At 29.6% G+C, this 72089-nt stretch overlaps 1 protein-coding gene across 2 annotated transcripts; it reads right to left on the bottom strand.

Moving 5' to 3' along the window:
- Positions 1 to 11334: 11334 nt before the first annotated feature.
- LOC111039465 (elongation of very long chain fatty acids protein AAEL008004-like) lies at positions 11335 to 43950 on the bottom strand. Of its 2 annotated transcripts, none has more exons than XM_022323002.1 (8): positions 43730 to 43950; positions 15394 to 15485; positions 14704 to 14975; positions 14342 to 14398; positions 14153 to 14258; positions 13933 to 14069; positions 13656 to 13805; positions 11335 to 13068 (listed from the first exon to the last, which is right to left on the bottom strand). In XM_022323002.1, exons 2-8 carry the CDS (start codon positions 15443 to 15445, stop codon positions 12808 to 12810), a joined length of 1035 nt encoding a protein of 344 aa, XP_022178694.1. In that variant the 5' UTR covers positions 15446 to 15485; positions 43730 to 43950; the 3' UTR covers positions 11335 to 12807. The 2 variants fall into 2 exon arrangements, with proteins under 2 accessions (XP_022178694.1, XP_022178695.1); XM_022323003.1 differs by lacking the exon at positions 43730 to 43950 and adding an exon at positions 20850 to 20979.
- Between the last annotated feature and the right edge of the window lie 28139 nt (positions 43951 to 72089).

The raw sequence follows: 72089 nt of genomic DNA on the forward strand, positions 1-72089 counted from the left end.
TCTACTTCATTGGCAATTGTATTACTTTTCGATACAACTTTAGACTTCAATGGTAGATTACTAATTGCAATGGATTTTTGTAAAATATTGTGATTATTATTAAACTTGTCTTAAACATTACCTACTTATTATTTCTATTATTTTTATAATAGTCCGAATTGAAAAATTTTCCATGGGAAAATATCCTACTATATCGAAAAACGCTGAAGAGAGAATATCTGGGGAGTGGGAGGATTGTTACATAATTCGATGAATCAGAGGCATCTCCACAGTTAAGATCATAGATTTAAAATGGTTATGTATTCATCATTCAATATATTTTGTCATGTCTTTCCATGTACAAAAATAAATGCATGTACACCCCTTATGTACATAAAATAAATATATGTGGTTTAAAATTGAGCCAATAAGACGCCCCTATACCTAGGCCCGGGTATAATTGGCCTGTATACCAGTGGTCACCAATTAATATTTTTGAAGGGCCGCATTAAGAATCTGGAAGTTATTCCAGGGTCATCAAAATATTGCAGACATCGGTTAAAACCAATGAACAAAAATTATGAATTGTAGCACTTGCAGTCTAGAACGTATAATATTAACGGTTTCAACCTTTTTTCTTGGGCTAAATTAGTCCATGGGCCGTCATTTGGTGACCGTTAGGCACTATACGTTCATCCCATATCCAGTACTGCTTAAAACAATATACATTTAGTCATTTACAGTAGTTATATTATAGCCTTTAGGTATTACATAAAATTATACAAGTTTACGTCACAAAATACAATTTTTGACTTGATGTCCAAAGCTGAGCCACTATAATGATAATATATTTTTGTTGATCGGTTAACTCAGTTAAGTAAGTTAAGTTTTTCCAATTAAATCAACAATAGGTAATATTAATTACAGAATGTGTATAGAGTGTTTGATTCCAATGAAGTACAAATAAAAATTATCATATAGGTATATAAACTATAATATACCTATAGTTAACAAAAATACATTGTGTTATATTCCCTACCAAAAAATAAATGAATTTTAAACAATTGCATTTTTATTTACTCGTATTACATTATGCACTATAAAATGCATAGATGTTCAGAAGATAAAATCCTAATGTTGTATTTATTTCTTTGAAAAACCTAGCTGTAGTTCTATAATAGTACTATTGTAATATACTAATATACCTATATATTATTGTAATTATGTTCACATTCAGAAGACCAATAAAAAACAAAATTTTTGGGACATTTATAAAATATTACATTACTATTTATCAGAGTGTCAAATAAGTTAAAAACTAAAAACATAATCGTTGAACACGACTAAGAGCTGCAGCAGATATACTTCGTCGCTTCGACCGGAAATGTGTTACCTACCTAAATATTTGTATTTTAATTTTGTATATTCGGGTAATCTCTTTACGTAAGTGGTCGTCGTGATATCGAATAAAAAACTAGCCACCTGATAAAAAATATGTAGAAGACCTTGCATCTCCTAAAGCAGTATGGTAGTAACTTACTAACTTTGTACACGCGTATGTTCACTTAGCGTTAGCGATCCATAAGAGTATAGCACCGGAAATAAAATATGATAAAGGCTCATCGTAAACCGATCATAGGCCACCTAACCTTATTGGTACCTACATATTATAAATTATATTATTTGCATGTGTATTCGGTGCCACCGATGTTTTGCCACCGCTACTTAAACGGCAATCGTCACAAATTTCGTTCGTATAACCGATTTTACTCAAACGTTCGCCTCGGTGGAGCGAAAAGGTGCTAAGATAAAAAATAAAACGCGTACCTAATGATACCTGCAGGATATCTGGAAACGAAAAATAAAAGTGCGTAATAGGAATACTAGGTACATTATCATTATATAGGTCATCGTGTCGTCGAACAAAATGTGGTCTTGAATTTCAGACCTTTAATGCGTTCGATTTGATTCGTTATTCATAGTGTAATGTAAGTAGCAATAGATTATTACAGTGCGGATTGGTTCAAGGACACAGCGGAATAACTATAAATGCAAATTGTTATGTAAAATATACGTTTTATTAAAAGTGAAATTTCGTGACGCTGCGATATGGCCTGTTGGTGTACGTTACACTGCGGTACACCATAGTACACTGCTAATATAAGTACTTTAACTTGAAAAATGTTAATTTAAATAATTTAAATTGGTGCTATTATATTATATGATACAAATAATAATATATTATATTAAAATAAATATGAGTACTAAATGGTAATTAAAATTGTTTACCTATTTCAAATAAATTTAGATATTAATATGTAGATTGTGGTCCACGAAGGACATGGTATATTATGATATGTAGTGTAAAATGATTTGAGGCACCTAATTATAAGATATTATTAATTATCTCGAGGGTAAGAATATCTATTATTCATAGATAAATTTTTCGTAGCCGAGGTTTTGAGCACTAAAATATAATTGTAAGAGGTTACTATCAATAAACATTGAAAATACACGTTTGGAATACGTCTATTATTCATGTATTTTTATAATGTAAAATATATTTGTAGTAATTTAAACATTTGAACTTGAACTTTAAATCATTTGAAATATAATTATCATGAAAAATACGACCAAAAAAAAATTTAACGAACAAAAGAATTGTGCACATATAATTACGCAAAATTCTTAAACAAAAAATAATCCAATAGCTGTTTTGACACGTGTATCATAGACATGTGTATTAAAGTCGAATACATGTTGAATAATGTATATGTAAATCTATTAATTATTATTCGATTAAGCCACAGTGGATTCTCTTCAATGTATTCCCAGTCATAATAATAATTTGTCAATGTTGTTTAATTTTAATTACATCAATATTTTCGACACTTACCTTATTGAATATGATTCAAACATAACCTACCAAAAGTATTTATACAAACAACAGCATTACAACAACATTTGATCAAATATTAAACTGGTAAACATAGCATTTTTTTCTAAAACGTTTTTTTGGACCTCTGAAAAACAGTTATGGTTGGCTACATATTATTTTGTGAATACTATAGTCATATTTTAGGACTTCGTCAATAATTTGCAGTGCAACATCTGAATTAATATTTCTTCTTTTTAAATATTTAATAAGCGCCATGCATTATGTAAAATATCTTTGTTTCGCATCGGAAAATTGATAATACAAGATAATTATTGTTTTATATTATATTAGATTGCACGAATAAAGCGATAGATAATAAATAAATTATATCCTCGAAATGATTTAATGTTTTATTTGATTTAACAAAGTGAAAGAGAATGATTTCTATTTCGTGTAAAAATTCGATTTCACTAAATGGATGCAATATACATATTAATAATTGTTCACTACTTGATTCTTAAAAAAAATTTTGGGATATCGCATTATCACAAAGTAAATGTACTTAATAACTATAATAACTAGGTAACACTAATTATTGTGCAAAGGACCTTGAAGTTAGTATAATTATTTAGGTACTAACGATTTGTGGAATTTTTTTCTTTTAATTAGGGCAATAGTTTATCGACATAAGAATATACATAAATTATAAGTATTCAAATTGTGACGTCGCAGCGATACACCTATGTTTTTATTTTCATTATTTACCCGCAGCCCATAGATAATATTTATTATATTATTTAAATAGTTCTTATTTCAAAAACATAATACTGCGTCGAAAAATTAAAATTTCTGTTTGCTGAATGACGTAGGTATATAATATTATACTATTATAGTACTAATAAACTAGTATCATACCAATGGACGTAATAACATTTTTTTTCTTTTATTACGCGTACGATAATTGCTTTTAATAGTAAAAACCTGTTGCGTACGTAAATACATATGCGAATAAAAATGCATTGGTCGTAGAACTTGATTTTTCTAAAACTTTACAGTGAATGGTCATTAAAAATATTTATGATTAGTGTTTCATATAATATATTACGATAAATATTTGTATACCCGAGTATAATAGAATATTAGAAATCGTCATATTATTATAATAATAATATTATGCATTATGCTATATGGGACCTGACCAAGGCTATCGATCGCGGCTTGTTTGCGTCACATCTTTTGAACTGCGTCTGATTGAACGATTAACCCTATCGATTGAGTTTCTCAATTAATTCGAGATCACAATATCAAACAAGATGTATATTTTAGGTGGTACTCCATCGCTTCCGGTACAACAACATATCATCGGCTGGCTTATTGTGATAAAATATTTGTGTTTATATTTATTTTAGTTGTCCGTAATGAATGGTGGAAAACTATTCGTATATACTCTGTCCAAAGAAAAAAGGAGCAGACCAAAATCGGGTTTTCTAACCATCCTCACGCGACACCTTTTCTATAGCAGCGTGACGCAGGGTAGATGAGCAGAATAGGTACGTTCTCTCGTTGGACAAAGTATAGTAATACTATGTTGTGTAGCTGCTGCAGTGTATTTACACTTGGTAAACCGATTACTGTAATTTATGTACTATTATAGTTTATTATTTTAGTGCGCCATTTATCACGATAATTCGTCAGGAGTTCAACATTTTCCTATTCCTTTATAATAAAATAATGTTAAGTATATACGACTGGCTCGATACTTAAGAGCTTAATAATCATATCGTTGATGTTTTGTTGTTAAAATTCCCGTCGATTCGAGCTCAGTAAACGTGATTTTACCACTTTGATATTTAAGGTTAAAAATAAGATAATTGTACATAGCTATACGATTCAAAAGTTACTCGCCTTGAACTTTTCAATAAATTAACCGAAAGTAGTAAGGAGCTGCAGCCGATGCTGCTTTATTACACATTGATTGATGTTCTTTGCGTAAATAAAAATAATCGAAAAAAACTATTCTAAAAATTTAAATTGCACAATATTGGTTTTCGTAAATTATAACAAACTTGCATAGTTTATTAATCGTCAACTTTTATACTATTTCCATATAAAAGGTTTCTTTGAATTGTACCTATTATTATTATAATAGGCGTACCTATACTGAAGCGTAGGTAACTTAAATGACCACGTAGGTGTACCTTATAAATATATTTACAAGGCATTGGTGTAAACTGTATAAATGGTGTATTTAACGATATCATACACAGATCAATTAAATAACGACCACATAAAGTTGTTATGTTGTATGATTAAAAAGGTAAATATTATTAAGTATGGCGTGTAGGTATTAATTAATCACCTACTTTACAATACTCAATAAATACATAATTTTTTTCAGTACAGATAAATCTCGGAGTTCTATTTTATTAAAATAAAATAGACTTCTGATATAATACCTTAAAGTACATTCGTTATTATTGTTTTATGGAATCAATCCACTTTTCGGGAATCGAGAACATGGTTGTGGAAAAGTTGCGTTAATCGTACAGTCTAAAAGTTATATTATTTTAGAAACATTTTAACTGCAGTTAACAATTCTGCGATTTCACAAAACATTTCACTGTTTGAAGTGTATTGCTCGATAATACATTGAACTCGCCCACGAAATTCAATTTTAGACTGACAAAATATTTCGTCTGCGAAATTAAAAACATAAGCAAATAATTTAACAAACGCCCACCCATATAATATATAGTACTATGAAAATGAAGAGTATATATCTCATATACTTCATAACATTATTATTATATTACAGCGGAAACAAAATATCGTAACATATTAGGTATACTCGAGTTGGTGGGAAATGCGTCGTAGGTGTCTTTTAATAATAAATTACAATGTGTAATGTGCTCTACCCGCGTGAAGATGATGCTTATATTATATTATTATGCTTAAAAAGTCAACAATAAATATGTGATTCATGAAATAGAAGATATTTTGTTATGCGTCAACAACTCAAAAGTAAAGTAAACCATATTAATATTATAACTATTTCGATTGCAAATAAAAACAATAATATATTATAACATTATAACATAGCACTTGAGCATTAAATAAAGTGACATATCTCAACGCAGTCAAATACTCGATTAGGTACAAAAGTACAAGTAGGTACTTACTACAGTAAGTTGTTGTGTAATATGTTAGTGCGTGTATATATAACAAACGGAAGTGAGACACTTGACTAAAAAATAGGAAGCAAAACAATATTCAATACTTTTATGATGAAACCGAAGCCACACTGCAGAAATAATATAACTGCTATATTATTAGACACACGATAGTCCGATTGGATTAACTGAACTAATCGTTTTAAATTATATTTATATCATGAGTGATATATTGTAAAAAACCGTAGACAATTGTATTTTTAAATACTATTGAGTTTTTAAATAACAATAGTTTTATTATAATTAGGTATTTAATATTATTAGTTAATATTTTATTTATTTTTTTAAAGTTAAAAAAAAATTCTGAAAACGCGTGAATATTTAGGCGAACTTAACACATAAGTAGTATTCAAAATACCATAGGTACAACTGACTTAGGTCAAAATACTGAATATAATAACTTATAATAGTTTTTATTATATTGCTGTTATTTGACATGTTTAACGCAAGACCTATCTCGAGTTATAACTTTTTTGCTATTAAATTATTTATATGTACTAACTATCATTTATCTATACATATAAAAGAACATGTCCTGACTGATTCATCACCACCTAACTGGAACCACTGAAGCTATGAGATTTTGGTAATAATAATTTTAGTAATTTGGTCTGTATCGCAGCTTTATGATGTAGAGATCCACTAAAAAAGGATTTTCAACAATCCAACCCCTATTACCATTGTTGTATCATTATTATGTTATAGTGATATAAATATTAAAATATATAATAGCTAACAAACATTTAAATTGATAATGCACGTTAGTCAGTGCATTTATATTTTTTTTAAACAATTATGGTGATTGTTAAAAACTATATTTATTAATTTTTTCCTAAGCAAAGTCTGGTTATAAACTAGTAATAACATATTATAATGCACTGTGTTTCATCGAGTATGCCCATCTACATTTTTATCCATAATAAAGAAATTATTCTGATTTTTGTATATTTCAAGTGTTATATGATTTCGAAATACCTAGGATGACTCACACATGAATTTAATTTTGGTTCACGCAAATCGAAAAATATTTTATTTATATATAGGGTTACAGAAAAATATTTTAAAATAAAATGGTGTACGAGTGATTCGCCAAGCATGATTAGCCACTTTTTTCATTTGGAAAATGTTGGAAGAACAATAGGACACTTCTTAAATAGTATAAAAATAATAAATACTTCAAAGTGTAGTCATCAAGTACGTACCTATATAAAAAAAATTACAAAAATCATAATTTGAATAGAATAACACATACGAACAACATATCAAAAATCAATCATACTTCACGCAAGTACGTACATTTTTGTATACACATCCAAAATCACTTTCCAATCTTTTATAGATAGGTATCCGTGAACAAAAAAATAAACACACAACGAAGTGCCATGTTCTAATAATGTATACTTTAAAGTTTAAATGTTTTATTTTACCATAGAAATGTACCAATATTGCCTATACGTTGCGCCGTATGATACTAAAACAGTTTGCAGTTCCTGATGTATATGATATTATGCGAGTGTTTGGGGCAATTCGTTTTATATATTCGTTCTAGACATGGCAAAGTTAAGGATATTAGAGCCATAAGTGCATTAACACTACAGGATTTTTCATCCCCTTTAAAAATATAGTTAAATATTAGTATGCCCATGTTCTACACAAGCAATTATAGGTACGTAACACAATTTACAACTTAATTAAAAAATTATTTATAATTACCTACCTAATTAACACAGCACAAAAAATGTAATTTCGAATGTTTAAAAATGAAATATGGATTGCCTTCATCATTTTGCAGTCTTCGTTAATGTAATTTGGTTAATTGGATTATATTTTATTATAATTGGCATACGTACTTGCCTTTTTGATAACAGTAAATGTATGGAAATAATTAAATCATTTACGTAATGACAATGTAACTGAATAAAAGTTAAACGATGATGAAAAAAGATATAAATCCCCATTTATTCTTGTCCTGGTAAATAGAGGTATTATTTTTAAAATTTCAAGAGCATTGATAATTCACAGTTTTTAAAAACAATAATTAGTGAATAACTATAACAATATATAGTATTTGATAACAATTTTTTTAAGTAGCGCCACATCTTTAATAAACAAGACCTAATACATAATAATAATAAATAATTATATCATAGTGGTAATCGGCAATAGTTTACATGTTATAGGAATGTCATTTTATAAGTTATGATAAAATAAAAATGAGCTAACATGAAAAAACTGCACTGTTTCAGTGTATCTCAGTTTTAGTGTACTTCAGTTAAAGGGCAGATCGGCATTGGTATAACCAGTTTTTTTAATTTACTAATTTGATAGAGACGGGCTACAGATGAATTAGATATAGCACTTGGTATATTTTAGTGTGTGATTCAAACTACTTTATACACTTTTTTGATATTTATAAAAACAATCTTTAAGACTTTTGTCAAAATTATTTGAGTAATTTCTTAGACTTTAAGCTACAAACATAAATACATTGTTTTTGGGCTTCGGTTGAAAATTTGGATAGCAAACAATAAATTAAATACTAGTTTATATTGTTTTTGAAAAATACCATACCAATGCATGGTTAATCCAAACATTTTTTTTACATTTAATTTTTGTAACTAATATGCAACCTTATACATAAACAAAATATTATTCGATATTCATGAGCTAAACCGAAATTCATGTTTGAACCACCCTATATTATGTGTATAGAGCTTTTAATTTTTAGAATATTATTTTTAGGTACTGTTTGCATTTGCGTTTACGATGTGTTATTGATTTAAAGTGTACCTATTATGTTTTTGTTTATTAAATATTTAAAAAATATATATATAAAATCCGTGCCCTTGCCCCTAGGGCGCAATAATAATATACAATACAAGACTATTTACATAAAAACGTGAGGGATGAAGTCACCCAGTGATAGCGATATATTATATTTTATTTTTCTGTCTTTATTTGTATACTATTTATTAAATGAGAATATATCTACACCAGTACCTTTTCAGTCGTATCGAGGGATTTCCGGGAAATATACGAGTGGCTATATTTGATATAAAGAGGTCGGGATGGAAAGGGAGTCTATTATAAAATAAAAGTCGTAAATAGAATGCTTTTGCTTCTGCATTAATAGTATTAATTTATAAATTTAAATAAAATTGAAAATACATGATGGTGCATTAGTGATTGTGCGTAGAGTCTTGTATTTGGGATTGGAATTGTTGGTATTTCTCCAGAGTTGGAGATCAGAAGTCCAATTCGGCATAATCTAATAAGGTTTATGAATGTAAATTGTTATATTTATTTTAATTTTATATGTTGGTTGGGTATTAATGTTTTGATCAAACGGAGATAGGCATTTAATGTGAGTTTTTGTTTCTATAATGAGTGCCTGTCCAGGTGAGACGATGGTTAAATAGTAGGCCTAAAGAATTAATAACGATTGGAAATATGGAATTGGGAATTACCTAAAGAGACTTCAAGACAGGAAGCAAAATAGCGAAAAGTGAAAAGATGATTTTAAGTATTCATATGATAAATTTTGATCAACTTTGATTAACTTAAAGTATTTATAGCTAGCCATTTATTAAACTAGTTGGGCATTAGCTCAGTCAGGTGATTTTAGAGATTATGTGAGTTATCCTATGTTGATATAATTGGCTTATCAACTGTGAGTCGAGTAATATTGCTCATTTTGGCTATCTCAGCAGTGATATTAGGTCTTAACTATGGGATTTTTGAAGGCAGCATTTCAAGAAATATAACATTATTAGAAGTAAACTGTTAAAAAGTTATTTATTTATTATATGACTGTAAAAACTATTACTATTGTCTATATTACTATTCTAGCCATTTCTAGGTAATCAAATTTTAAATCGACAACTTTGTTGTTATTGTCGGTATCTAATGACTAACACTTAATATTAAATGTTCATTAATAATAAGCAAAAAACTAAAAAAATAATGAAGTTTAGTTTGCCTTTGCATAGATATATAAATGTATTGTTTGCTTTGCAAAATGTGTATAAATAATAAAAATGAATATATTTTACTAGTTGAAAGTCGCTCACTATTACTGCATATAAATATTTATTGTGGTAACTAATGAAGTAATACGTTCTCTGTTACTAGTAATTACATATAAATATTATTAATATTTGTTATTTTTACGAATTTTTATAAGGTGCATTTCCCTGGCACCCCCACTTCCGAATTTTGGATTCAAACCAAGGGCTTTCGATTGTGCTACGTCTGTGCTGGATTGTGCTCGAGTTTCATCGTTTGTGCTGCAAACCCTTATGAGATAGAACGGATCTTTTGTGGGGGTGCCAGCGAAATGGCTGCAGTAAAATCGAATGAGAATTGATAGCCAGTAAGTACTTATACTGTATAGTGGTTGTAGTTACAACTGTCTACATAATGATATATAGGTTACCTTATAGTTACCCATGTAAACTTTTTGTGAATAAAATAGGCAGCCTATATTATGTATATGTACAATAATTATGTTTTTATAATTTTTAACGGCCGTATAGCCAGAACCTGTATCAAAAAAAATAAAAAAATTTTTAAATAATATTTATTATACTATTAAGTAGATAATCCAGCCAAATTATTCAACAGACAGTATTAAGTTAATAAAAAGTTAGAATACATTGATGATGATTAAAAATCCAATAATATTAAAAAACAATAAATTGTGAGTTGTAACTTGTATTACAATTTTTGTGAGTTATAACTCAGGTATCAGGGTAAAATAAAAATACATAGATAGCTTCAGACCTGGATATTAGGTATATAGGTACCATGGGACTGATTTGAACCAAACAATTCAATATGGGGGGTGCCGGCACGTCTTTACAACCCCCTAATTAAGTTTATAAGGATAACTCCGGAAGTAGTAAAGTACTGACCTCGAATAAGTGGTACAGGATATCAGTAGCAAACTACTAAAGATTGGCTCATTTGGAGATAAAATATTTTGAATCGAGGCTGAATTATGGCTCCATACCACCCCCTCCCACTAATGATCCCCTGTAGTTAATTAGGGGTTGCAGCATAAACGATGAAATTCGAGCACAATCCAGCACAAACGTAGCACAAACGAAAGCCCTTGGTTTGAATCCAAAATTCGGAAGTGGGGGTGCCAGGGAAATGCACCTATTTTTATACATAAATAGCTGTATATTATATAATATATTAATACCGAATTTTTCACTAATGCGACCAAAATAAGAAATCAAATAATGAATTAAAAATATTACATCATTTTTATTTATATTTCAATCATACAATTAATATTTAATTAAACAAGGCAAGAAATACAGGGCACTATAAATGACTGATTATTACATAATATTATTTAAATTACATAATAATATAACTTACTAGGTATCATAATAATAGTCTGTTCGACTACGTTTTAACATTATAAACAAGTGGAGAGTTGCAAAGTGTACAGTCAAACAACTCGCACGATAACGGAGCTACGATTTTTTACATAACCATTTCGTAATAATTTTTAATTCTTTTTTCTTCATACCAATTTGTACCTACGATTGGCATAAGTGCATATTATAGTTTATAGGTATTATACATATTAAATACAAAAAAATAACAAAAAAAAAACAAATCGAGAAATGGGTTACAGAATTCTATATACCAATACCGTATAATATTATCATACACAATAACGGAGACCTCTTGAAGAGTTGAATCAACCAACACATTGAGATTTCTGTCATTGTATACAATGGTATTGTTCATTATTTTTTTTAACCTCCTTGCCTCGCCGCATATTCGCATACACGCATATTATTATACATTTTACGTACGACTGTCGTACCCTCAACGATTAATTCATAAGATATAATATCTAGACAACTTAATATACGATGAGTAAATCTATAGTAAAAGTTAATGATATTAAATTGATTATGACTAACGGTCACGCTGTCGTGATGGACTGTAAGTGTAATGACAATAATATTAACGTTATCCAGTCCTGTGATGTCGAAAGACGACGACAGACGACCGCATGTGCAGCATATAATAGTAATAATAATAAAAATAGTTATCATAGTAAAAATAATAATAATAATAATAATAATAATAATAATAATAATAATAATAATAATAATAATAATAATAATATTTATAATAATAATAATAATAATATAATATACGACTGCAGCCCTATGGGCCTATGTGATAATACGTTATATACGAGAAATTGTCAGATCGCCAATGAACACACTGAGAATTGAATTAATTTTCTTTGTTTTTGAGCTTTCGTTGAAGTCGTGCGAAACAAAATACTCGTAAATAACAATAATAATAATTACGTATCGAAATGTATTGAAAAATTTGCACAAACAAAAGTGATGGTATATCATATTGTTATCATAATTGTATCCCGGAAATCAAATAATGAGTCAGTCAAAAACCTAGGAGGTCGTTGGAAATAAAAACGAACGATGTCGCGATCGTCTTACAAATTAATTGAGAATGCATTTTCGGGTTTGGCCGGTACACAATATTGTACACGCAGTTTAGTTTATTTATTATTATGTTGTTATATTGTTATTTTGCACGTTTTCGTTTCGGTTATCGTTGATTTATGGGGCGCGAACTATCCGTAGATGGTGACATGGGTGGTTTTTCAATAGTTTGGCGGTGGGGGGCAGGGGCAGGGGGTGGGAGAGCTATGAGCCTATTTTATCACGCATTTGCTGACTTGGACACAAACGCCCTGTTGCGAAAGGAATCGTCAGACATGAACGCGCTGCAAGCCGCTCCGTTGACAGGTGGTCGCGAGTACAACTCGTCGCAGCTATCGGTGTCCGTGACGGCGGGCAGGAAGCACGGCGTCGACGTCAGGTAGGACCAGATTGATTTGCTTTGGTTAGTCGGAGGGTCCACAGGCCGATTGTGTGCCCGATCATCGTCGTCCTTCTTCTTTTGAGCCACCTTCTTGTCCTCCTGCGCAAAATGTTCAAGATTAATTTTCAATTTCATTTTAATATAATAATATTGTATACTACGTTTTGGATATTAGTGTTTAGAGGTGGTTGGACTGCAGAGCGCATACAATATGCACTCAAAAGATATATTGACTAGTAGTAACTACATATATATATACACTTTTAATGTGTTTTCAAAATTTTAGAGTCTTCTATGAATTTACTTTCTCAAAATTTTAAATATTATGTCTAATCGAAATTTAGAATACTTTAAAAGCTCCTGTTTGAGCCGCAATATACAACTTCAACGATTGTATATATATATATACTATGTAGAATCCATAGATAGTGATCGGGTTGTGTTGCATGCAATGGCAGCCACCCTCAAATAATTCCCTTGTTCCCTTTTCAAAGATTCGTTATTGGAACCTTAAAGTATGATATATATATATATATATAGGTTCAAACTATTGGTTGACCAAAACTCATGTTATTTTTTTCGAAATTATTGTGTTTTTGAAATATTATCCAAGAACTCTGAGTATACTGTAACTGAAGGGCATCGTCTTTTATCGTTAGAATTTTCTAGTAATCATCTCAACTTACCCTTTTCTTGTACGATTGTTGGTAGAAGTTATAGAACAGGAAGTAGAACATGACGGCGTGCAGCAAGATGATCCAAGCGAATGCCTTCGGGTAATCGCACTCAGTGAACAGCAACTGGGACGCGTGAATGAACACCATAATGAATTGGACCTGAAACACGGACGAAACAATGTCGAAAATATTATCGCTCTGAGGTTTTGCACTTTATATACAGCCATATACTGCAAGTTGTGAGTTGTGACCCACACTTGCTGATTTAATAATAATATTTATGTACCATTTGGAGTACAGTCAAGTATTTCTTCCACCAGAGGTACTTTTGCATTTGTGGTCCAATAGCGGCCAACATGTAGTACGAGTACATGATAATGTGCACGAATGTGTTGAGCAGCCCGAAGAACGTACTGTGACCGCCTATATAAATAAACATGAAAATAAATTAAAATAACGTAATGAAATTTAATTTCTACTCAAATCCATCTGGTAGGGAGACTCACCGGGTGTGAACTTGACGCCGAACCACACGCTCATCGGCATGATTCCGTGGTGAATGACGTGCAGGGTGGATACTTGATCGTATTTCTTGCGCATAACGAAAAAGAACTAAATAAACACACAAAAAAACAACCTTTAATATTTGACAAGATCGGTTTTACCACTTGAATATCACAAGCGTATTCACTTACGGTATCGAAGAATTCCGTGAATTTAGAAAAGTAGTACCACCAGCAGCCTCGAGCTACCTGCAAATAAAAATCGATACGTGTAAGACGGCATTTTAGGTAGGAAATTTCGTAACACCACAGTGCAGAGTGGTCGGGCAATTTACGACACGACAAAATTAAATATAAATGTACATTGCTATAGTGTGTCCAATAAAAAACGTTGATTTTGAATCACTCGTCTCAATGTTAGAAAATAATGTCTTTATTTTATTTTTTTATCTCATCCCAATTTTTCTCATTGTTTTATGGTGTTCAAAACATAGGCGCTTATTATGCGGGACACTATTGATTAAATTCATTTTATGTTTTATCGACGGACTTACTCTCATAGCGGCCGGAGATGTCGAGTAATCGACAGGTTCGCATCGAAGACTGTAACCGTTTCCCCATGCACCGTCCCATGCTTCAAAGAAAATCCAAGAGGAGAATATGACTTGCAGTAAATTGTAGACAATTAATGTTTTTCGCAGTTGGAATGGTTTGCGGTCTCTCATCAACCTCGGTCCCAAAATCTTTACGATGAACGCATATGTCAGGCACATGGCCATGGTAGGTAAAGGGCTGCTCATAAGGAACCAATCCTTAACCCTTTTGTCTGAAAATAAAAAAATATTATAGTAAGTCCCCAGAATACCAAACAAAATATTACATTTATTTTTATTGGCAACATTTAAAAAAAAATGAAATTAATATGCATTTCCTATTCGATAATCAAAAACAACTGTAACTTTATTATGAAAGTACTAACTTTAATAACTCTTTATTGAGAATATTGAAATTCGTAATAAACCGAATATGATTATATTGATATTGTTAAAAGTTTCGAATTAATTTTGAAATATTTTTTTATAGAAGACATCAATTTACTGTCGATGTAATCATGTATGGAAATGTGTAGAAAAAATTAAGATAGTAATTAATCCATTGAAATAAAAATTATCAATGATTTTATTTTTAATGAAATACTGTTTAAAATCGTTATAATTATAATGATCATATTAAAATGTACTTACCACTGTAATCGTTCATTAGGGTGTTATACCCTTCGATTACAGTGTTCAACATCTTGAAGGTTGTATCTGTATCCTACGTGTGTGTATTCAACCTATATTAAACAAAACAAAAAAAAAACAAAATTTAGTAAACAGATTTAAATTATTCACTATTATCGATTAATAAATTATATTCTCAAGTTGCATGATATAAGTCATTGTAAGTAGTAAGTATTCAATTAGCGATTTCGATATTTTGGTATGGTCAAATTACCTAGTTGTTTTCCAATAGCACAAAATAGTATTTTTAATTTTCAATACCTTATACTTAAAATAACACATACAAAACACACCTAACGTAATTGATAATAAATGAAAACTATATAGAATTTATAATAAATACTAATACAATTTTAATTTTGGGAAATAATAAATTATTTTTAACCATTTCATCACTTGCTAAATGTAAATAGTAACCTGCAGTGTGTACAGTGTGTAAAGATCACTTATTGTACAATGAATTCATAAGCACCTATAAAAGTATTTTATACACGTTAACACTGTTTAAAAACTACTCAAGGTTAAAATGAGCAATCGTATTTTGTTATATATTTTACATTAGACACCTAATGCGAAACACGATTCCAATGATAAGCTAATGACGACTGATAATAAAATAATATTATACTTCAATAAATAATATTAACAGGTTGATTAAGAATATAAAGAGAAAAAAAATGTTTACTCATATTTTTATATTGTATTAAAATAATATTAGGTGTCCCATTGTAAAAGGAGCATAATCTAAACTATTTCTGCAAGCGTTTTTTTCTGGACAATACGATCTCGACATCTCGTAAGATTTTAATCTCTGGTGAAAAAATAACAATAATAGTAAAAAAATCACAATCGAACTATAGAGTTTCGTTTTGAAATCTCGGGTTCGGGCAGAAGTCGACGAAAGTATTGCACTTCGGCGTGCCAGACGAATATAAACTGTATCTAGGTAGGTAGTGGGAGGTACCGTCACCGGACGACACACTGGCTATATAATATTGTGATATAATAATAAAAAATAAAAAATGAAATATTATGTTATTATTAATATGTGGCACACACGACCGTCTCACCGTCGATAAAAAAATGATTACACATTATTGTTATTATTATTATTATTATTATTATTATGCGCGTACTCTCTCTTGCACGCCGAGGCGACCGCGTGAATTTTCGACACGCGTGTCGTCGTTACAAAACTACGGATTCGCGGGGTTTTTTCCCTCCCCACCTTCACCCAGTCACTCATTTACCCTACCAAACGCCCCTCGAATTCGTATAACAATATTATAATAACGAGTATTGTTATTCCGCGCGATCGATCGTCGACGCAATCGCGTACTATATTAATATTATCATAATATTATTATTATAAAATAAATAAGTCATGACATAAGTATTATATATAGTATATCTCAGCCACAAAAAAAAAAATCGTCTTTGTGATGACGTTTTATATTATTATTATAATGATTTCGACGGCCCGCAAAATATTTTATTCGTTCGGGCCGGCCTTGGACGGAATAACGAACGTGTGCAAAACGAACGGTATTATACTAGTTTATTATGATGTAGGACCGTGCAATGGCAGAGAAAAATAAAAAAAAGTCACCGTGCGACTAGTGTTTATCGTATATACAGTCGATGATTGCACAACCGCCCGAGGTAGGTACTTACAAGTAGAGTAAGCAAGCAAGAAAGTATAATATATTAACACAAGTTTACCTTTTATACTCCGTTATGTATGTTATAATGTACAACAATAATATTATAATATATAATATGGTTGCAGGTAATGTGCTGCTGCACCGGATTAGGTTTAATAAAAATTCGTGCGGTGCGCCTCGCTGGCATGAATATTCCGACCGTAATAAAATATAAATTATTGCGTCTCAAAAACAGGTGGGAATTTGGTGCGTATTATAATAATATTATTCTCCCCATTAAGACGAGAAATGCGCAGTGTATATCTCCAAAAGTTTCCGAAAAAAGAAAATGGTTTTTCGCGATTACTCCCGGTATTCATCTCGAAACATTATAATATTTTAAGCCACAACAGGTAGGTACAGATAATTCTCCCTCGTTTGTTTCATCCTTCGATTATTTTTTAACGTGTTAGGTTCTGAACGAAGCGATAAATGCATTGATGTTGCAACGATGTGTTTTTAATTTTGTGTCTTAAGACACCTTTTCTATAGTAAAAAAATGTTCCAATCATCAGCTTCGAAAGACTACCTTATGGTAGTAAATTGTACATTGGTCGATTAGAAGAAGAAGTTTCTCAGGTCTTTTTTTAAATAATCGGGGAGAACAAAAAAACAGCATGAATATTTGTTGAAATGTCTATGCTTATAATTATAAAAACATTGTTTAATAACCATCCTGGCCATTTTCGCTCAGAATCGAATTTCATCGTATACACCTGGTTTAGAAATGAATTTAAATTTAATACTTCCATTTAATTATTACAGTGACCCATTCAATGACGAGGTACACTTGACACCTATACGCTGTACTTTAGAGCAGTTACCTATATTTGCCCACTATTCGTCTTTTTCAATCGCTTTAGGTACAACCGTACGCATTATCATAGGTACATTTTGATGTTTAATAATATTTTATTGAATCATCATCAATTACGAATTAGGCACAAATTATTCAATATTCAATGAAAATAAATTTCAAACAAAAAACAAATAGTAGGTACTTTGATGAAGCTGTCCCAAAAAGCAAGCTAGTGAAAGAGAGCAGAGAGTTAAAAAACAGTTACTCAATATAAATTAAACATAATTTAAAACAATATTAAACAGTAAACGTAGATGCAAAATTAAATATTAAATAATTACTAAAAAGTGTTTACTAATGGTTATTCAATATGTATTGGTATGTACATCAAAGATACTTGAAGTGTGAAACTATTAATGAATAAAAATATGTTATAAGTGTTTTCGCTAGATGGCCGTTGTCCTACTTGGTTTTCAATAAGTATTAAATTCCATAACGATCCCGATTATGCAGGTACAGGTATATATAATATTATCGTGACGTTCTGAACAGGCCCACTGCTGGGTTGAAATTCTGAGGGTTAAAACTGGTCTTACATTTCGTATTCTAAGCATGTCATTTTTATAGAAATGTCGAAGAACGAAATATTATATCGAACATTAAACTTAATAATATTATACTATTAAGTATTAATATCATAATATAATCTAAGATGATACGTGTACAGTGTATAACAGTGGTTCTCACGTGGTGTGCCGCGAACTAATCTTAGATGTGCCACGAAATTATTGAAAATATGAACTATTGATGCATATTATAGTGTTTAGGGATTTTTAAAAATTACCCAAAATTGCCGTGAACAAAGATATTGAGAACCACTGACTTAAACTAGAGGCTATTTTTTGAAGGCAGATACATGATCAATTCTGTTTCCTGGCGTTATGTTTCTCAATCGATTTACATCATTTACCAATACTAATAATTATTAATTATTAAAAACACATAATTTTTAGTTACAGTAATAAATGCATTTTTACACACTCAAAATTCATGAAACAATATTTTATAATAAAAATATTATCATAATATAGGTGCCTATAGGCTATAATGATAAGAAGTTCTTCAGAATAAAAAAAATAATAATACCATACACGTTATACATTGAATTTCATATCGTGGTGATAAGTTTATAGCTGATTGTAATTCTATACATATCGGTGGTTTTTTTCCGTAATCCATTTTCGAGATTGAAAGCACAGCTGCAGCACGAACGCTTGATTTAAAAAATATGTTATGTACTATTGTACTCGCATAGTATCATGTGCGTATCATGTTATGGAGATTGGACAATTGGATTTGTAGATATAGATAGGTAAGTACATCACCGTGATAAAAATAAAAACAGCTATTAATATTAATTTCTGAAGGCAGAGGACCAATAAATACTGTTTACTCATATTATAGTTTTCAATCGATTTACATCAACACTCAAGACCTATAAGTTTTTTATTACAAAATATGCTATTTTACACATCACCTACTCAATATTTCGTAAAAAAATGTATAGTAAATTATTGTACTTAAATGATTGTATTTCTTCAGGCCTGGGTACCTTTTTAATTAAACCTTTATTCTAATTGTGCAATATTCTATAACTATGCAGCTTTCACGGTAATATTGAAAAATGTTATCTATACATTATAAGACCGTATAACCTTAAAACATATCGATGGTCTGTAGCTTATACTTAAAAAACAGAGAAAAAAATCTTAATCAAATAAATTTGTGTAAAAATATATATCTACGTATACAATTCACTCGAGATCATTTTATCACCACGACAGCCTGCCTATACTCTATATTTCTGTTAATAATTCAATTTATTGAATTTTACATCAGCAAAATAGATTCCTACATCTCGTATTAATAGCGGAAGAGCTTAAGGATCTTAAAGAGGAAATTCTCAATTTGCGTTTTTTTTCCTAATTACCCCCTCCATTCTCTAAGTGACAATAATTAAAATAGTTTCACCAAAATGTCACATATGACCGATAGGATACGGGAAACTGATCAAAAGGCAAAAACCCACTTGTCTGTTCAAGCGTGACGTCAAATACTGCTGCATCGTTATCGAAAAAGTGTCCGGTCGGTTCTTTGCGATAAGTAAAAAAAAAAATGTTAATATTATTATAATACGTTATTCACGCGTTATACATAGAATTTCATATTTTTGCGAAAAGTCAATCTGATTATAATACACATTGGAGGTTATTTTTCGCTCGTAGTCCGTTTCCGAGATCGAAACCACTGCTGCAGCACAAGCGATCGATTTTAAAACGTTACATGCTCGCAAGTGTATCTACCTCCCTACATTACATTATACTCGAAGAGGTATACGGGTGTAGTAGCAAGTACACCACGATGAAGAAAATAATTTAAGCAAAATAGATAGTATATTAATTTAGAGTTAAAATCAATGTTAACGTTTCGTGAGACATGAAAACAATATATTTCTGGCTGCGGCAAGCTCACTACTCGTTTAAATACAGTATGGTTTAATATGCCACGCGTGCTATGACGATTTTGTACACATCTTCATAATCATATGCAAATGAAACCGCGTAGTAGGTACACGTTGAAGCCGGGTGCACAACTCCGTCGTCCATAATGTCTCATGCCATTTATCGTTTTGCGATTGGTAGTCTTGATCGTGGAATCATAATATCATATTCACTTACCACGATCTACCGGGAGTAGGTTTTGGACAAGACACGACAGACGACGTGACTGAGAACCCGAGGTGTATGATATATATAAATAGAATCGTTTTTCAGTGGTTTTGGATCGCGATACATTCCGTCGACGGTATGACAATTAATTACAGGTAATAAAAAAATATTATGGTATATACCTACCTATTACAATATACCGCGACGTTGTCACGCATAACACCACGGTTGGTTCAATCAAGACCCACATGTGAAAAACGATTGACCGCGTACACGGAAAACGGTTCGAAAACTTTGTAGAACATAACGCTAGTTGACGTGAAATCGCGGTGGGTCTGAGTACACGCGGCTGTGAGATGTTTTGGTAAAATAATATGTGTCCGCGTAGAAAACGACGGTAAGTGCACGTATGCGGCCGCGGAGGAGGAGAGTGCGTACGAAAACAAAATAATAATTAAATTGTGCCGCGTAACCATTGTATAAACGCGTATACCACAATAATAACAATATATGATATTGTATACAGAGTGATCGTATTATTGCTCGGAGATCGACGATCCTCAAACCCGACCCAAACAGGCTTGACCAATTGACATATTATAATAGCAGTATTAAAAGTTAAACCCTCCAATCCGCGGTTCTAACCGCAAAAAAGTTTAGGTTGCGGGGTTAGGGTATAGTTAAACAATGTTGATTAATGTTTTGCAATAACTATAATATTATAATCACCTCGTATACGTTTAAACATAATATTATAGTATACTAGCTATACACTACGGTGTGTGATGTACTATCACATGCTTGGACAGTTTTCAAAAAGAAGAAGAAGAAAGAAGCGCGGTACAATATTATTGTGCAGTAAGTACAGCCGACTCTCCGATAATTCCAAATTGGAGAGAACTATAAAAAATTCGAATCATCGAGAGTTATGAAAATCGTAATATGAATATTATGTAATATGTAATAAATAGGGACTTATAGCTCTAATAAATAAATATTTTTAAACAAATTCATTATGGTCAATATGGTCTTGAGATTGTCATTTTTCATTGGTGGTGCGAAGAACGCAATGATTGAATGCCGAGAAAGGCATACAATATTTATTCACACAGTATTCGTAAAATATAGATACCTATTTTATTTTTTAAATTACAAATTTATGAACAATTAATTTTTTCTGAATCAAAAGAAGTAGGTACTCAAATGCTGGATAGTGCGTATTCAGGCAAAGCCTTAAATAAACATGAAAAAATTGGATTTTTATTTAACATTATTATTTATTAAACTATTCAAAACAATTTTCAATTCCCCAAGTCTTGTTGATATAATTAATAGTAATACAATGAAATACTAAATTATATGTGTAAACACAAAAACAATACTACCTACCTATTATTGGATAGTATCAATTTCCTTGACTCTCCTCAGAAACTTTGCCATTTCCATGACTTTTCTATTCTTATTTGTCTTACATGTTTTCTCAAAAACAGGATTGTGTGTTTTCTCTTGTACAAGATAACGAAGTTAGCCATCGAAGACTAATCATTTTTCATTTAATTAATAATTATTATTTATTATTATTACTATAAGCTAAAATTGTTGTTACCTACTATTGCAATATTACTATTACTGATTCCTTGTAATTATTATATTTGCATTATATTTCATTGTTTACATTAATATGTTGTCATGTTGTATTTTTCGGTTGTATTGTAAACGTACAGAGATAATTTTTTTCGAGAGTAAATAAAGTTTAAAAAACTTTGATAACGTTTACTGGTTGGAGCGAAAAAGTCACGTCCGTGACCGATAACTCGGGCATTACCCTATTTTAATGTGCACACCTCAACCCCCGGAATTCTTCGTTTTTAAAAATATAAGTTATCTCTGCTGAAAAAAAATAAGAAACAATCTTTCTTAAATCGCATAAAATAATAGGTATTCATTTATCACGACCTCCAACGAATTCAGAGACAACTTGTTCTACCTGTGTACCTACTTGGAAAAAAATAAAAACCAGAAAAATTCAAGTTTTGTTGCTGCACAATCCTACCGATATCAGATACTATATTATAAAACATATCTATAGTTTTCTGTGTAATTGCTCGCTTGTATCATTTCAATTATAATAATAACAGACAACCACAACGTTTTTTATTACTGTGTCCACACGTTATGGACTTACAATTCAGACTTCTTGACGGACGGCCTTGTACCATCATACAATTATTATTAATATAATTTAATACCAGTTTACCCCGGTCCAACCGGATACTAGACAGTGTTCTATACCAGAGCAGCGGGACTGGTATGCCTACACTATCAGCAACTTACTCAAGTCTCCCCTGTGGCGTGTTGATTTTTTTCACGGAAGACTATCTCATCGAGTAGTCGCAATCATAATCTGGGAGGGGGGGGGGGTCCCAATAATACGCTGGTGGATTTTACTCTGGCAAAAGTTGCAAGCTGTTCGCTCGAACCCATTGTGAGTGTATAGCTTCTTCAGTGCTTGTACCATAGACATAATAACTACATAGTCACCACTAGTAGAGGGGGCTAGGGTGTCTTTAGCACCCCAAAAATCCGGGCCATAGTTCTTCATATTCACATAGATATTGAATTTTAATAAGTTTTGTATTTTAACAAACAATGTCTCGGATCATCGTGTTAACAAAATGCCAACATATAATGCAGTTACATAATATACGTAAATACTCGTATTTATCGTTTCGTTATTTGATATGAATGGTTCGAATTTGTACTTAACTCGTTTCAGCCTGATTTATATTATATAGGTACAATTAAGCTATAATCTAGTAGATAAACTCAAATAACGAAATTAATGACGAAAAGATTATTTTTCATATATTCCTGTGTAATAATGATCTCAGCACTATGTATGTATATGTCTTGCAATTTAATTATTTGAAAAATGCAGGGTTTCGTCGGTTAAAAAGCGACCATAATGCATCAACCGTTTTAATACAATATTATTAAAAACGAGTATGTCGTATAAATTATAACTTTTTCTATTTCTCGTTCAATTGCATGAAAACTAACTGTTTGCACATTACTTACTCCCATTCGGCAGTATAAATTACAACTAAATACATATTAGAATAAAATATATTATATAATAGTACCTTATAACAAATATATGTGTGTCAGTATGTCGTTTCACATATTTGTGAATTGTACAAAATGTTTGTAATATTGTAATTTATACCAAGTGATTCATTTAACGTAAAACACTCATTATTTCAAAAACTATTATCGTTGAAAATATATTTTCTTACTATTTTTCTCATCATAATTGGTTAAAAAAAAAGAATTATCACAACAAGGATTTTTAATCCTTTATTCTAAAGCAGAATATTTGTTGAATACCTACTTAAAATCGATTTTTTAACAAGGCCCTAGTTTATGAGTTATAAGTAATTAAAGTTTAGAAGAACGGAGTGGTATGGGTTGGGATACCCCTCAAAATGTTGGTGACCCATTATACTCAGCTCATCTTTTAAGTACTTATAACTAATAATCTATTTGGCTGACATTTTAATTTTATATAATCAAATAATCAAAATGTTCTGCTTTAGAATATGAAATTAAAAATGTATCTCATCATTGAAAAGAGTAAAACACTTAAAAAACAGTAAGAAATATAATTTTTTCTAGTTTCTATGGTCTGTCATGACTTCAACATTTTACTTAAAGTAAAAATCAATAACGACAATAACGTTAGTGTTTTTTGGAACAAAAAGTATCTCACTTTAAATGATTCAATACATTTACTATTAGGAAAGGAAACTAAAACATATTTTCTCCAGACTTGACGGTGTCAGAATATTTCTATAAGTTATAATAAAATGTGAAATGTACATTGTAGATTTATTTCTGGTGTGCTCAATTCTAAAAACTTAAAAACTGATGCCAAGTACGACTTATTCCACCATATAAAAAGTATCAAAAAGCACAAATTGTGATCCTCATATAATATTTTGTTCTACACTTCACCGAAACGATCTATGCAGGTACCTATACTATAATAATCAGACTAAAAGGGCATTTATGAAATCTAATTATTGTTTGTTTTTTTTAGTGAAACGACCATCAAACCAGTTGTGTTATTATACTCATAAACTAGTTCAAAATCTGCCATCTTGCGAAAAAAAAAACCGCCATTTTAATTACTTTTAGATCAAGGACGTACGTGTGATGGTATTATTATTATAGCAAGTATACATAGCTAATTAGTTAATCCTTGAAAAAAAGTTTATCGGGTCCTTGCACCTTGACCGCGACCGAAGCCATCGTCATCTTGCTATTGGTATTTGGTATTCTAAGATACATACTATTTATACATATTTTAACATAATATTAAATTTTTTAAGTAGTTTATTATTGGTGTATAATTTCCATTAGAGGCAAGACTAGTGTATATCGGTTTCGTTTTAGCCCGCGTTCAATAACCCATGTAAAATGCAAATTGTTCATTGCGCGAAATTATAAACAGTTATTATTATAGCATTTTGCTAAAATCACAATATGTTAGATTATAATTATTTTATTTTATCCATACACCAAATTATTATTAAGACCAATCACATATTATTATTATTAATTAATATTTAATACGTTTGACGCGAGTAAATCAAACATTGTGCTCAAACATTCTTAAACGTACCTGTCTAGTGTCCTGGCGACTTAACCTGATACATTTTATAGATTAAACAGCCAATGTAATGAACCTAAGCAAACTGTTATTAACGAAATAAACATTTTATTTTGGAATCTTAAAATTGGTGCATTTGTAATTAAAATACGAATTTATTTCAAAGGATTCATTGTACTGTTAAGTCAATTTAAAAAAAAAACTCTAAATAATATTTAACTGCAGTGAACAACAAAATTTTACTTTTGCTTAATATTTTTTATTATTATTATTATTATTTTTGTTTTTGAAAAATACGCATGCGTGGAAAAATATGACAAGGCATATTATTATTATTATTATCAAATTTGGTATGGTTTCCAAGCGTGCATTGTTTGGTTCGAGATTGTTGGTCACAGTAGGAGATGAAGTAGAATCCAAATAATTGGGTCAAGTGATCCATCAGCTACTTTACATGTTTCTTATTATGATTTTGACATTCATTGTAGAGACAATCAACTTGAGTCGATCGACAATCGACTTGAATTAATTTTGAATTGATTTGATTAGTACACTGTTTATTTAAAAAGGTTGCTCTATATGACATAATATTACAATCGTGTATTCGTATAGGTTAGACTCTGCGGAGTACCTATACTATTGAATTTAAGTGTAAGTACTTGTATTTTTTCTTTCGAAAAACTGTTGGACATCTCTTTCGCACTAGTAGTTTTGGTCGTTATTTGAATTCTCTGTTAAGTTTTCACGAAAACAGCGAAGGATTTATCCGTAAACAATACTTAGGAAAATTTGCTACTAGACCCCGACGATTAACTTTAATATTTCAAAACATTTACACACACGTTTATCCTCAATGACTCGTCCAACTCTTGTACTTTACTTGTAGTTTAATGTATTGTCACATATTGCATATTACACCCTCTAAACGATACACTATATACTTTATTCTTTAATTTTTAAGGAAACCTATCTTAGATGTTGCAGTTTCCAATTGGTAACACTATTATTATAAATACTAAAATATCATATTGTCATCCTAATATATCAATTAAGTTCAATTCATTCTGGTTCAAGCACAATCTCAAGCTTCTATCAGGCTTTTGTACAATTTTCCACATAAATCGACCATTCTTTAGGATGCTCTACCCTCTCTATTATTTTACCTTTTTCTGGCTTAGCATATTCACTTTAATCTAAAATAGTCAATCTTCTAGGGCCTTGGTAGTTTTAACACTCATATTATATTGTCATGGATTTTAACTTTATATTTACCAGGGAAGGCGCCTAATGACTATTATGCCTAGCTACCATAGTTGTTATATCATAAAACAATTTTGTTTGAAATCCCACACGGACTGCAGTGTCTAATTATTGTTTACAGTTAACTCGTATCCGAAATTCTTTATTACAGAACAATATTAGTTATAATTTAATCTCAAATTGTTGACACATTCATGATTTATATCATAATTTAACCTTCGTTTTGAAGATAACAATAATACATTTCTAAACATTCAATACGAATACATATTAAATAGTAATTAATTTACACTTATACTGTTCCAAACTAGATGTTGTGCCACTTGTGCACAAAACTAAAATATTTCAGAGCAAATTGAAACACTCTATTAGCTATAGAACATTTTATTAAGGAAAAAAAAGTTACTCAACTTACTCTGATAGTAACAACTAACAACATATTATAATACGGCAGTGCAGTATTTTTACAACAACACATTTTGTTGCTGGGTATGTTAGGTATCTATATAATTATTGTCTTGTTCGCGTGACCTATTCATATAATAACTTTTGTTTACGTACAGTCAAACAATTATAAATTTCAAAGTTTTGAACAGGTTTGACTTTTTTTTTTTTTAAGTTAACTGAAACACAATTTGGTACACTTTCGAAGTATACATACTGTGCGCATACGAATCAGACTATAAAAGCAATGGTCGTAGGACAGAGTAAAATATTATTATTATTTGTATTACCAATGGTTAAACAAACATAATACAAACGTGACTTTGCAGATCAGACGTATTAAACGAATATAACATATTATATGCAGACAGATTTTTAACAAAACTCGATTGTGCAATCGGTTCGTTATTTGCTTATTATAAATAAATATATTTGTTCAGTACAAACATAAAAAGTGTAAGTAGTTTAAACCTAACGACATCGACAAAAATGTGAAAGTCAGCCATTTTTTTAAGGTTATTATTGAAATTCTCTTGTATTATTTTGAAATGACTTATAGTTATTAACACATTTTATCAACATAATATGCAGATTATTGTGAAAACTATTCAAAAATATAGAAAAAACTTACAAAAACGAAAAAAACTAACTCAAATGAGAAATATGTAACAAAATTATCGCATTTTGTATACAACGAGGACATAAGTAAAAATCCCTTCAGCAAAAATCATTCATCATTAAAAGTTTTTCAATAAAATTCTTTATTATATTATTTTATTTATTGCAACATCTTTAGGGTGTTTATTTGAAAAAAAAACAAAAAACGTCAAAATATTTATGTTTCATTATTGATTTATCGTCATACTTATTTGGACAAAATCACAAAAATATACTAAATAAATACTATTTTAAATATTAGCTGAGTACCACGTAAATAAGAGATTAAGTTGAACATTTTGAAACGCTAGCAGCTAAGACTTGAATCAAATTATGCAATTCATTATGTTTGTGACTATTGTTTAGATTTTAAAAAGAAAAAAAGGAGGCACCAACTGCCTATCTACTATTGAATTACTCCTGCTGAATAGATATTGCATATTTATTTTTAATATCAATGTTTATAGATAATATTACATTTTTGCAAGTTTAAAATATGATAGATAACATTAACAATATATTACGATTTAAAAAAATAATGGCACGTTTAAATCAAAATATATCATGATATGAACATAATATAACCGGACAAATCTCACGTCAATAATCTACACAGACACCCTCCTGACTCATCTCACTCATTCGTGTAGTATATTATAGATATATCGACTTGAAGTAATAGGTAATGTAACGTTCTAATTCGTAATCGGTAAGGAACAATTATTAATTGATTACAATTTTTAAATGATAATGTGATATTTGAATATCGCTTAACGCTTGAAGAAAATTATTACTCATTTACTTATAATAATATAAGTACCAGCCATGGTACCGGTATTGTAATGTATACATTTCACGAGAGAAATGTATTTTAAATTATATTTTATTATCTCTCACTGATACGAAAAAATTATATATTTAAATTTTAAAAAACTATCATTATATATATTATTGTTAACGACCGTTATATTACACTATTATTGCTCAAGTGTAAATCGAAAACTCGTTCTGAATACCTAGTCCAGTTGTATGTTGTGGTATTTTAAAATTGTTAAGCGCCAAAAAAAAAAACCGTTACAAGAATAAACTATACTTTAAAAAGAAAACTCAAGCTAACCACTGGAAATAAATATAATAAACAATTTTCAAAACTTAAATGATACCTATTGATTTTTGGAATAGATAATATTATGTGATAGAACAACAACAATATCAATTATCATTATTATAATATATTGCGTATTTGTGCTTAAAAAAACGATCGCTAACAGAAAATCGGTTTCTAAAATTATTTATAATCGCTCAATGTAGGACTTGAAACTGCTGCGTAAAATCATGATTACCCCAACACACACGGACATGCCTACTATAATGATACCAGGTAATCGAAATCTCAAGCGTTTCTGTCAATATATTGCATACCTAAATAGCAAAATAATTTAATTGTATAGTTAATGTTTTCTAATTTTTAATATAACTATAATTATAATATAGATAATGGAGTACATTATATCTAAAATAAAAATAAGTATAACCTAAATACAGACAGACGAATTGATTACCGGGCAATTAAGATGTGTGTATGTGAGTTTAATATTCCCTTATCGTTGTATATCAGTGAAAAATTAGAAAAAATAAGTATTTATATGAAATAAATTATGCACAAGTACAACCAAAGCCCCATCGGAATACACCAAATTTTGAAAACGATGTGTTTTAAACTTTTAACTTCTTCTCAATAATCCCCTGCTAATAGATTTTCATGTATATGAAAACTCCGGCTATGACGATGATTGATAGCATTATATAACTAATAAACTAAATCAAAAAAGAGTAAACTCACTGGTTACGTTAGCATATAATTAATTAAAATATGTCAATTAGCCAAATGTAATAACTAAAAAAAAATCTCTGTATCATACTCGACAAACGTCTAGCTTAGGGCTGCCTCAAATACAAAATAAAAATTACCACTATTAGAGTTTACTTTTTCCGACCTCTCCTAAAATCCAAGCTCAAAATTAAATTGTAAATTATTACTCCTGTAGAAGGCAATTATAATATCATGTGTTGGGTATTATCGATGGTGGTGATACCCCCTTCCCCACTATCAACTAATAAGTGCTTCATCTTACGAATGTATTGTTAACTGATATCTTATTAACCTATTGTGAAAAACGTGTGTATAGACTGTTCTTTTTTCTCCAATAAAATAAGATAAATTATCAAGTATGGACAGTATTTTGAATTTGTATTTATTTGTAATGCACGGAAAAATGAAGTGACCGTTTTGTTTTTGTCGAGGGTGTGGCTGATTCCTGTTTTGCCCGAGGACGGCAAAAGTCAAAAACCAGCCGTACTACCTAATTCATTCACAAGGGCGCCTCGTTTAATAGCCTTTTCCGGTATACGTTATTTATACCGCGTACGTCGGCGGCGAACATCGAACAGTGTTAATGCGATGTTATTCAATCGTGTGCGATTAATATAGTTACCTGTTATACATCGTAAATAAACGTGAGATACAATAAACTGAATAAAAACGTCTTTAAGCTCATAATATTATTACACGACGACCCGACGTTGTGACCTTAGTCCTCATTGACAGTATATCATACGCAATGCCACCGTAGGTATTATAGTTGTCTGTACGAGATGAAATCTGTAGGTAGTACTGTGTAATATGTACTTTACTGCCGCGAAAAGACGATTGCCTTGTGTCCCGCGCAGGAAATTTCAGTGAATTGCCGTTGAATCGAGTGTGTAATGTAGATACCTATAATATATTATTGACATCGATCTCCGACGGATTTGGCAGCAACCCGTCCAACTTGTTCTCGTACAGGATTTTTAGGTCGAACGCATATATACAAGGTGTAACAGAATATGACTTGACAAATGAAACAACTTTTGTTCTTGTCAATATTTAAAAAAAAATGTTTCATATAATTTATCAATTTTTGTTTTTTTTTTTTGAATATGCATTGAGTGGAAATGTGACAGTGGTGTCACCGATTTTCGAACATACGTTAAATAACAATCTCTTCCTCTCTCCTGACCTCAAAGATAATATAACGCTTTTCGCATCCATAACTGCAATTCAGCGATTTTCGGATGAATTGGCTGGATGTGTATAATAATTTCCAATGGTGTGTAACCTGCAAGCTCGGAGTTGTCCGATTTTTAAATCTGTTTTTCGGCGTCCACCTTTTCCAGACACTCGTATCCCGTTGGCCGTGGGGCACAATTTAAAAAACAATAATAATTTCAATAAACTTAATAGTAGGAACAGCCAAAATAATAAAAAGCTTTTAATAATCAACAAATGTAAATTTGTTTTGTATCATATGGCGAAAAGTTCCATCGTTAAAACCCGAAAAATCTAAATTGTTCTGTAGTTTAAAATTATAGTGTTGGATGGTTAAGATTTTTTGATAACGTTAGATCCATACTATTTTTTTTAAATTACACAATTATCGTGGTTATCAGCTATACATATATACCTATAGTATTCATTGAAAAAATGAACAAATGTAAAATACGGCGCTACATATCGGTGTTTTTGTGTACCTACTACCTCCTACCTATAGTTTACCGCGGGAAAATCGGTGTCAGCATATCTAAATTGGAACTCAGACGATTCGACCGGGATAACATTACAGCTTACATTACAAGTTTCATCACCTTAGGGATTGATTTATTTTTATTAAAAAAGTAGCTTTCGTTCTTTTTCATGGTCCAAATTATCTCCAAACCAAATTTCATCAAAATCGGTTCAGCGGTTTAGCCTTGAAAACGTAACAGACAGACATACTTTCGCATTTCTTATATTAAGTAAGTATGGATTAACCATACTAATATAAAAATATTCGTTATCCGCAAATCAGGACATTTTTTTAAAACGATGGAAACCGGTTTATTTGTCTGCAAATTGGGATGTTGGCGAACTGGGAAGATAAGCGAATAATTATTTTGCTCGTATTCTCGTAGTATGTTGGACACGTACAGACGTAGACGCCCACTTAGGAATTATAGGGAAACAGGTATATCGTTCACAACCTCTCAGATTGTTAATTATTAAAGTAAAATATAAATACAATATTAAACTAAGTACTTCCATCTCGGATTTACTGTAGCCACAAAATCCGCCTGCTGCAATGGCATCATTCCAGTATTCATCTGTTTCAATAAACGGCTTGCTATTTATTCACAGTTATATATTTACGACAGCGAAACGAATAAAGTAATAATGTATAATTATAATAATATGCAAACAAAAATATCAAAACTAGATATCTAACTTTATTTAGTAATCAAAAATTGACTACGTTTTATGAAAACAGCGAAATCAAGTGTACCAGACTCACTCAAATAATAATATACACATTTTACAAAAGATTAAAAAATTGGACCAAGGTTGTTGTTTTTCAAACCCAAAATATTATTATTATTTTTTTTTAATTGTAATTAAATCCCATTTCAATTCATAAGACTCATAACAAATATTTTAGCGTGAATCGTTGAGTTGAGTATATGACATATTATGTTTTATGTAGAACCGTGAAGTAACCTTGATCTGATTTCCAGTATATTGTTGTGCTGTTTAATCGTAGATATATAATAAAATATTATAGGTGAGTAACCTGTTGTAATAATTAAAATATTATTGATCTCTATTCGTTTGTTTCCGTTCGATTTTTTGACCATCGATCTCGATCATAAATTTTCGTTCTCGATTTATCGTGCGTGCAATAATCGATAACCAAACAATGTATACCTATATATTATGGATATGTCTCTATAATAAATATTTGATGGTCCAAGAGCACCAGAATATTATTGTTATTATTGTTATTGTTGTTGTTATTTATCATTATTATTATACACAAAACGTTAAAATATAAAGCTTTGTCCGAAGACAATAGCATAACATTCAAAGCTTTAAATAACCTAAAACTATAGACGTTGTGTATATGAATACACAGCTAAAGCCATTATAATGTACTATATAGACGTCTAAACGAAACCTAACCGAAAATGTTGGTTTACTACAATATTTTGAAATCTATGGAGGTATACCTACCAGATACAAATCGTTCGTTCAAGTACACTTCAAGCCGCCTACTCAATACGAAATACGACTACGGTTCAAGTGCGTAGGTACCTGTATAATTATAATATAATGTATTTCATGTGAAATAATTGTGAATTTCAGTTAACTACTAAGAAACAAGAAAAATGCCTTTAAAAAATACGACAAAACTTTTAAAAAAAAAATGCCACTTAACACATTTTATTGTTGTTTATACGTAATATTTTGTTAAATAAACACGACTGAACAGAAATCAATGTTTTGTATAATTTATACATTTACGTAACATTTTATTTTGTGTTATCATTATTGATGATAATCAAAATAAAACAGCCTATATACATATACATTATAAACTTGTCTATGTATGCACCATTTGACGAAGATTTCGTTTGCCAGACTGTTGTACATCCGCCGGCGTTATTGTATATTACATTGGTAAGAAAAACACGCATATTATGAAATTAAAATAATATAGTAAAGCAAATTTAAATAACACCTATTTAATATTTTATTTATGGAAGTCTTATCAAATTGTATCCATTCTTTTCATGCATACAAAATTTGAATTTAATATTTAATTTTTTTGATATTCTATGAAACGATTATTGCGCTTGGAAAGCTGTGTTTTGAAATACAATTTTAAAAAAATGTTTGTTTTGAAATAAAAAATAAAATGTGTATTCAAATCTGCGCCCTAAATTTATTACTCTACGATCGATGACAAAACGCGATGCCCATTAAACGGGTTATCGTAATGATATCGTTTTCTCGAGCGCAGAGATCTAGCCAAGGGCTATCGACACGTATTTATGCTAAATACCTAAGCATTAAATTGTGTACTTGTATACAGCGTTACTCGTTTACTTCGAGAAAAATTCTCAAATTCGTTTTTGTCGAATAAAACTTTGACCCAGTTGCGGGCCACTGCGCGTCCGGCGTGCACAGCGATTACTAATAATATCTCGAGAGTTGACAGAAAGTCACACGTTCACTCTGTACATAAATATTGGAAGACGTCCGGGCGAACAGCAGGTACCCATTTCATTAATAAGTTTATATGCATATTTCAAAAAATCATTATTCATTAGACACTTGCACGGTGTTACATATTATATTATATACAGTCATCGTGCGTAATATATTTCGTGTACTGCAATCAGTATAATATAAATATATAACATAATATGTGACGTGTGTATTATGACGTATACGTAATCGATTGACTGCACCAATATTCAATAACCCAAAGACCAAAAATTATGTAAAATATAATACCTATACAGAGTGATTGATCGTGAATGATCGTCTAGAATTTTTCCTTAATTAATGCTGTTATTCAAATTTGGAATTTTTAAATTTTCAGATATATGCTCAAACACAATATGTGTCCCTTTGAGGTCCGTTGTCGTCCCTGTCATCGTCGTCGTCGTTGTCAAATCAAAACTCTACGGGGCACCTACTGACTCCTTCAAGGTATTACCTAATAATTTAACCTGTGTAATTAACACGCCGTTTATACATTCGGTTGTTCAGCGTAGTCTGTATATATTGTTAGTATAATAATATTATTGCAATATAAATTATACTATAAAATGCAAATGTTGTATACGCGGTTGTTGACTTTCCAGTGTGATTAAAAACCGTATATAGGTATATTTAATATATTTGCATAACAAAAACAACAAAAATAGATGCAACATCGAGGTCAACGTCGTATTTTTCCCATGTCGGATCTTCTTGAAGTCTGCACGAGCTGCAGTAGTATCGCGTCATTTAAATATGCGTATTTTAAAATCGTATTAATTGTGCTCGAACCACGTGTCTCGACCAACTGTTCCCAAACGAGTGGTAGTTGTTTTGCGCTCAAACAAGTCGTCTCTTCGGTGTTTGCACGCCAACCATTACAGCCCGGAGCAACAGCCTCGCAGAGTCCGACGTATGTGCATATAATATTACAATATGGTCGAAGGTTGAACATACAGACTTGGAATAATGTATAAGCAGTCAGTAGGCATTTGACAAGAGCTTCGAGATTGTCTGCAGACTTAAATGGCGCCACGCTGGTTTTGAATCTATTATAAATCTTGGTGTATTCTATTACATTAAATTCATATTTGTAGACATCATTAAAAAATGCGAAGTAATTTTGACTTAACGTTTAACAATTTATATGTAAAAACAATGCAAGTACGAAAGATCAATACTTCTTTGGATAATTTGAATATTTTAATTAATTAATTAGAGACTTGACAAAATAAAAACTGAATATTGTATGCATGTATTTAAGAAATAATTATTGTTCAAAGACATATTACAATATGTTATACCTATATATTGTATGGTTTATTTTCAACTAATGTTTGAAAAACAGAATTTTTTATTTTAATAAAACAGCTGATGAAAATTTTACTAATGGAAAACGTCATTAACAAATTTAAATTTATTATTGTACCCATACATTATATTATAATGAATATCATGTAGTGTTCAAACTTGTCAGGCCTTATATTATATTTTTCGTATGAGAATTTTCGTATTGTAGGGCTTGTAGCCAAACACTTCCAATTGACATGGAATGTTCAAACTTCCAAGTTCCTCTAAACTAAATGAATGCCTACCCTGAGAATGTATATTGCATATACTACTGGAGCAAATTGTATTGGTGAACTTTCTTTTTCAGTATGAAAAATCGTTATGAACTATATGATACCTACCTAGAATAAGAGAAGAACCGTTTATATCCAATAGCTTCATCGAATAATGAATGAGAACAGAACCTTATGAAATCACTCAATTTAGATAAAATAATAAATGTTTTTGGTGGTGCAAAAAATAATTCTGTAGTTTTTTAAGCTTGTCGTTATGTTCTTGTCGACATTTTTTAAATTCAAATTTTCATGATATAATAATAAAGCTTTAGCGATTGCGCATTTTCACGTACCTATATCATTTAGACTTTTCCAGATAACTACAACATGACTTTGCTATCGACCATATACTATCGTGGCAATACACTCATGGATGTAGAATCAGCTTCGTCGTCGAAATACGAGTGCCATTCCTTACTTAGGTAGTTTTATGTGCAACTATCGTTAGTCGTCTATGAATATCATTATAAAACAGCGAGATGTAGTACTTATAAGTTGTTCACACGTTTCTCACTCTGACAAAATTATCATAATAAAACGCCGGTTCGCAGTCGTCGACCGATGTGAGTGTCGTAAAAGCACCTCAACCACATGTATGATAATATTATTGCATCGAATATTAAACTGTTTGTTAAGTTGAGCCGTTTTATTTACAGTTACCGTACAGTACCTAATACAATGGCGTCATGAACATATTATTTTAGGTGCATGGGTGGGTAATTTTGCTAGGGCAATGAAAATATATTCGTTTATTTATTATTATTAATATTGTACAGGTAATATAATTTTGGTTTTATAATTCAGTGTGATAAAATATTATCATTATGTACACAATATAGCTGACACAAATTTTACTGATTTACTACCTAGGAGTCAAAACCCATACTGTATAATTGTTGTTTGTTCTAGGGAAGATATAATAATATGCTTATTATATATATTGTATGCAATTTATCATTGGAAGACGACAATTACAGGTCACATTAGTGTTAATTAATATTGTAAGATAATTTGAATGATAAGGTATTTTATGATAAAATAAAATTATAAATTATTTTAAACGTGGGTGAGTAAGTTACTTTAATACTAATTGCCGTTATGAAAATATGAAAAAAAAAATGTTCGTGACTATACATAGATGTGATGAACTAAAAACTGTATACAGCGAGCCGTTTTCTTCTCATTATCACCATATTATAATATTATTATTACGCATTCGGAGTAATCCACTTCACTGTTCACAATCATTTTCCGAGTCAATTATTAAGTGTTCTTGAAAAGGAAACAAATTCAAAAAAAAAGTTTCAACATTGGATTCATTAGTATCTAATTCGAACTTTGCAGAAGTTTTGTTTTGCAGTGAACTAAAAACAATGTACATTTTTCTGAAAATCCAAACTCCTGTGCCTACCTACTTAAAAAATATTTATTAAAACTATGGAGAGAAACGTTTGTTCCTTTCAAAAATCGAGTACGAAAAATTAATGAAGACACGGTAAACAATGAGTCTCTCTGTATATTATTATGACGTGATGAGTGGGTGGGGCGTGCGTCTAATCCTAGATCGGTGTGTGTCGCGTCGAAAAACTGTCGAACGGCGACGGACGACAACGACGTAACAATATCAAAACGATAATAATAATAATAATAATATAATAATTCAAGTATAGTAACAATAGTGATGAATATTGCGCACGAGCAGCGTCGTTTCAATTCGCACCCCGTACGCGCGCGTGGAGTCGAGTGGCGCAAGTCTTTGGCGCACAGTCGTACAGCATAGGTACTTGGCGTGGAGTCCACGTATCGGGTCAAGGTGGACGTTATGCAGTGCAACAATATCGAGTTCATATAATAATATTATATTATAATTATACTCCTTAAACGTGGAGGCGACCTCGCCGCCGAGGCGTGCGCATACGGTACAGCCGCGAGAGGCGCTATGCGGTACCCACAACACACTAAACACTCGACGACGGAGTAGTAGGTACGCCGTGCAAGCCCAGTGGCGTAACTGGATGCGAAACTATAGGGGAGGGGGAAATAATTTATTCACCAAAATCGAAACCATAACCTAATTGTTTGTTTTTACGCAAGTCTTAAAAATTATTTTATGGCTGAAAACAAAACGCATTTACGTATCCGATATCGTTAAATAACATTAAGTAGGTAGGTAGGTACCTACATGAAAATAAAGGTTGCCATTACTAGTTTGGAAAAAAAAAATGTGACGATAATCTTGCAAGTAATTCATAAAATTATTTTATTGGGTTTTTTTTTTTTTTTTTGTAACCCAAATAATGCAACAAGAGAAACGTGAAATAAAATATGCAAAGTAGATACTTTATTCAATGATTTGAGGAATAAAATATTTTTACCTTAAAAATGTTTCTTGAATACATACATTATTTATTTTAAAAGCTTTAAGGACTTTTATTATTGTCATTTCTGCCATTTCTGGGGGGGGGGGGCAAACTATTCCTTTGCAACCCTCAAAAAAATATCAGGAGGCAAGTACCCCCTTACCTCCTCACAATAACCCCATCGTAGTGAATCTATATAACACTAATACATAACTAATAATAACTAATAAACATAAGTAATGCTCTCACCTGTGACGAATCAGACGACCGCCGATAACAAACGTCCCTAAAAACGAAAAACGGACCCAGTGTACAGAAATAGCTATATGCACCAAATATTTAATATTACAAACTTAGGATGAGGGCTTACATAACAGAACTTATAAGAGAAAACTTTTATTTTGTTTTTTTCTTTGGAATTTTTATAGGATTTTTTAATCTTTGAGTTTACATCATTTTTCGTATATTATATGAAAGTTGATAAAATTTGATAACAAATTACCAAAAATTACGCCACCGAAAAGAAAAAGAATTAAATGAGTGTTATTTATTTTTCTTCGTCATATTATTTTTATTAACGATGTTTTTTTTACCTATGTGCCTAACAAAAGAGGTGGTGGCTGCACAACGAACTGACAAACGAAATCTTCGACACGTGCAGGCATATATATATAGATTGGTGGTGATTTTATTTACAACCTGCGTGAATCGTGATAACGCTAAATTACGCAAATTTAAATAATGCAAATTGATTTTTATTTAACATTAGGTATGTAAAAAACAATTCTTAAAAGTTTTGTAACATTTATTAGGGCATAAAGTCGGATATTTTAAAAACATTTTTCCTGTTTCTCATAGGAAGTTAAAATTCGCATAGTGAATATAATATAATCACGATAATTTAGGTATAGGTACATCTGAAACAAATATAGACAAGGCTGGAGAAAGTGCAGAGGATTGGGCTGAAAAATGTCCAAATAAAATTAAAATATCCAATGGTGGTGAAAATTTCCGGAGAAAATAAAACGCTTAACTACGGAAAGAATAGATGTAGAAATTAAAACGGACAATAGAGTGCCCACAATATTATAAGATATGCGACGATGTCGATTATAAAATGTCGATCGATTATGAACACGGTTATCAACACCTATCGTGACGTACTGACGTGTAGAAGTAGTCGTATATTATCGATGTGTTATATATTAGTTACTAATAATTAGTATTGCCTGTATCACGGTTATCCTAACAACTATGTTATTATATTGTTGTAATGTCATTATATTTTATGCCACACATACTCACACACACACACACACTCACACACACACATACACACTGTTTTTAAATTTGAAGCGTCGTCATATGTGTGCATACTAATAGCTATTAATATGCATATGGCATAATATTATTATACAATATTATTAGTTGGAGCGGACAAAGGCAAGACCGGTGAAAACAAAAGAAATAAAAAAATTTTAAAAAAAAACACTCGAAACGGAATAAAATTTATCCACTGGCAAGGTCAAGTTTGTTCAAAGAAGAAAACGTGTTTTATTTAAGATTTTTTTGTTGACGTCACATAAACAGGGGGGCTTAGCTATACATTATTTCGATACCAGAAAATCAAATGCCTATCTGTAAATAAATAGAAATTGAATAAAACAATATTGATTAAATTGTAATTTTATATTTTTACATAAAAAATTAAAACTATTTTATTTTATTCTACAAAAATATCAAAATTAACTTTAAAAAGTTTGGGGAAAGAAACAATTTTAAAGTTTGTTTAAAATTACCTAAGGCATTAAAAAGGGTTTCGTTTTAACTAAAAAATTGAGTTTTTTTCCCCTTAAAAAAAGTGACAGATATGACCGCTGTAATAATGAACGAATGGTTATACAAGACAAATCAAATTATCGTGACTAGAAAATGTCAGATTATAACTTTAAATAATATACCTGTAGAATATAACAATGTCAAAAGTCCGACGTAGAGAAGTTAGATATTATGTTAGGTTAAGTTTTTTTCGTTTGTAATATATTGCTATATTGTTATATTGTTATCTAATGTGACTTTTAAAAAGAATTTCAATAGCATTTCAGAGCGTTGTCATAATATATTATATGGGTCAATTTATAAAAAATATTAACATTGAATTGGGGTTATTCTAAAAAATCATTAACACCTATAATCATTAGTCAAAAGCGTGGATAAAATATGTTACCTATACATATAAATATTTTCGCATGTAGCTGACATGGCTAAACAGTACAATAGTACATTGAAAATATAGGTCATCAATAGTATAAAGCCCGGATATTCACAAATTTACATAGATCGTCTTCTTTTATATATATATACATAATATATATGTAAGTTGATTAAAACTGAATGATATAGTTTATTAAAATATATTTAGAATATATTTAGCTATCGAATTTAAATACAAAAGTTGTCATTGATTTATTGTCTGCATTGTCAATAAATGCTTAACCGACTTTTGCTACAATCATTTGACTTTGAACTAGACTTTGGATTTACTAATATGCCCATGTACCTAATACATTTGTTGCGCAGTAATTTTTTATACATAAGTATCATGTGTGTAAGTACTAAATTATAATAATATTATATGGGACTCGTCTTACAGAGAGTTTTAAAAATTCAATACAAAATTCTTGTTCGAAACGTAATAATTATAACTCATAAAGTCTGAAGTCAATTTTAAATTACCATAATATTTTTAATCACATATCTTTAAGTAAAATATTGGAATATTTCAATGCCATATTTATAGTACTAATCATACCATATATTTTTTATTAATTAGAAGATTTAGGTTAAAGAAAATATTTTTTTTATGATAGTATACATAATTATTCGTTCAAATGTGAATATGAACCATTTTTTTTAAACATAATTTAAACACAAACCTGTTTTTTACAGCCCTTATATAGTAATAATTGTTCAATACAGTTTATTATTTATGGAAAACATGATAGTCTTTGTATAATATCATAAATTCATAATATGTGTTGTGTGTTAAATTTGTCGTATAAACTATAATTTATTATTATTACCTGTATAATTTACACGTCTAATTGAACGGAACGGTTATGTTATGTTATGCTTTTAACGTTTTTTAGCAGTATAATGTACGAATATAGGTAATTCCATGTCTGTTTAAGGCGTTAAGGTTATAAATATTGTTATTACTTATTTATTAATATGTTGTTATTCTTGCACTATGAATTCAAATGCTGTTGGTGGTTGACAGTCTTAGAATTGAGATGAGAGGACTTCTGATTTTTAAACGACCTATGATGAGATATTAGAAGATAGTGTGATGGTTTTATTTTCAATCAGAAACCTCCAGCTGTCAAAAAAGCTCGAAAAAGTTTCAATCAACCTAATTCACAGGTCGGAAATTCAACAAGCAGTTTCTAAACAACTCCTGCTGTTTATCACATTTGCCCTAATCTCTAATACTTAGAAAATATATTGTTATTGTTTAGTAATTATTATAAATATTATTGTCACTATTATACATATTACATTCGCTCTGGATAATATTTAAAGATGAATTAGTTAAGAAACATCATTATTAAATTATTCTTGTGTAATACTATTATTATTATGTGTATTACTGCATAATTTAATAATATATGGTGTTCGTCTGTGGTGAAACCGTGGATAGATGAGATTCGTATTCGACGTTTCGATATCATTACAATATTTATGCAATTGAGGTTATTACCTATGTTTAGAATAACGTATAATTTATTGGTGTAGTACATAGTCGTACCTACATAGTCCTACACTCGTATTATCTATATAATAATATATTAAATTTGTTTTGTTTTTACAATTTGTATAATATTCAATTTTCTAATCTACAGCTCGTTTGTACATTACACACTTATCGTGTTGGACGAATAAAAATTAAAACCTAGACGACAGTATATTATTCATTAATAATTTTATCACGTGGCTCAAACCGGTAATAAATTAGTGGACCATGGTCAACCAATGTAAAATGTAATTTTATAATATCTCCGGACAAGCTATAAAGGTAGGTAGGTATACTATATACAATGTTACGAAATTGTCTGTTTTTATATTTATAAAAAACCTGGATTTTCGTCGATATATTTTTTATGTAGGTACCTACCTCTAGACATCGAATGTCTTAAAATAATATGTCTATATTCAAACCTGCCTTGTTAAACTATAGACCTAGTAATGCGGTTTTCAAGGTTTGTTTATGAAATAAAATCTACTACGGTATCAAGCGTGTTTTTTAATATTGAGCCAATATAGTACAGTAGTAAAATATAATATAGTAATACTTATTTTGGACAGGCGAATATTGTCAAATAGATACGCAATAATAATATTTTAAGTCACTTGTAGTCGTTTTTACGTTTAATACGCAATAATAATGATAAGTAGTTTGTACTTTTTTTAAAATTTGAAAGCCTGATGACCGTTTATGACTGGGTCGGAATGATGTGACTGTACCCATAGGTATTTTCTACCGGACAGTATTGCAATATTGAAAGATGCTGTAATATATCTAATATAACGTTTCGATATTGCGCGAAAAGCTGATCATAATAATATTATAGATTCTCATTTCGACAATTACAAAATCCCACGTGAAATCCTCTGCAGTATCAAAGATCTCCGAAGGTCGCGAACAACAATAATTGTTAAGTGGGATTCGGGTGATGCGCGCATTCACTTTCTATAATATCAACAACACTGTTACAGGTCACTGACCAAGTCAACGTTAAAAGTTTAAAAAAAATATATTTTAATGTGGCTGGGTGAAATGTCTTAATTTGATAGTAAGTAGAGAATGGCAGTAAAGTACTTAATTAGAACATGTTCACAAGATATTTATTAATGTATATTGTTATTATAATCTGAACATGAAATTAGAGAACCTTAGTTTTCTATACATGACAGATTCCACCGTTTCGATTATATTGAACGGTTCGGAGTAAAAAAAAAATTAAAATGAAACGCTTTTTCAGAGTAAAAAAAAATATAACAATATAACACACATAATTATTATTGTTTGGTTATTTATTATCATTGTTTAGATAACGTGAGAGAAACCAATTAACTTTTTTTTTGTCACGTTACACACGATTCAATAATTACGGTCGATCGATTGTTTGCCAATTCAGGCTTAAAAAGAAAATCCACTACAGGTACTTGCTCATTATGCCACCTTCCTAATTCAAATTATACATTTTGACTATAGAGACCACACCGAATCAGATTAGTCCGCCACGCGTTTATGCAATATTTCACCGTAGTAAATCTTAACAATAATTATTGATATCATGTCATAATAAAATATTACACTCGACTACGTGGTTATTATAATATTAATTATTATAATGTGTTGTCATAATATGATGTAAAATTGTTTTTTCCTTTAAAACTACGAGCACGTGCACATAACGATAATAGTTAATACATTATACTTATAAATCATAGTAAACCATTGGCGTTTATTATATTATAGTCGAGCGAGATGTTTTCATTAAATATCATTTGCCGGAGGTGTCGATGCACCAGTACCTATTATATAGGACATTAGGACGTACGATTTATGATAATAGACATAATAGTCTTGAACCGGACAGAAGCTCGTACTAATCGTCTACGATTATGCTCGTCTGTGATCTATTACAATAATAATAATAATAATAATAATGGTAATATTATTACGAATCCGTTACTCGCGTTTACCATTCTCGCTCGGTATGCATTAGACATTTACACGATAATAGTAATTATTAATTGGGTATATTATGTTCGCACCTATATGATTAATTTGTATTCGCCCAAAGTGTACAACACCACGTTCTAAGTACTTTATACGAAAATTCGATAAAAAAAATTGTACTCACCTAAACGATATTAGACGCCGATCGGGTTCCGACGGTGGTGCGTGCGGGTAGGTTCCACGTTGACGTCGACGTCTGACTGCAATATTTTTCACCTCAAACCGAACACTTAAACTTCAGCAGGGTGAAAACGGACACGATTAGTGAGTTATACTTAATTGTTATTGCCGGTAGTTCGGTCGCGCGTCCGCCGTACGATTACCACGGTCGTCGTCAGCACGCGAGTATTTGGGTAACAGCGGACCTTCCGGTCGCCCTACCCTACCGGTTGCGAATTGAAACCGGTGGGGGCGGCGGCGCGGCGCGAAAACCGGAATGCCGGCTCGATGGGTGGAAGAGAGGTGGTGGTGGTGGTGGGGGAAGGGGAACGAGTCGGGGAGGAAAAACGAATAAAATGGTAAAAATAAATAGATCCGTTTACAAACAATACAATCGTTTGATGACGTCCTTAATTACTATTCAAAAATAATTGAAAGTTTAAAGTTTAAACTTTTCTTCAAAATTGATGAAAACTTGAAAAAACGCAAATAATTGTTTTGTAGTTAAAAACTAGATAGTTGAATGGTCAAGATTTTTTCATAATGTAACATCTATATAATTTGTTTCAACGGTACATGGTTATCAGCTATGCACGATTTTAGTATGACATTGTATCTATTTATTGTAAAAATCAACAAGTTTAAAATATGATGATTTATCTCTAGGTTTAAGTGTAAATACCTCAGTTGTGGGCAAATCTGAGTCAGTGTACCTCATTTTGTGATTTGTGAACTAATTCAACGGAAATGGACAATCCACTCAAAAACTATTTTCTAAACCTTCCTTATATATATATCTGAAACTTTCGTCAAAATCAATCAAGTAGTTTTTAAGGGAACGCTTAAAGCTACCAGCATAAGGACCATTTCCTTTATCGTTCTACATTTGAATCATAAACAATAAATTAAATATTACTATATTTTTAAATCAACTAAAACATCATAATTTCACTTTGTTCAGATTTTTTTTATGCTACTTAAAAATGTCTCGTGGTGGTACAAACTTCTATTTTTCAACTGAGAATATCTCTTTTTCACTATACATTTTTCAGTGAATGATTTGATATTTATATTCTACTTAATCAAAACTTCAAACGAGTAGTTTTCAGTTATTAAATAGTTTATGCAAAGAATAATAGTCCCTATACTTGGTTTTATAAAAATATAAAATATGTGTACTATTGGGTATAATGTTTATTATTTTTTGACCATTTTTACAAATTACAAATGTTGATAGGTTAATATTAATTGGTGATGACTAAAATTTTCAAACCACCATTTTCCAACTCGTTATCACAGACTTAGTACACAAAGTTAAATTACTCAAATATTACTAGTTGGAATTTTGATTTTGATTCAGAAAAATTATCCACTGAATAATATACATTAGAAAATGAGTGTTCTCTTTTGGAAACCAGAAATCTGTATCTTCACAGAACACTATTAAAGTAGTAAAAAAACCGCGAGAATTCGAAAATATGGTGTGTTGGTCTATTTAAAAATTCCAAAAATTTGATTTTTAATAACTGTATTCCAAAAAAAAGGTAGTGATAATGCTTGGTGAATCACTCAGTATAACAATTTTTTTTTGTAGGTTACTAATAGGCAATGGCTATCCTACATATGAAAACCAAAAATGATTCAATTTTCGTAAGCCAAAACCACATTCTTAGGGTCGGAAAAAGGAAGCTATATCTAAGAAATCTATTGATCTAATTTTTAATGAAATCGGTCCACCCATTTCTGAGATTAGCTCCATTCAAACAAACTCATAATATTGTAATAGTATAGAATATTGATTTCAATATTATATTATATGATAATATCGTCACCTCGTCGTCAATTTGATTCATAACCACTGATTTGAATATAATGACCTACAAACGGTGACGAAAACAAAAAAAAAAAGGCCGGACAAGTATTATAATGATATTATGAGAGACATGTAATTACGGGCGACCTTGAATAATACTTGGATAATTACTCATAATATTAATTTGATTTGAATTCAATATTATTCTCATTAAATTAGAGCACCGGTGCAGACGTCCGCGATCGTTAAGATTCATCTTTTATGACGTGTTCATTAAATTTGTCATTTATTGGTAATCATTTTACAATTGATTTGCTGCATGTTAAATCAATAATTCAAAAAGGTATTTAGGAGTTAGCGAACGCTTGACATAACTATGTATGTCACAATTAGTATAATATTATATTATTTGCAACACAATTAATTCCAGTTAAATTGAGTGAAGTGAACACAATATGATCATCAATTCAAAATTTAATAATAACCAAATAATAAATTTAACTCACTCTAAACTTAAAAATATTAACTCTATGAAGCTCGATTTAAAAAAAGTTAATCAACTTTTTTTAGTTTGTACGTGGATCACTTAAAGAGTATTTTTTGGCTTTGTATATTTATAGTATTATTTTATCAAGAAACTTGTCAAAAATTATAGTATTAAATATTATTTTAACAGTGTATACAGTAATTAAATAATGTATAACATAGTAAAATCATTAAAACCTAAAATTTCAAAAACATTTTTAAATTTTAACTTGGTGGATTTTAGAATCAAAATTTCCAAAATAATAAAAACAATCTATTTAATTTTTCAGTTTCACGGGTTAATTTATCAGTTGAAAGTTTATAAATTTTTTTTTTGACTTTTTACAAGAAACAATATCAAAACAAATTTTATTTCGCTATATTATCGAAAATATGAATTGCGTCTATTTAACAAATGTATTCTTTTTTCAACAACACACATAATAATTATAATGGAAAACGGCTACGATATTATCATTATATTTTTATTATTTATAATATTTTTCCAACTATTACCAAGACTCATCTATTAAGTAGGTATGTTCTTCAAACATTATAATGCTAGTTTTAAATAAATTAACCTTCTGTTTTAGGAATAGCCATATATGTAAGTACAAATAAAACAAATAACACCATTTTGTGTACACAATGTCACAAACACCGCATTAAACTGTTAATAATAATTATTAATTTATTCCACTACCTAGGTATATTACGCGTGACCACGTGTGGTAATAATATTATTTTGATTTCCTACTAACGCAAGAAAGCGACAGCGGCTGCCTTCTAGCTAAAAAATAGTTTAAGATGACCTTAAAAGTTTTAAATGTCCATTAGCGGACATGAAAAAATCCAGTGAAATGTGAAAAAAATGGCAGAAAAAATGTTTAAATAAGTAGTGCGTAATATCAGTAATCACCATTCGTTTTCAAGCAATTGAAAATTATTTTGTGAACTGTTTATTTGTTCTGATAGAATTAATAATAATTGACTGAAAATTATTAGTTACATTAATTATCGTTTTCTATACTGAATTTTTTTGTCGATCTAAATATAATTTAATCCACTTGCAGCTAACTAGAAACCTGCAAACTTGTTCTTGAAATACATGCTTACTTGCCTCTAACTTCAGTTCAACAACCTCTTGTTCACCTTTATCATATAAGTGCAGTAATAATAAATAATAATATACTGTTATACAAAAAATATATTCTCGACTTACATTTACAGGTACAAATGAAGAATTGTAATAATATTTTTTTAACCTAACTTAATTACTTTGCATATTTATTATACGGCCATATAATATATATTATATATATTATAGTATTAACAAATTTTTTGTCGATTAAAGATGGATGTAAAAAAATCATCGATAAAAAAAGCTGTTAAGTGGATGTCACTCTGCTGAGCAGTAAGTTACAAGTGGGTCACTGTGATGGATGGTGTTAAATTTGAATTCAATGGTATAAAAAATTGTATACGAAAAACGACCTGAGCGAAGACCGTCTGTCAGCCTTTAATATTACTTACTTATATAATTTATTTGATGATGTTATTGTGATTAAAGTAATTAATTTTACTTTTAAGCATTAGTACAACAGTAGGTTAAATTAATTTTTACCAAAAAATTATATTTTAAAAGTCACTGTGCATATAAAATGTAATATAATATACTCTAAGAGTTTCAAGTTCTCACGAATAATATTTTCAAATTACAACAAAACAACTTAAATCATTATGCTCGGTTATTTAATATGTAATTTTTTCCAAATTTGAACATAAAATAACTAGAAAATAACTACATTTATGTATTTTTTGTTTTTTAATTACATAATTAACTGTTTGTGTACAACTTTATTATTTTAAATTTGTGGTTCTTACTTATAAAAGTTGAACATTTAAACCACAAAAATAATTTGTTGGTTATCAATTTGATACATTTTGTTAATGAATTGTTTAACATCTATTGTAAATTGCAATAATATTTCAGAAGCCTTGTATTAAATGTTAATGCTTTTTGACCCAATAAAAAAAAAAAAAAAAAAACCTTTCTTTATAACAGAATCGCTTGAGACCGAAAATGTTTGACATTATAAAGAGTGTGTTTGCTTTTCCTGGCACTTTCGAAAATTTCTGGGAATTTTTCATTTTGACCTCCTATATGCGCCAACTAAATTCACTTTCCCATCAGAAACGATACTGAAGTTGAAAATCGAAGCATTATTTCGACTACTTATTGTGTACACAGACACAAATAAAAAAAAGATAAACACATATCAATTTAAAATCAATACATTTATCACTCTGCTCAGAATCTAAAATGATTACCAACAACAAAATACGAAAGATATTATATTATTAATGTTTTGTCTTAACAGATAAAAATGCACAGATATGAGTGTTATAATCTACACAATTTGTAGTTTATATTTTAATTATATTATTATTATGGTGGCATTATCGTATTCACGGCGTGCACAGTTGGGATACCAATATTGAATATTATACCTCTGGGTACTGTTCACTTTTACTTGCGTTACTTACAATTGACTATGAGTGCTTTATTGTTTCACTTTTATAAATATAATATACCGGGTAATTCATTTAACGTATACCACTATAAATAATTATTTATATTCAACAACTATATTAACGTTTCCCAAAATATTATTTTTACATTATTTTAAGTCGTTAAAAACATAATTTTTCCATCAAATAAAATATAATTTTACTAATTTCACCTTTATCATTTGTTCAAAGGCAACACGCATTTTAATCCCTTATTCCGAAGCAGAATATTTTAATTGAGTCTTTTGATTTTTATAAATCAGCATAATATTCTGCTTTGGAGTAAAGAATTAAAAATGCATGTATTCGTTAAAAAAGTAAAGCGTTTAAAAATGATGACGATAACAATATAGTAAAAATATACTAATTTTTTTTTCAAAAAATGTCGTTTTTAATGGCTTAAAATTATGTAAGCGAAGTATTTTCAAAAACTTTAGTATTTTCTAAAATAATGAGTGTCTCGCGCTAATAATGATCACCCACGATCACAGTGAAAACAAAGGTAAACAGTGAATACAAAAACGACGTTGTTCAATTTAATTATTTATATTATTGTCGGCGTGTGACGCCTATATCTATATATTAATGATCGAACACGCGTCTAAGCAAGAACATCTATTGTTATCGATGTTATAACGATTATTCTGATGCCATTTTCATGGACTAAAACTGCAGTGGCAGTGTAGCACTGTGGTAGACTGTCCCCTGCAAGAGATTATGACGTAAGTCGAACCTAATTGTACTGCAGTAGTGACGATCACCCGATTATTGTGTTTCACTTAGTTTTAATATATACAACTAAATGCCTATACATCATGCTTTAGTTAGTCTTGTTAATATAAGTACTTCGTGGTAATTACTCAAAATATGTATTTTAAACACTTTTTCAAAAGTATTTGTATTTAAAATAAAATAATAGTTTTCAAAAATACTTGTTCTTTCGTGTATTTGATTATGTATTTTAGATTCTGAACATGGTGATGAATGTACTGTATTTACATAGATGTGTTTTTTTTTCTGTCTGCAGACATGTCATCAACATTTGGGGCAGTAAAAATGGCCTGATTTTTGGACATCAGCATTTTTTCTGATAGAAAAGTGAATCTAGTTTGTGCTCTTGAGAGAAAAAATTGAAAATGCCAGTTTTTTTCAATAGCGTCGGGAACAACAAAAAGGTCCACCTTTTTAATTATTCAATTTGATTATTTATACAAGTATACCACGATGATACAACTTCTCCTCTCAGATTCGTTTTTAGTATGCTATGATTCATCATAGAATTCAAATATAATACATTTCAATGACATGCTCGACAACCCGGTATTGTTTTACAACACAGTGGTACCCACTTGTCCGTTTGTTTTTATATTTGTATTAAATTTTAGATTCGATCACGTACAAAGTAAAAAAAAACAAACTCATTTGCCTACAACTTAAAAATAATAGTAAAATATTTTCAAAGAAATTTTATCAAGTTAAATGTGTAATGTGTAGGTACATAACCTATACGTAGCTCCGAAATTTGAATTTTAGTTATTTTCGATGGTGGACAATTATTATTATACTCATAAACAATATTTCCTTTCACTTTTTATAAGGCACAGGGCTTCCTGTCTAATCATTTTCTGCGGGTGTTATAGACTGATGTGTTTAAAAATAGTATTTGAGCATATTAATTTAGCATAGCTTCTGAAGCAAGCCATTATTCAACTACTGTGCCAATTAAATAAAAAAAAAAAATGAAATTTAAACATACATTTTACAAATAAGTCATTAAAATAATTTTAGCTATTTATTTATTCTTTGTAGGTGTGCGTTTACATTAAAAATGTTAAAAGATCAATTTTCGTAGATTTTTAATCAGAATATTATACCTACTTTTTGGGTATACCTAATGTTGTAAGTACAATTTCTAAGGTTATTAGAAGTTCGTTAATGCTGTTTAGTTTAATATAAATGGATGATTGAATATCTAATAGAGCTATTGTGAAGTGATGTATATTTGGATGTGTGATCTCAAAGGATCGAGTTAAATGTGAATGAAGCGACTCTCATGCATTCGTAGTTAAATTGAATTCACCACTACATTGAGTCCAAATATTCGGTAGAAATAATGCTTCTTCTATATGATGTAGGTTCATTTTACTATGGTGGGGATGAGGGGCCCCCAAAGTTATTTTGGACATTAGTTTTCTATCATTCTGGCCCCCGTAACTCTTAAATCCTAGTTACGCCCATACCAACGGGCTACGACGAGTAAAACGATATAGTTAATCGAATCTATATACAATCAATACGATCAAATATTAAGATACGTAAATGTACTGTATTCATATCATTGTATCATATGACATCCAAACAAATTACACGGACAGTACCTGAGTATACAACAATTTACGGATCATGAACACTCCACGTCGTTATTTGTTTTATAATTTCGATTAGAATTTTATAATTTATTATGGTAAGTTGAAGCAACCAGAAACCGATTAATATTTATAATATTGGGCTCTGATTTATAATTTAAATACAAATTGTATTTATTTTTTTTAACGTTACAAAACATTGATGGAAAGAACTTTAAAAATGAAACTTTTTTTACAATATCCAGAATTGTTAGGTCATTTTTTAAACTTTCAGTACATTTTTCTTATATTTTATAAGCATAGATAAAATTTGTTAACAATTTACCATAAACTATACACCACTAAAAATAAAAATAAATTCAGTACTTACCTAGATGTTGTTTATTTTGTTACATCATATTATTTTAATTAACTATGATTTTACCTAGGTACCAGACAAAAGCATAGCTTTAGCAACAGTCTGATAAACGGAATCTCCGTCACGTGCAAGCGTGATACGTATATACGAGGATTATGTACGAGTATATAGGTAGATAGGTTTTATTTACGACTTACATCAATCGATATCACATCAAATTATGTAAATTTAAATAACATTAGTTACTAATAGAAGGTATTTTTCTTGTTTTTTAGGACATTACAATTTAGTATCCACGTCTTAATTATGAATCAGTGAGAACATAACAGTCGTTTATCGAAATATCAGTAGGTGTACCAACCACTTTTGAAAAAATACTAAACAATCCCAGTATCAATGTAGAGCTTGCAATGTTCCACTGTGTCCCGGTTCATGTTTTGAAGACTTTCATAAAAATATGTCATAAAAAATTATTTCATTATTTTATATTTCATTGGTTCAATTTATATAAGACTATATTTTCATTTTTTTTTTTAATTTCATAATATTCTTTTTCAAAATTTGTTATACAAAATAAACTAAGTTGAGTTGAATTAATATTTTTATTTTATTAGTTAAAAAATATAAATTATACTGCTATAGCAGCGCAGTGATGTACATAGTTGTAAATAGCAATGTAGAGGGACAGTATTGCTATAGCAATAATAATCATATGCGTTTTTAAAAGTAGTTTTTTCCAATTCCGAGAATTTCAAATGTCCACGAATGTGTTAATATCATTTAATGTAATAATTATATATATTTTATATACACAATAAAAATGAAATGCTGTTCATTTGTAAATGCATCACTTGAAATCGGCGTACCTACTTGGTTCATTTATTTTTATGTTCATAATAGTCTGAATAAGATTATTACTGAAAGAGTAAAATATGGAAAATTGGAAGATTGGAGATGTGTCCTTCTCGATCGAATTAGTTCATATTATATAAGCGATGTACACTAGAGGTGATTTTCTCCTTGAACTGAGGTACACTTAAACATAAATATACCTATATAGCGCTTTGTTTTATACTTTTTCAATGAAGAAATCAGATTATACGGTGGACGCCGTTGTTTATGGGCTCTGATGTTCTAAAAATTTATGTTGGTTTATCCAAAGTTAATGGACTCAAAGAATACTGTGGACCGTTTTCGATAAAAGTTGTATCGATAGATTCCTAGAGACTTTGAGGGTGTTTAAAGCTTATTTTTCAACCCTTATTGGTAGCTTCTAAGTAGTTTGGACGTTAATTTTTTTTCAGCTCACGAAAAGAGAATAATTTTTTTGTTTATTTAAATGGTTGCCATTGGTTACATATTATGTGACTTTATTATAATTAGTAAAAATATTGCGTGTACATTTTTCTGTAGATATACAAATATAAAAAGAACCAAATCTTTGGAACGGGAAATGTTAGGCGAGACAGTTAGTATTACATATAATTGTATGATCGTTCAAGTAGGTATTGTTAATGAGGCATGGATTGGGCTGGCGGGACACCGGGAGTTTTCCCTGTAGTCCGGCCTTCTACAGTGAACTTTTTTTTCTTGTATAAATTATTATTATAACTTTAAGCCATGTGTAGTCTGGACGTCTGGTGTGTACTGTAACGTTATCATATTTTATTCGTTGACTGATTAATTGCATTTTATCAGTTGTAACTTGTAAACACGGGAACAGTTTGAACCACGGTTATAGACAATTCTATCTTCAATCGTGGTTAACGATTTCACACTGTTAAGTTGACATTTTCAAGATATTTGAGATATATATACGGCACGCGGCGTGGTGTAAGAGTATGGTTACTATTACATTGCGATATAAAGTTTTGTTTGAAGAATATTCCAAATCATATATTTTCTCAAAAATATTTGATAAATATTATTGTATCACGAGCCAAAAGAGTTTCAACATTTTCCAAGTGGATGAAATTTTAGGATTGCATTTATAACAAGTAATTTTCACTGAAACTTTTTTTTATCTAAAAAAAAAATGAAAATTTCACCGGTATGTATTTTGGACTTAAAAACACGTAAAATCCACTGATTGTACCTATTACCTATAAAATGTCAATTATTAAGTATTTGTTTTATTAATTTAATATTTATTATATTTTAACTAACTTATGCTAATTAGAATGATAATTGATTACTTTATGATTTTGAAAATTATTGTATTTAAGTATAATATATATATATATACATATATGATGTAAGAAATCTGTACTTAAATGATGTAAGTACCGGTAGAATTTACATAAAAAAGGTTTAAGAAAATAGGGACCATTTAAATTTACATAAGCCTCAGCTAAACAATGGTGAGTTTAAAAAATGAAAATTTAAAATACTTATTTTGCATATTTCGTCAACTTCAGTGGATAAGGGCATATTTCTTGTTTTTCAGGCACATATTATGCATATTAAATATTTTCTAAAAAAAAAATTGATTTTTTTTCATTCTCAACTCGTTTGTTTTATTGAGTTTTATTCAATATTATTTAACTTAAATATTTATTGCTATCATCGAAGCCGACTATAAAACTGTTAAACAAAGATCGGTGATTCAATGAACGGCTAACAGGTATTATGAAAAATGTATTTACTTGTTATTATTTTAACTACAGAAATATAAAAAATATATTTGTTTAACTATTTTTTTCAGTTGAATAAAATTCCAAAATGCAAACCAGTTTTCACCATATTTTAACTATTATAAATTTATTTTTCCATTTATTACATTTTTTTGTGCATATAAATAACAACCTTAGATAGTTTTTTTGGAATTTTGAATAATTTTAATGCATATTTTAATATATTTGTATGCGCATTTAAAATTGTTTTCTGCGCATTTTAAAATTTTGATGTAAAAAATAAAAACAATCATAATAAAAATAACATATAATGCGGAGGGTGAGACTTGCTGGCAGCGTGGTGACGCTCGAAACTCGCGCCTGCGTGGTAAGCGAGCAACGCACGTGGGCATATGCAACCGCTTGAAACATCTAATGCGCCTTTAAAATACTGAATAATAATTTCTTAAAAAAATCTGAATATTTTGTTTTTGATTATGCCAAATTATATTCCTTCAATAAACCATCCTATCAATGTTCGCTCATATTTTCTATACAAAATAATATTGGTGTTTCACATCTGACATGTATCCCGCGAACACCCAATTTTTTAGTGACTATTTGAAGTCTTCTAAAAGATAATTTTTAAAAATATCCAAATACAGATATATTTGTTTATTTTGGTGAGTATTTACAAACTCAGTAATAAATATATTTGAGTAAAAAAATTAATTAAATAAATACCAATACTTTAAAAAGTTATCTATAGATACTATCAAATAGGTACTTAAACAATTTTTATAGAATATTTTATACCTTACATTTGGTTTAACTTCAAAATACTAAACAGTTTTTTTTGTCGATGTTTTTGAATTTTTGATTGAGTATAAGTGACAATAAAAAAATACATTATTATATTTTCAATTTATATTGTTATTTGATCAAAATTAAAACAGAATATATATAAACTACTCGTATAAAGAATTAGTATTTGATTTTATGTACAGATACTCTAAGAAAGTATTTTAAATACTTTAAATACTTAATTCAAGTACCTACTATTTAAAAAAGAATTTAAAATATGTATTTGAGTAGGCATTATAGTATTCTAGTACTTTACAAGATTGCATATTTTGACTTTTTTGCTCTTATAACACCCAAGCCCTAATCGCATGACACTAACAGTTTTTGAAGTATTAAAAATGACCTCCAGTTGAAACGTATAGTAAACATGTTAATCAAACATAATCTGTCTTAAAATTGAAATCCGTCAAACCAAATTCCTACAATTTTGTTCGGGTCTTCAGTCTCTAAATATTGCTTCTTTTCGTCAACTGGAGCTCCGTGAAGTCAAAAGTTGAACAGATCATAAGGGCATAGCGCTGATGTGAAAACGACGATTCATCTCCAAGTTAAGAAAATATTAGCTTTGAGCATTTTTTATAGGAAAAACCATTTTTATGATTCTACAGTCTTATTATCTACTAAGTAGCAACGACTATGATCATTATAATATAATTAATATTACTTGTATACCTTTGGTATCCTCTTTTTCACTCTTATTTATTAACGTAGGTAATTATTTATATTATTATAAAAATTAGGTACTTAGGTTCGTTATAATTACTTAAACTAGTTTAATTATAATATTTGTAATATTGCAGATTCGAGTTTTAATATTATCACTTGATACATTTTCGTAACATGATCATAAACTCATAATTATTTATTATTGCCATTCACAATATTATATGATATTTATATTGCTCCATTATAAATATACATTTATTGTAGTAATTTTACAATATATTAATGCACGTGACCAAATTCAGTATGATTTTATATTATACCATACCCAGAATATCAATGTTGGAATCCCTAAAGGCACCGAAAACATGATGGTTGAAGTCTGGCTGCTTCCAGGCCTAATTTAGGGGTTGTGGGCCGGGTTGTAAAAATATTTATGAATAGTATGATTCTTTAGTTTTATATAGGTAAGTATAGGTTATACCCATTGAACAATGAATTTGATAAGCGGAGAAAAGTAACCGCCATGTTTGTTCGAGTTGCCAACATACCTGTTCATTTTTTCATGACAAAGTAGCGCATAGTAAGTCCATGTTTATGTATGGCAGTTACACAATCTTTCATAAGCTCAAGGTTAATTTAAATATTTTGAAAAGTCTTTGTGTATACTATAATATAACGATGTACTTACATAAAAGTATAAAAGTTTCAAGTCCAAGCAAACCTTAGATACAACGAAACAACCAAAATTCGTTTAAATATCCAAATTTTTACTTAAAATGTCTAAAAAAATCTCTTAGAGAAATTTGAATTTAAGTTTTAAATAAAAAAAATTGTAACTATGTGTTTTTGATATTTTTTTTATTTGATGTACAAAAAAAAATACAAAGAACCAGTTTTTTAATTTTTAAGGGTTTTTACTCACATACAAACATTTTATCATATCTACAACAAAAAAAACTAAATAAATGTGTTAACAATTTCAACTATCTATAATAATATATTTTATTTTTCCAAAGTATTTTTGAAATTATTTCAAATCTAGTGAATGCTAATATCAATAATTGGTTACGATTTCTAGTCCTTATAGGGTTAACTTATTTTTGAATAACAACAAAAAATTCAAATCGATTTTGTTGAAAACTGGTTTTACGTAAAAATTACCATTCTTCCATAATTTTTTTTTGTTTTACTGATTAATTTGATTAGTACAGATTATTTTTATATTTTTGTTTTAATGACGTAAATTTAGTACCAGAATTTATCCTCACAATTGAAACATCACTCTGCTATTTTGAGGATCTAAAATTAGTAAAAAAAATGAACACTATGATTATATCTACCAATCTAATTCCTATAAGTATCAAAAAATATTTGGTGGTTGAAGATGAAGTTTCACTTTGGTTAAACTAGTAATGAGTCATAAATAATCATAGTTATGATAACATATTTAAATGGAAGAAAATTTGGTTAAAAATATCCGTAAATCATACCAAAGTCAAAGTGCTTGGATATTATTCAAACTATTTTGTTTAGCTAAACAAGACATTTTTAGACATCTTCAGTTAGGGTAGCGAAAATTACCATTTTTTTTTCGATTCTTCCACCTATTTGGTGATAGTTAAAATTGTATGGTAAATTGATGCCTATATTATATTTATGTATTTATATTTTATATTATAATAATGATGAGTGTATTAGTGACTTTTTCGGGTTTAGTTCACGATTGACTGTCCAGTAACCAAATGTTTTTAAGCAGTAAACAATTCATAAACAACCAATTTTGTAATTAGAACATTTAAGCGATAGCGAGATACTTTTTTAAAGAGGGTAGCTGTAGCGTGATACAAAAAACAGCAGCGTCACGACCACTGAACCTAGTGTATTATACCTACATTTTCTGGATCAAAACTCATTAAAACAAATACCTAGTTTATTTGGACAACGTATTTTTGTTTACACTTATGCAAAAAAGTGTAATGCGGAGTACAATCCCCTTAGTATTTTTTTTTCCAAATTCAAACTCTGCCTGGAACGAAGGACTTAAATCAATTCCTTTTTATATAAAAAAGAGGAGCTAGCGACAGAACGTGATCTTCTTAGATTTTATTACCTATATCTGTAATATTAAAATAAATTATGTCCAGTCTTCATTTGATTATTTTGTTCATATGCATTACTATACCAAATTGATTACATTTAAAAGCATTCCATAAAAATTGCCGTTATTTTAGATAATTTTTACCGATTTTCTGAAAAACTATTCCAATCCACTCACTTCGCTAAATCGTTTTTCTTACATACCTTTGTTCAATATCCAATCAATGTAAAGTTACATGAATGATGAAAGTATATTTGGAGCTGGACTCTTTGTATCTGAAAAATCAATTGCTAATAAGAATCAATAACCTATATGACAACGATATAATATTATGTTCGTAATTTATTCATTATTTTTAAACCATACTTAACGCTTAACTTCATAGTATTTGGCTAGTTCAACTGCGAATGGCGTCCCTCGAAATAAAATTTTTTTTCGTAAAATAAAGAAAATAAACATACATATTCATTCTGTCACGTCAATACAATTATAAAATAATTTATGATATGCATGTTTGAACAACAATTAACATAATATACGCTTACTTATTTTAGCATAGAAATAAGTGGGTATAATTAATTTAATTACAAAATTTCGTAATATTCAAAAACGCGCATATCAACTTTGTGATGTACCTAGGTACATACATAATATAAAGATACATATCTATCGTTTTTTTACATTACTTGTGAATTTATAGTATTTTCTTGAATTATCCAAAGCTATATAAATAGATACTTTTAAATAACTTGTATTATAAAAAAAAAACTATATATTGTATACCTCTACTATCGTGCTCAGATGTCCAGCATAGTATTGTATAATATTGAATTATTACACGATTGACAATTAAACTGCAATAATATTTTTTAAAAAACCCACAATCATTCAAGTATGTCCAGTAATTCCTTCTAATATCATCGATATAAAATTTAAATGAAGAAAAAAGATGAATTATAGGTGTACACATTTAATAGATTATACAACTAATGTATTCATGAATGCTTTATTCAAAATTGGTTTTTAAACATTACATTTTAAATCAACGATTTTTTGTTTTTGTCTTAGGTGTATGTATTTGTTTTAATACCTCTTTAAATCCATTCTTTATTATGATTCTTCTTTAGTTTCCATATTGGATTATTATATCGTTGTTACAAGGTATTTCGTATGATTATACGCATAATAAGTACCTAATAATTATGAAAATTTTTTTTTTTCGAGAGGGTCACGTTGGGGTCATAAAAGATTCTAAAAATGTATCTTGTAATTTTTTCTTTTTTTTATATAGTTAAGAACTTTATTTAATGCTTGAAAAAATTAAAAAACTTAATTAGCACATTACAATGTCTGAATATTTCAAGGCCGTTATACAGCGGTGTTACTCCAACTCGTTTCTAAAAAATAATAATATTATGTTCGAACAACCACTCCAACGCTAATAAACACGCAGGACAGTACCTATACCTACCTCTGTGCATTCAGTTTTATCGCATATCTGCAACTCTAAGACTGTCGTGGAGTTTATAAAACTTTATGTTGATTACACATATAGTGTAGACAAGCGACTAAGCGAATTATATTATATTAAAAGAATATATTATAAAATTAAAACATCATATCTTAAAGAAGCGTGTTTCGTTAATAGCGGTATATTATTATTATACCTAATACCTAGTCTGCGGTACTCGGGCACATACGTACCGTATAAAAGGTATTATTATTATTGAAATTGTTTGAATTTCGAAAATAACCGTTACACCAGATCACCACAGAATTACAGGTTTTATGCCGAGTGAGCAATTTTTGCTTTTCACCAAGAGCAGCACACTCTCGTCAGACTGCTGGAACTACCATCATACTTCGTCTAGTAGTAGGTATAATGACTATGATTAGAACATATTTACGTAATAATATAGTAATTTATAACTTAATATTATTTGAATTTTATACCCACCTTATACCTTATTATAGTCCTTTAACTATGTATTTAATATGAATAATAGTTTGATTACTACGAATTGATTATTTTTGTATAATATTGTGACAAAGGCTACACTGATTTCCATATGGATTTTGTGAACCCATTGAACCTGTGATGTCACCACCCGAGTGCCAAGATGAAGTCAAAGGGTTACACAAGATTGCAAAATTATAACAAATTGCAAATACCTGTGGAAATCAGAAATCAGATATGTATCAGGAATACACAGAAACTCGCCACATTGGCTGGCTGCTAATGACTATATATTATTATTGTGCATAATACTGTGCCATACTCAGCAAAACCATAATATAATAATATTTGAATTATTTTAGATATTATAGAAACTGCATAAGTACATCATGTAAAATAAGGAGTGGTTATTATGATATTTCTGTTGCTGATTTACAAAATAAGCGTTATTGCAGTAACAATAAACCTAACCTAGCCAGGAGGTGTTTTTGGGTGTTAAGACACCCCCATCGTTTGGGGTATGTGAAAATAATATACGTGCCATATGATTCAGATTTCTACAAAATGTATGTTATATGGTTCTATTTCATATTTGATTTTAATTATGTTATGAAGATTTATGACCACAATAAAGAGTTTGTTAAATCCCCTACGTGTTAATATATTTAAATATAAACTTATAATTCCACCCTAAAAGAATCTCTGCTACACACCTAATTGTAGGTACGACTTTATAAAGGATAAAGAACGCAGTTTTTAATTTTGCTGCTTAATTTCACAGTTGATACTATGTCTTTAAATTTAGTGACCAGCATCGGTATTGTTGTTGAGGTCGGTGCATCGAGGTGTTCGAGGATCGTAAGAAGTTTCCTAACAGTTACCGCAACACACTTGCCATGTTTATGATGGGTTTTAAATTTTTAATGGACAAAACAAGTTGCTCGATTGTATACTGATACGTGACGAAAATAAACGAAATACTCAATATATTGGTCTATCACTAAAAACCTCAACAACCATGGGTAGCAAAAATTTCAAGAACAGAGCCACCAACCTACTAACAAAAAAATTACACAGAATTTCAAAAACTGTGTTTTTTTAGAAACATACTATATAATGAATCTACAGGACAGTTGGTCAAAAAGACAGTTCATCAAAAACTATTCGTCAAGAATGGATTAGTCAATAACACTATGAGTCGAAGTACTTTTTATCAGTAATAAAAAGGCGAACAAGTGGGTACCGTTTTGCTGTAAAGACGTAGGTATAGTAAGTTGAATCACTGTAACGATCTACCTAATGAATGTGTTAAAATTCAATTTCTATGATAAATCAATGCAAACGAAGAACGATATTATTAAAAAATATAACTAAATTTATTTTATGATATATTTGTACTGCTATTATAGTTCTTAATTTAAATTTACTAAAAGTAATACGATAGGTTAAATTAGTTTATTCAAAAACATTGCATTAATATAATGTATAATATTTTAATGTAATACTATAATGGCCATAGCAGCCAGTACTTGAAGTCAAAAAAAATATATACATAATATTATTTAAGTACCTATATCATATATTATATCATTGTTGATCAATAATACACTGACTCACCGTAGAACGCTGGAATATGCACGTGGTATAAATAAACAAGAAAAAAAATCAAATTCTCACAAAAAATATTCTTGAATTACAACAACATAACTAAACCCGTCTTCTTTGTTTAAATATCTAATTTCATTTATATTTGAACTTCGAATGCACATAAAATAAAATTATAAAAATTAATATTTCTAAGTAGCTATAATAACAACTTATGAAGAACTTCGAGTTACATTTTTAAGCTTTTTGAGAAAGCGAAAAGTTTTTCGACATTTATAGAAAAAAATCTACAAACAATGAAAAATTTAAAATTAACAAAAACCTTCTAAGAAATCGAAACCAGTATCAAATTTTTTTCTAATACTTAAAATGTATTTCAAAATTAAAAAATAATAATCGTTTTATACTTTACATAAACAAATGTATTTAGAATCCAATATTCAACAATAGTCGACATATCTATAATATAGTTCATCGGTGGGTAATAATAAGTAACAACTAATATTTCATTTTATAGCTGAGAGTTACGATGCGTATGGAAAGCGTGAACATCGATCCTTGCACGAATGTAGGTACTTGGTAGAAATCAAAATTAAAATTGTAAAAGTGTATAAGTGAAAAAGGTGAAAATGGGGAAAATTAGGTTAACCGATATGCTGTACTTATGTGTCGAGTTTACCTCGGAATTAAGGAAGCCACTGCTATGTGTATTTTAAATTTGAATTCAATGATAAATGTTGCAAGCATATTAAAAACGATTCTGTGCAAAGACGGTCATCCGTCAACCTGTATAATACAAAGTAACTATATGTTACATTATGATATATTAAATTCGATATTGCTGCTATATCTAGATATTTATTTTCTATTAGTAATCCGGTTAGTTGATTTAATTCCAAAAACATTGCATTGACTATATTACATATTAATATTAAATAATGCACATTTTTCACGATCGACATCGTTTTATCTTTCGAAACTGCGTGACCAGTATTGTGGATTGTTCATGTAAGATAATCATTATTATGTAGATGGCCATTAATCAAAAGTCTAGGTTTATTATTTTCACTTTTTTTCTCGTGTACTCAAGACCGGGACGACATACCACTAATTGAAAGATAAGGGAACAGTTCTATACTAGTATTATCTATTTTTTACTTGTGACTGATGGATACTGCTTCTTATATTAGATTAAAGTAGTTAAACTGTTTAATGCTTTTCACTGATTTTACTACAATTTAAAATTAATTTATAAAGACTTTAAGGTTACGGTAAAATAGTCCTAATAATGTTTGAAAATATCAAAGCTTTTGAAGAAATTGAAGTTTTTATAAAAGTTAAATAACAACAATAATAATTGGAAAATCATCGGATAAATTCATCATAGGCACTTCAAAGATAATCAATCTGACATCAAATCAATTACTAAAATAGTATATATTATGTGGCGATTGCTGCAAATTACACTACACTGAAATTGCCATCCCACTGGAGCCACACTCCTCTGTTCTGTATTTAGAACAGCATTGGAGTAACCCTCCTACTGACTTATCAGCTAGTATCCAGCATGTGCATTTTAATCTGATTTGGACAGTGAGATCGCTTCGAAGTGAGTATTTTTCTACATTATGTATTTATATTGTTCAAACGCAAAAATATCTGATTTGATTCTTTGATATGTGCTCCCTTGGATAAAACTTCAAAAATTTGTTTTTTGACTCGCAGATACTAAACGGTTTGCCATCCCTCTTCTTTTGAGTTAATATTACAAAATATAATAATTAAATATATTATGTCAATATTTACTGACGCCTTTTTATAAACAATTTTTGAGCTTAATATAATTGCAACATCGTTTTATTAAAATAATATGAAGACATTCATTGAGTTATTGAACTCTTCCAACCAATCCATCCGACCCCCACAAAAAATCCTCATGCCTACACGCTAAACACATAATCGAATGTCGTCTTTCTCATTGAAGTATTCATCTCTCATTCGCCTACCTACTACGGTGGACGGAGTTTTTGTGGTGTATATTTTGTAAACCACAAGCTGTGGTTATTATACCTACTTGTAATAAATGTTATGGTTTTTTATTATTATTATTATTATTATTATTATTAAGAGGAACCCGAGGCAACAGAAGACATTGGGTGTGAGGTGGTACGGTATGGAGTTTTTTGTATAGGTTTAGCCGGTTTTATGTTGATAGGATTGTAACACGTGTTTTTGTATGTGTTGCTAAAAACCTGCGTGGTCACCCATCCGGGAGCCTAGCAACGTCGGCCGGTACGTACACTCAGAGCGTTTCCGCAGATTGAAAGTACGACCGTACCTCACCAAACCATAAATTTTATAATTATACTGATATTAAAAGTACATTGTAGTCATTGTACACAAAAACACCTACCAGACACATTGGCCTTACGCGAATATCATAATGTAGGTACTTATAAGACAAATACTGAAATACGTCATCGTAACCTCCGTTGCAATAACAAATCGATAAACCAGTTTGAAAATTATTATCGATCTCTGCCCGCGTTGGTTCTATCGAAAATAGATGATAATATACAACTAACACAACCTACACAATATTTTAAACACTACGGACGTTTTACAAATAATTTCAGTAGTTGGTTATCTACAATAGTATGTGTATCTAATCATATATTATTATTTACATTTGATAATACAAAGTTACAAGAATACAAGAATATAAGTTGATTATTTTGACACATTTGTAATTATTATTATACTCATTGATATTTTAATAAGAATGTTCTGATTTAACCTTTGGTATGAAATAAGGTAAACCAAGATAGATGGTGATTAGTCATAGGTACTAATTATTTAAAAAATATTTCTTTTATATAATATCATTTATTATCATCCAAAATAAATTAAAGCTAAGTATTTTTCAACAAAATTAAAATGATATTAAGTATGTGGGGGTGACATTTAACATAAGACACAGGTCATTTCAAAAAACACTAACGCTTTTGAAAGTACTTTACTTAATTCTTTTACATAATTTTAAGTCTTAAATTACTTTTTTAATGACAACATAAGTTTTTATTTTCATATTCTGAAGCAGAATGTATTTGAATTTATAAAAACAAATTTTGGGCATGTCGTTTATTATTTATATTTTCTAAATATTTAAAGTTTAGTTGTGCGGAGTACTGGACAAACATTTTGCGCGGTTTCCACCCAACTTTGCACATCAAAATTTAAAATATTTTTAACTAATGAGCTAAAACTCGATTTTAATACATCGACGTACTCCAAAAAGTGTTCGCATCATTATACGTTTGTAAGATTTGCATTCCCATTTAGGGGTGGCAAGACTCTCGAAGGAGAATGCATTTTCCCGATCCTAGATTTTTAAGTAGCCAAATGCACCGGCTACTGAGTGCCGGGTAAACATGAATCGGTATTAAAGGCCTAAATCTCTTACAGTGATACAACATACAAATCATGATGTATCAGTTATCTACGATAGCATGATAAGACTAATGCAGAGGCACAAAGCATATCGAGATAAAGAATATAGGTACTTTGAAAGTACCAAGGTGTTATTTAGTATATACCGTGGTACGTGGTTAGTTCACGATTGGGTAATGGGTACATCATAATATAATAAGTATATTTTTTATTTCGATGATCAATAGTACTATATAGTTAACACTTAAGTAACTATGACAGAGATATTACCATAGGAGTTATACCTTATACTACAACACTACAAACCATGATCTTTATTATATTTCAAAAATGTTACTCCAACTGCCCAAAAGTTATCTGGGACATTAACAATAATTACTATCCTTATGACCTTACATGTTTAAACTGGTTCTAATGAACGCTCTTTTTTATTATGTAAACAAATTAAATCATACTTAAAGCTAACTATGGAATAACCATACTCTTAATCAGCGGTCCCCAAACTGTGCACCGAGGGCACCGTGACTCATAAAACATAATTTATAATTTATTAAAATTTTTGTTAAGAGATTAAGTTTGAAAGACAGTAACTATAAGGTTTTAAGTGAAAAGGCGAAAACATTACCATTACCATTTGCCACCAAATATTTATGCGAATCAGGATTTTCGGCTTAAACAGCAATCAAAACAAACTGCTTAATTGTAGAACCTGATCTTCGACTCGAGATTTTCTCGACGTTTACGGAAGGGCACCGTTATTGCTGACTTTAGTCCAAGAAAGGGTATAACTGAAAAAGAAGTTTGGAAACCACTGCTCGCAATGATTTATTGGTTGCTGCTATTTCAACTTATTGAAAGGGATTATAACCAACAATTCATTTAGAAAATGCACTTGGAATTTTGTTAATATAAAGAATCGCAGCTATACCCATACTTATATGCTAAAACCTTAGAATCCCAATGCACGTTATCTATACTAGGTATATGCTTTATAAGTTATTTCTTTAAATCGAACAGTAATAATATAGGTAGCCAAGTTTATAATTACTCACAAATTACAAATGAACTTGTCTATAATATGATGTGATCAACGTTAGGTACCTACCATCAATTATCATTCAATTCACTTCCTCAGCTCTTTCGTTTGTGTTTGTCACCTACCTTCACGATGATACGTTGATGATATACGTATCCCAAATGGCAGAGGTTTGTTTGTATGCGTTGCTGTGTTTGTACAGCGCATTGTTGCACGTTCTTCGCTCTTCGCTTTGCGTTTTAAGGACATTATTTCCTGAAAAATTCAAGTATGTATAAGTATGAAAATAATCAATTCCGCGTAGACATAATATTTACAATATTGTACGCCATAAGCGCTCAATAACGTTTCGTCGAAAATATTCGAATTGACAGTCAGATTATATAGTTTTGACTGAGAATGTATCCACAAAACAAATAGGTAAACGTATATTCCAAAACCAAATGGGTTTCGTTTGATTCGTCTGATATTTATGAACGAGGCGCCGTGAAGGTGATGTCACTGTCAGACGTCAGCAAGTCATATAGGCATACCCAACTATTTTCCGTTTAACGTTGTTCAGTGTGTACATAATAATTAATATTATTATAAGAATGTTTTGTGGGAAAAATATATTCTAACGAGACATGTATGATAGAGCATTGTATACGGGGTGATCCGTTTAACGTAAGACACTCATTATTGCAAAAAACATGCCTTAGACATAATTCTTTAAAATAATTTAAAATAGTTATAATTGTTATGAAGTTTTTTAATCTTTTGAATGATAACTTACAGTATTAAATTTCACATATTTCAGACTAGTAGTTTATTATTTATTTACTTTAGAAGTATTTAAATTGAAATACTTGCATAACTTATATATTTACATATCTTTAAATACTTATAACTCACAAACTCGAGTTAATTCAAAAAATATTTTGCTTAAAAATAAGAAGTTCATATTTTTATTAAAATAAATAAACATTTTCAATAAAATTATAATGATGATAAAAATATAGAATATACGTTTTTAGGAAAATTTTGTTTAACACCTACTTACAATTATGTAAAAAAATGTTTTTTAATAACAGTAATAGCCCGGTACTGATCATTTTGCAATTTTTTCAAATGTTGTATTAGAATATTAATTAGTATAAAATAAAAAATGAATTACATAGTGAACACCAAACATGCTCAATCAAGTCCTTCGGAGACCCAGCCAGCATATGGGGGGGGGGGGGGAGATTAGTAATTTTACCCATTTACAAAATTATTCATTATTTGCACTTAAACCTACTACCTAGTTATTTTACTAGCTGTGGTGACAAATATAGTTAGGTAATAGGTACTAGTTAAAAAATACATAAAATGAGAGTTGTATGATATCATAAGTAACAATTTTAACAGTGGTTTATACCTACTAACTGTCCATCCTGAAATGTATAAATTTAGTATCACTGTTGACAGAATTGAAAAAACGTCAATTTCGTAAAATAAATGTTTTAATATACGTTTTTATGAATAAATGTTTAGCAAATAAATTAAATGTTTTGATGAAGGGACTTAAAATAATTGTTCAGTCTATTAGAGGACAAACACGGAAATATTGATTTTTATATGCAACATAGAGTAATGTACATAATATTTACTTACGCTATTATTATAAACATCATAATATCTTCACCTCATATCATCCAAACACATTAATACGAACTTCATCATTCATACAAAAAGTCAAGTTGCTCAAAAAATAGTTGTTCAAATTTCGACTATAATACGTCAAGATACTTTCAAAAAATTATCGACTAAATAATTATTAAGAGCCGAAATAAGAGTTCTTATTTGAAAAATTGCAGTTTTTATCTCCATAGGACACTTTTTAAGTGGTACAAAAATTTATATTCTCATAAATTTGAAATTATGGTCTCAAAGTATGTAAATAAAAATCCAATATCAGATTTAAGTAACTCCAATTATTGAAGAAAAATGATTTTAGGCATACCTAAATATGACTCACTAAAAATGTTTAAATAGTTGTTTCGTTCGTTTTTTTTTTTTAAATATATATCCATGTATGTATATTATATTATACAATAAATTATATTTTAACTTCACTGCGCTTTTAAAATATTTCAAACGTGCATGATTTTTACTGATATGCCATACAGCCAGCCCGATTTAATATTATTTAAGTAGGTACTAATGAAAAAAGTTGTATTTATATAAAAACCAGTGGGCATGACCGTGAATTTGATGTGGTCACTTATGTAAATATGTAACTCGTGCGCCATACATTTTTAAATGAATAGTAATTAAATGATTTTTAATGAATAAATAATAGAATACTATGTTTCAGGTGTCTGTAAATGTGTAAGTCGTTGGCCAAAACAATGCACGCCCAAACGACGTCATCGTAATGCGGGTAGTACCTGTTTCCACCAAAAGGGTACCTTCCTTTTTTCTAACAAATGAGATGCTGACTTTTGAATGTAAACTATGTATATAATGTATATTATAAAAAAAATAATATATATTTTATTTATATTCAACATTCAAGCATTCTAAACAGTTAACATTTAGACATGCTTCGTTTCGACCAAAAATGAAAAAATAATTGGTCTTCATTTCCACAAACATCAATTTCTTCTAAAATTATAGTTTAAAATTTGAGAGTTACATAATTATCATGGTTTAAATTCTATTTCTATTGTTTTAAGGTATTCTAATGATTTTAGAACAAAACTAAAAATACTAGTACCTACGTTTCCACCCGCACGGTGTGGTCCAATTCTCGTAATAGTTTACTCAAAACAACAAATAATTGTAAGTCTTTGATTTGGTCCATGCACTTTTCAACAAACAGTTTCCTAATAATTACATGTAAATTTAAAGTAATATATTTTTTTTTTAAATATAATGTATCATGGCCCTTGTCACCAAAGTTAATAATTAATAATAAAAAAAAATATATTTTTAAAAATTGTTATTCCACACGTACGAAGTTGTATCTATAGATTCTATGTACAAAAAAAAAACCATTTTAAATTAAATACACAAAAATCAAAAGGCAAAAAAAATTATATTAACTAAGACTAATATTATCAAGTCAATAAATTGCAATATCAAAATATAAAACTAAAAAAATTGTGAAAAAGGTTGAAATAGATTTAATGAAAACGAAAATCAAACCTTTTACATTTCTGTGAGAGGGAAAATGTTGTTTTGGCGAAAACAAATAGTGATATACTGGCATGTTGCTAACAACATTCGTAACAATGGTAAAAACTAAAAATCTTATTATAATAGAAAAAAAATTTTCTCACTTCTCTCAAAATAAATATTTTCTCTGAGGTCACATTATACAAATTACAAGTATAAGTATAGTTGTGTACCTAGCCAAATTCACTTTTTGATATTTTTTTAAATACTTATAAAAAAAAAGATAAAAGATAGTTCAAATTGGGTTATTTGAATTTTATAATGATAAGAAATCTACTTTGAAATGTTCAGTCATTACTATTTTAAACAATATTATAATATAAGCAATGAGCATTGATATGATGGATATTTTTCATGATTAGAAATGAATATAGTTGGGAACTATTGAACTTGGATTAATGGATTTTTAACTTTAGTTTGGTCATTGATTCTAAAAATTGAAAATTGTAAATAAATACCTATAGAATATTTTATTTACGTTACTGAAAATACTGTTAGATATACGAAGCCATACGCTAAGAAAAAACTAGAAATGTGAGTGAGAGTGGCGATGACACGAAAAAAAATGGAAAATCAGACTTATCAAGCTGATAAACGTAGTCTGTTTATTGCGACAGTAAGGCTGTAAACGAGTGTATCCCAAACACGGAATAATTGTATCCCTCTAATTATTTTTTTTTAGTTACACTAGTTGTGTCCAATAAATATCATAGGCACATACTATATCCAACACAAAAATAATTTGAACATTTATAACTATATAGTATACATAAAAAATATAAAGAATTTCACATTAGGCAAAAATTGAAAACGATACAACAGTTTTTATAAATTCAAACAGAGACATTTGTTTGTTGCAGTATTATGGTTTGTTATAATATTAGTAACAATATTGATATATAGTAATTTTGGTGAATTACCAGTCAATAATGACAATGAATATTTTGCTAATTTAATTACGATATTTCATAGCCATTTTAAATAATGTCTAACTGGTCTCAGAAAATATTTAAATATTCATATATTACCTATAAGTTATAGTCAATATTGTCATTATCATGAGTGTCTACTTCTCTAAGAATGTACAAATTTAAGCAAATTAAAATAATTATTATTACCTATAAGACATTAGTTATTAGCATATATGCAACTAATATAAATTTGTATGTTTTTTTCTATTATCAATAAAAATAGTCATATTTTGACGTTTAAAAAGATATGATATTGTTTATATTTTATAATCTATTTAGCAACAATAATATTATCATATATCCGAATTATAAAATATAAATATTATGAATTGTTATGATTCGTATTTCTTCTTAAATCCATTATACTCAAAACTGAACAATTGTACTGCATTAAAACTTGTACTAGAAAAAAAAATACTTATACAAAAAGGTTTCAAATCCAAACAGTGCCAATTTTATATAATATTACACTCTAAACTCTAAATCTAAACCCATAACTACGTATAGAAGAAAATAATGATTTAGATAATTATTGTGACGGCCGACGGACTTGGTGATAATTTTTTCCAAAGTGATAAACGATCAGAAAATACCGAGTAAAGACAATGCCTATATAGTCAGTATATATAATCCATACTACATTAATTATCAAGCCTTTAAAACGCTACCTATGACGTATTAAAAATTATCATTATTTCCTAAAATGTCAAGACTATAATGATATTGCCTAGTAATCGTTGAAAAGATCTAAGTTTACATCATTGCCGCTAACACATATACATATTTAGTTAACATTTAAAATTTTTTTACTCATTTAATGGCAACATGCATTTTAAATCCCTTATTCCGAAGTAGAATAATTTTTGTATAAAAATTGAGTTTCGGACGAGTGGTTCATAAGTTTATGAGTATTTGAAGTTTAGATGAGAGGAGTGGTGGGGTACAGGGGCACCCCGCAAAATGTTGGCCCACTAATCAGCTCGTCTAGACTTTAAATACTTATAAATTTGTAACTAATAAACTACTCGTTCAAAATTTGATTTTGATAGATTAAAATACTCGGAATGACACTCAGCTTAAGAAATTATTATATTAAAAAATATGGACAAATAGGTACCACTCTGCTGTGCAGTAGTTGTCGAGCATATCATTGTAATGGGTGTGTTTGATTTGAATTCAATAGTAAATCATTGCACACGAAACAGCGTCTGAGCAGAGACATTGTGTCGAATTTAAAAAATAAAAAAAAAAATAATAATTGAAAATCTCTCGTATCATAGCAATAAATATTGTTTCGTCATTTTCACAATCAATATAAATTTTCAAAAGTAAAAACAAAATAATTACGTATTGGGCAACAATTTAAGTGAAACTATTTTTAAAAGAGGACCTATCTTCGGAGCACAACTCGTTTGTCTTGTGCACCTACCCCTCTTTATTCATCAGTGCACCACTCGTGTACCCATTTTGTACCATTGGAACACTACCCGCTTTGTTAACTTTGGATATTACGATGCCCGGCGCCCCCGTGAGTGGCGAGACCAGATAATCATAATTTCGAAAACTGCAAGCGGCATTATAATATAAATATTAAATAATGACCAGACATGATACATAAATATTTTATGGTCAATTTTCATAATTTTATAATTTCCTATGGTAAGTAGTAGTTAGATTCGTCTACCGGCATCAGTTTTAGAATATACAATTTAGAGGACTACTTAATGGCTGTCTATTTAATAATTCAACAGTAAATATCACTTAACCTATTTATGGTGATGTTCACTAATCACCAATATCGTTCTTATTATATTATTTAATTTTCTGAATGACTTTCATCTTTTTTCACAACACTAATAACGTTTTTTAACGATTTCTGAAAACAAAATGTATAATTTATAACCATTTAGACAAATTAATGTTTAATTTTTTCCATTACTTATTACCCACGTCATTCATAGTTTATAAAACTAGCTTTTTAGCCGGAACGGAACGGCTCATAATGGCACAATTAAAACACTTAGGTGCCGAACGTATACATTTATACCATAATTTTCAAAAATCAGAAAATATAATCAAAAAATAGGATTATGGATTGATGAAAGTGTAATTTTATAGCCAGGACTCCTAATAATTTGTATGGTTGTCAGAAAAACCCCCAACGCAACTAGCATGACGTCATATATCACATTCTAATATCTATCTGGGATTCTGGAATGCAATATGCGTATG

Source organism: Myzus persicae, unplaced genomic scaffold (assembly GCF_001856785.1).
Source record: "Myzus persicae strain clone G006 unplaced genomic scaffold, MPER_G0061.0, whole genome shotgun sequence".
NCBI classification, from domain to species: domain Eukaryota; kingdom Metazoa; phylum Arthropoda; class Insecta; order Hemiptera; family Aphididae; genus Myzus; species Myzus persicae.

Excerpts from the sequence above, each read along its gene's own strand:
- LOC111039465 (XM_022323002.1), bottom strand. The coding sequence starts at position 15,445 with ATGTTGAACACTGTAATCGAAGGGTATAACACCCTAATGAACGATTAC. Across the intron at positions 14,399-14,703 it reads CATCTCCGGCCGCTATGAGA|GTAGCTCGAGGCTGCTGGTG; the intron begins GTAAGTCCGTCG and ends TTTTATTTGCAG. Across the intron at positions 14,259-14,341 it reads TCACGGAATTCTTCGATACC|TTCTTTTTCGTTATGCGCAA; the intron begins GTAAGTGAATAC and ends GTGTTTATTTAG.